The 72089-nt window shown below is 32.5% G+C and overlaps 6 protein-coding genes and 1 pseudogene across 13 annotated transcripts in view; 3 read left to right on the plus strand and 4 right to left on the minus strand.

Annotated features, from left to right (window-relative positions):
• The window catches only part of LOC124835283 (endonuclease 4-like), a 3709-nt gene extending 259 nt beyond the window's left edge, over positions 1-3450 (minus strand). Inside the window, exons 1-9 of one of the 5 annotated variants that reach the window (XM_088103744.1) lie at positions 3208-3450; positions 2782-2913; positions 2353-2551; positions 2202-2257; positions 1814-1897; positions 1209-1301; positions 970-1037; positions 528-601; positions 1-95 (exon numbers count right to left, since the gene is read on the minus strand). The exon at positions 1-95 is cut by the window's left edge and continues 259 nt beyond it. In XM_088103744.1, the coding sequence (XP_087959870.1) occupies positions 1-95; positions 528-601; positions 970-1037; positions 1209-1301; positions 1814-1897; positions 2202-2257; positions 2353-2551; positions 2782-2913; positions 3208-3324 (918 nt within the window). In that variant the 5' untranslated portion in view covers positions 3325-3450. Of the gene's footprint in view, positions 96-527; positions 602-969; positions 1038-1208; positions 1302-1813; positions 1898-2201; positions 2258-2352; positions 2552-2760; positions 2976-3207 lie in introns of all 5 variants that reach the window. The other 4 variants (XM_088103745.1, XM_047310182.2, XM_088103743.1 and 1 more) reach the window with 4 other exon arrangements.
• Positions 3451-5772: 2322 nt separating this feature from the next.
• Positions 5773-7460, plus strand: VPS28-1 (vacuolar protein sorting-associated protein-like protein). Its single transcript, XM_047310185.2, has 2 exons — positions 5773-5932; positions 6520-7460. Exon 2 carries the CDS (start codon positions 6619-6621, stop codon positions 7255-7257), a length of 639 nt encoding a protein of 212 aa, XP_047166141.1. The 5' UTR covers positions 5773-5932; positions 6520-6618; the 3' UTR covers positions 7258-7460.
• A 1939-nt stretch (positions 7461-9399) lies between these two features.
• Positions 9400-10816, minus strand: LOC124835282 (syntaxin-125 pseudogene; annotated as a pseudogene).
• Positions 10817-12179: 1363 nt separating this feature from the next.
• LOC124835280 (sphingosine kinase 1-like) lies at positions 12180-16521 on the minus strand. Its single transcript, XM_047310177.2, has 10 exons — positions 16053-16521; positions 15856-15978; positions 14990-15090; positions 14748-14820; positions 14560-14646; positions 14394-14471; positions 14211-14281; positions 13533-13829; positions 12992-13114; positions 12180-12899 (listed from the first exon to the last, which is right to left on the minus strand). The coding sequence occupies exons 1-10, from the start codon at positions 16366-16368 to the stop codon at positions 12708-12710; spliced, it is 1461 nt and encodes a 486-aa protein (XP_047166133.1). The 5' UTR covers positions 16369-16521; the 3' UTR covers positions 12180-12707.
• Positions 16522-24904: 8383 nt separating this feature from the next.
• Positions 24905-26627, plus strand: LOC124835285 (ribosomal RNA-processing protein). 2 transcript variants are annotated; one of them, XR_007028554.2, is made up of 4 exons: positions 24905-25153; positions 25301-25400; positions 26035-26385; positions 26480-26627. XR_007028554.2 is itself a non-coding variant. In XM_047310186.2 (3 exons), exons 1-3 carry the CDS (start codon positions 24953-24955, stop codon positions 26283-26285), a joined length of 552 nt encoding a protein of 183 aa, XP_047166142.2. In that variant the 5' UTR covers positions 24905-24952; the 3' UTR covers positions 26286-26627. The 2 variants fall into 2 exon arrangements, 1 of the variants encoding a protein (XP_047166142.2); XM_047310186.2 differs by having other exon boundaries at positions 26035-26627.
• Positions 26628-34996: 8369 nt separating this feature from the next.
• On the plus strand, positions 34997-40860 carry LOC124835278 (calmodulin-binding protein 60 D-like). The gene is made up of 8 exons (XM_047310173.2): positions 34997-35415; positions 35959-36034; positions 36637-36695; positions 37024-37517; positions 37590-37750; positions 37895-38098; positions 38603-38837; positions 39794-40860. Exons 1-8 carry the CDS (start codon positions 35303-35305, stop codon positions 40345-40347), a joined length of 1896 nt encoding a protein of 631 aa, XP_047166129.2. The 5' UTR covers positions 34997-35302; the 3' UTR covers positions 40348-40860.
• A 3013-nt stretch (positions 40861-43873) lies between these two features.
• Positions 43874-59129, minus strand: APC4 (Transducin/WD40 repeat-like superfamily protein). Of its 3 annotated transcripts, none has more exons than XR_015783335.1 (20): positions 58650-59129; positions 58440-58551; positions 58105-58196; positions 57215-57298; positions 56326-56565; positions 55473-55553; positions 54234-54385; positions 53931-54091; positions 53751-53851; positions 53600-53674; positions 52761-52940; positions 51724-51806; positions 51547-51645; positions 49547-49651; positions 48877-49018; positions 48498-48725; positions 48240-48392; positions 45125-45206; positions 44431-44577; positions 43874-44309 (listed from the first exon to the last, which is right to left on the minus strand). XR_015783335.1 is itself a non-coding variant. In XM_047310171.2 (19 exons), the coding sequence occupies exons 1-19, from the start codon at positions 58716-58718 to the stop codon at positions 44483-44485; spliced, it is 2334 nt and encodes a 777-aa protein (XP_047166127.1). In that variant the 5' UTR covers positions 58719-59129; the 3' UTR covers positions 43874-44482. The 3 variants fall into 3 exon arrangements, 1 of the variants encoding a protein (XP_047166127.1); XR_007028553.2 differs by having other exon boundaries at positions 43874-44316; XM_047310171.2 differs by having other exon boundaries at positions 43874-44577.
• Positions 59130-72089: the final 12960 nt, after the last annotated feature.

Consider the following 72089-nt stretch of genomic DNA (forward strand, 5'->3'; position numbering starts at 1 on the left):
AGAAGCAAAGATATTGTTGAGGACAGCTGCAAGTCGCACACCACCTTGAGCCAGCCTTTTTTCCACAATAGGCAATCGAGAAAGGAAGTACTCATCTACATTTTTCACAATAAAGAATGAAGGGAATCCTCCACATATTATGAAACCAAATAAACTATTGCACACGGGTGGCAATCATTGAACTTTGAATAAGTTGGTGCGTTCCATCGGTCATGATCAGGTACAGAGAAAATTGTGATACACACTTCAGATTTTATTCTATTAATATATTTGATAAAAGAAGAAGATGACTTGGAAGAAAATGGATTCGCACAATCGAAGTAGAAAAGAACACAACACAGATAAACAAAAAATGAGTCCCTCCGGTCTTTTTTCATATCAAACATCTTGAATTGAAGCTAAGGAAAACAAGGATTCTGAAAAAAGAAACACTACCCACAGTAGAAGGAAAAGAGGAAAAAGCTCTAGCTGACGATTATGGAGTTCCTCTAATGGTTTATTTGTCCATGAGAAATAGGAAATAATACCTTCTAAAGTGCTTCCTGGTGTAGCATTCTTGTATGCAAATTTGCATGCTAAACTAATGCTTTCAGAAGCATACCTGAATTGAAACCAATAAAATCAGAATATGCAATTTCAAATTATATAAGTTGTGTGCAAGAATATGATGTGGCAAACCAAGGGGAGTCCCTGGCTATCTGAATATGCAACAACAATTGTAACCTTACTAGGAAAGTTACAGGTAGTAATTGGTAATTTGATTAGGATAATTATTTCAACTTAATCAATTCAAAGTCTTCAAGGTGCAGAGTTATGACAATGAGGCACAAGAAATGAATATAAATCTGTCAATATGCATATAAAAATATTGACTATCAAGCAATGAATACTGTAACCGGTTTAATACAAAGCAGCCAATGAGACAAAACTAGAGAGTATAATGAAAAAGGCTGTGTTTTATGCTGATACCGATCTGGACAGGCAGTGTAGTTGTGTGCACAATGTTCCCAATTTGATACATCATATGACCAATTATCCTGCAGAAAACGAGTAAAAACAATAGTTAGCCACTTTGACCTAAACGTATATGTACAAGTCCCAGCATAGCAATGACCATGATGACCAAAGAAAAAGTTTCAGTTTACCTATGCTGGGTGTCTTCATCATTTGAATAAATACATTAAAAAAATTAGAAAAATAAAACTCACTGTAATATTCCTTTGAATAGCTTGTATCATAATAGAAAGATCTGAATTATAGAATGTTTTTAGAGCAGACTGAATAATCATGTCATCCCACACCTGGACCAAAACCGAAACCACTGAATTTAGTCGATTTACTGCATTATTGACGGGGACAGATTGGACGAGCATGATGACCAACAGATAAAAACCGAAGGATTATGTAGAAGATCTTAGTGTCAAAGAAATTAAGAATCACTTGCAAAAGTGGGTGCATCTGTTACCTACAGCGTGTGAGTATACAATAAGGTTTCTTTAACTTTGGCATCAAATGCTAAGTGTAGGTATCAGTTCAAACTGCGAAGAATAAATAGAATTAAAATTACAACTCGTATGTTTTTTCCTTAAAAATGGACTGGGATCCTAAATCTCTTCCTTGACCATATTACCTGTTTCTCCCAAACACAATGAAGAAAGCAACAAGATACTGAATAAAAAACAATTTAGAGTTCCACTACAAGTCAAGTTTCCCTCAGAAAACTATAAATCTTCGTTAAATTACACTGAGAAAAGGGGAAAAAACAATTTCAGTTACTTAATACAGTTAAGTCACAGAAGGGAATTTCACTTACATGATGGAGATTTGTTTTCCTTCTGTACCAACGAACTGTAATTGAATTTCCACCTAGGTCTCCAATGAAACCAACATGTAGGGGCTGCACCAGAAATCAGGAATGAAAAAACATATCCTTTCAAGCACAAGTTAGCTGAAGAAAAAAAGACATTTAACCACGCGATTGTAATTTTCACACAATACATAGGAAATAATATGTTGACTAATTTCCACCAATGCTTGTTTTAGAGTTTCAAGTTCTCATTTCTCAACTTACCTACCCATAGATAAACTCAAACTCTAATTTTCCACTCATGCAAGACAAAAGATTTGAAAGCCATAGTTACTTTTTGAACCAATAATAAGTTGTGTTTTTGATAATATTTAAATAGGATACAAGAAGAAACCTGATGAACATCCCCAACAAAATGTGACAAGAACAGAAGTGCCTCAGTCAAATTATCTGCACTTGATAAAATCAGAACAGAAAATTAAAGGGCATGTCTTCGTACGTAACTAAAAACATTAAGAATGCACTCTATGAATGCATGCACATACAGTTTAGTTCAGATCCAGCATCAGCTGATTTAAGTTGCATTGTATAGTTGTATATTCCTCCCGTTACACACCTATGTTTATGCTTGGAAGAATCATGGCAGTCTCCTTCAAGAATCATGAGAGTCGCATCATAGTAACTTGGAAAGTGCGTGGTCATTGAACAGTCTAAAGTCTTATTGGATAAACTTCTCGGGAAATACTAATACAATAAATAAAATAAGAAAGTAAAATGAACTTATAGTGTGTTATCCAAGTCTTATTGGACTTTTCCAGAAGTTGACAGTTTAACTTATGGAAGAAGTATAATTCATTTTAGCTTCTTATTCTCTATTCATTTAAGAATGTGTTGATGAGTTTATCCAAAAAAGAGAACCTCCATATACAAAAATTCCATCAAAGCCTATGTACCAAAGGGCCAAACATACTCACTGCAGTATTCGTAGTTACACTTGAAATCCGGCGTGTCAACATAATGTAAAGCACTACTCCAACGATAGTGGTAATTAAACCTAACCTCGTCAGCCCAAGAGCACACTGCAGCAAGATCACCTTCAGCAGAATCTGGAAGCAATTGTTTCACAGAAAACAGAGCACCTTCACTAAGATACCCCTGCAATTCAAACCTTCCAAGAATACTTTACCAACACATACACACGGTAAAACCCCAAAACCACTTATACTCCCAAAACAACTAAACTTCTAACAAACCCTTCATTTATACTTTATTGCTTTCACAGCTTGTTCTACACTACACTGGATCTGTTATCATTTGTTATACATTGAAACCAATTTAGGAATAATTGAGACATTGATAATGAATCTAGAAAGAGATGTAGTGTGGTATTGTTACTTTACCTGTGCAATCTTGCAAATGACATAGTGGCCCTCCTTTCCCCAACCCAGAACAATTGGCAGTGGCATCAGCAACAGAAGAAACAACATTCTTACTCTCTCATCTTCCGTATGCATCATGTTAATGTTAATATTACACAATCAACAGCAATAAGATGGAATCATAGACATGAATGAGTTTGGTGCTAAGCCTAAATACTATGTAAATCCCCAAACCCCAACCAGAAAGTAACTTCCTAAACTGTCATTTACCAAGAGGAAACATTATAAATTCAGATTTTCCTTTTTCATGTTCAGAAAACATTTTAAATTTTAGAGATTTCAATTTTAAAAAATTACTGAAACTATTTAATTCACTATAATACTCTTAAGAATAATTTATATCTTTCTCTAAAATCAAAGAAATTATTTCACAATTTTATACGATTATATTAAAGGAAGTAGTAAAAGATAACATTATTCTAGAAAAAAAAAAACTGTAATTTGACATTTTTGTAACATCAAAACTTTCATCCCAATTTGAACAATGGATTCTTACTTTCATTTTATAGCGAATAGGTAAAAAATATTTATGATAATTCAATTTTCTGAATATGCTATTTTTTAAATAAAACATAAACATTACTACTTAAGGTAGAATAATTTAAAAATATATATATATATATATATATATATATATATATATATATATATATATATATATATTATACATCTCTTAAAATCGTATGTTAGGGTCAATTTTTTCATATAAAATGAGAAAGAGGCCAAAACATTTGTATCTAATAGATATTTATAGAAGATTTGATAGTGATAAGATAACAGATAATATAATAGGTGATATAAGAATGATTCAATAACAGTTGCATGGTAGATTTAATAATCAATAAATTGTAAATAATTCTAATATAATACAAAGAAAATTAACTTAAGTTTAACTTTACTCTAACAGTAAAATCCGTAACCTACTTGATAGAGATACTATAATATAATCATACTAGTATTAACTTATGATTCTACACGACAGAAATACTATGATAAAAATTGCATTAGTATTAACTTATGATTGACTAATTAATATTGGTATACATTTATTATTGATGATAGATACTTTATTCTCAAAGAAAATATTTTGTAAAAATTTAATAGTATACGTTGTTAAAAACTTTTATAATTAGTATGCTTATGTTTTCAAATAATATTAGAGATATATAATTTCAAAAGCAGACCACAAAGTCTATGCGGATTACCTTATATAATATAACATTAATCTTAACACTATTGTGATATACTTGATAAAAACCTAACATTCATTATAGGAATGGCCAATTTCATTAGATTTACTCCTAAAGATATTTTTCATGTCTTACATAAGAAAATGCTATAATAACAAAGCAAAGGTACATCTATTTTTGGTGGTATCTTCCACTCTAGAGAAGTTCTCTATAGAATCTTTTAGATTCAAGGTGAATTTTGGCAAATCCAAGCTTGCTTGCAAAAGGAGCATAGCTTCCTCCAACATAATTTTGTAACTAATATTTTGGGTATCATAAATGTCACTATATATATTGTAATATTTGTTTACTTGTTGTAGTAGCTATAATAATGCTTAGATATTCATACAAACTATTCAATAATATAATCTATACTAGGTAATTATTATAGACTCCAGAAATTTCTATCACAATAACGTATAGAATATTTTACACGATGGAAACTTTAATTAAGTTTTTCTTATTTTTTTGAAATAAAATCAATTTTGATGTAAAAGCAACAAAATTTTTTTGTAGAAGTCATCAGTTGTTAAATAGTTATTTATTCGGAGTTGTATGTTTAAATAACTACAATTTCGAAAAGTATTGAAAAAAGTTTAGCTCACAATGGGTGAGTTTATTTTCTCAAAAATTTAATTGGTTTACTGTCTTAATTAGAAGCTTCAAATGCTGTCAAAAAGAAATTACAACCTACAAATCCAAATAGACGAAGTTGACAGTGGCATGTCACTAAGCAATAATGCAAATAATAATCTTATTTGTGTAATCATCAAATCATTTGAGGGACTTCTAAGATTGAATTATTGATTTTTTTGGTTAAGATGGTCCCAAATTCGTATTAGTTGAAAATAAGCCACGTGTCCCAAATTCACAATTGCATTAGCATATTTTAGAACAAACTGTGTAAAGTATTAAATGTTTAAAAAACTAAACATATATTATCTATGTATACAATTTAAACATTTTGTAGACCTTATGAATGACAAGAAGTAATGTTTTATCTATTGTAATTGTTAGCAAAGAATTAAAAGATAATAATAGAAAAATAAAAAAGATTTATTGAATGTGATTAAGGGTGAGAAAAAAAAAAGTTTAGTTGAAAATAGTTAGGTCAGGGTTAGGTTGAAACATAATGAAATTGAAAAGGGGAAAATGTGTGATTTGGTGGGTAACGTGTTGGAGAGAAGGGAGAAGGAGGGAAAATAGTAGGCGAAATGCATTGAGATTTGAGCATTGCGTTTGGTTTCTTATTAGTAGTTATTTGGTTTTCAACTGCTACACGTCGATGCCGTAAGCCGTGGCGTGCAGCAATAATAATATGTGGGAACCCACACGCAACCCCTTTCTCTTTCCCCGTGGACCGTACCGCACCCGATTTATTTCATGCAATCCGTTCCCTTCTTAATCATATGGAAGCCACCTCTCTCCCAACCATTCCATAACGTCTTCTGCTTCTTGTAAGCCCTTCTCTCTCTTTCTCTTTCTCTCTCTTGCTCTTTCTTTGTCTCTGTCTGTCTTGATTATTGCTTTTCGCCTTTGCAATTTCTTTTGATTTGGGGTTTTTTGTGATGAACTTTTACATGGGTTTTCTTTCCTTTTTTCATGCCTGTCTGCTGATTTCTTTGTTTTCGTTTGTGTTTATGCTCCCTTGATGTTTGGTTTCTGAGAAATTTAAGGGAAATTTCGGAAACCTATAACGTCCATTGTTTTATTTTTTTGTTGTTATCGTTGAAACCGCGTTTTACCTTGATTTTTCAGCTTTAGGAGAAACGTTTTCTGATACCCAGAGTGTATATTTGAGAGAAAGTTGAGATTAGTTCACTGTCTTGGATTAGTTTTGATTTATTTTAGACAAAGTTGAGATTTTTCGTTTTTTACTGTTTTTCTTCTGATGGGTCTGTGAGTACTTTGGTCACTGTTTTGTATGCATTTTTATGTTTGGTGTGATGAAATAATGGTGTTAGTTGTTAGATCCCCTTTGTGGCGTTGTGATCTTAGCAGCAGTTAACATGCTATGTTTTGGGTTTTGTGGGTTTACTTTCAGCGAAGAAGGCCCTTCTCTTTGCGCGTGTCCCGTTCTCTTCTCCAATTTTCCTCCATCCCCACTGTGTGATTGGTTTGAATATAGCGTGTTCACATACTCATGAGTACCATGGAGGTTAAGCTCTGGAATGACAAGCGCGAGAGAGAAATGTTTGATAACTTTGCCGAGCTTTATGCCATCATTAAGGCCACCGAGAGGCTTGAGAAAGCCTATGTTAGAGACATAATCTCACCCCAGGAATATGAGTTGGAGTGCCAGAAGCTCATTGCTCATTTCAAAACCTTAGCTTCCACCCTTAAAGACACTGTGCCTAGCATTGAGCGGTTTGCAGACACTTATAAGATGGAGTGCCCGGCTGCACTTAACCGCCTTGTGGTGTCTGGTGTGCCTGCTACCGTGGAGCATCGCGCGACTGCGGCTGCCTCTGCTTCCACTTCGGCTGCTGCTGTTGCTGAGTGTGTGCAGAATTTTATTACATCAATGGATTCCTTGAAACTTAACATGGTGGCTGTGGATCAGGTGCATCCATTGCTCTCGGACCTTAATGCTTCACTCAATAAGTTGACAATCCTGCCGCCCGATTTTGAGGGTAAAACCAAAATGAAAGAATGGATTGCAAGGTTATCCAAGATGGGTGCAGCTGATGAATTGACAGAACAACAGGCGCGGCAGCTTCACTTTGATCTTGAGTCTTCTTACAATTCCTTTATGGCAGCCCTACCCAATGCTGGTACATGATTGAGTGGCCAGCGTGCTTGTACATTAAATCAGAATTTCCCTCGTTTTTTTTTTGTATTTGCTTTGCTAATTAATCTTGTTGATTGGAGGAAATGAATTTTCTATTTGGTTACAGCTTATACATTTTAAATGCTGGCTCCTTGGATATTTACTAATGATGGCTTTGTGCTGATCATTGAAGTTTCATTTTATATTGTGGACTAGTTTCCAGCTTTTGTTTTCTTACCTGCAGTTGATTGTTTGGGTTTGATTTGAGTTTCTATGTCCTCCTAGCGGGGGTGGAATCTCACATAAACTCGATTGTTGAGTTTACAGCTGTATTATCTTTGTCTTTGTACCGATAGATGTGTTTCAGAACTACCCCTAATCTATATCATTCAGAGGTATATCTTTCAAAAAATTGACATGATTGATAGCTTTTGATGTGCATGAACTATGCTTATCATAAGTAGTTATGCAATTATTGGGTGGAGATGCGAGGAAACAGGGAAGAGCGTGAACTAATAGGTGAAAATCAGAAAGGTTGTTTGGATGTGTTCCGTATGGGGGATAAAAAAAGGAGAGACCTGTGTCTTTTCATTTCTCCTCTAGTATGTGGAGGAATGCAGCTTGGAAGACACATTTTCATGATTTGGGGTGAGAAACCACTAGAAATTATGCAGAGTCCATTGTAAAAGTCGTTTAACTAGAAATTTTATTTTTTTTCTGTCTCTTTTCATGTTGTGCCTTGTTTTTCTTTAAACCTTGCTACTTTATTTTATTTCATTTCATTTTATTTCGTGTTATATTATTTCTTTCTTCCCTATTTGTATTCACTGAATAACTTTTTTTTCCTTATAAAAAACACACTGCATGCCAGTAGGCTCAGATGCACAAAATTACTGAAAAAATCGTTAGCGTCGTGCTCTATAATTTTTGTTTGGAAATTTTTTATTGGGATGCTATAGTTTTGCTTTGATCATATTAATTAATTGACAAGTATTGCATGAAGAGGGTGCGCTGTGGTGGACACTGGTACAAGTGATTCCCGTGTGCAAAGGTTATCTGTATAAAAATGGTTCTCTGCCATAAATTACAGCCATTATCCACTGCATGTTAGAATGAGACTGGGTAAATTGATTAAAATTGGTGCACTTCATCTCAATCTATGAACTTCTGGTGTTCAGAAGTTCAAGAAAAAAGTGGGATAGTTTGGACACTATAATATTAGAAGGAAAAAGACAGTTACCTAGAATTTGTTTGGTAAATTGAAAGTCAAAAAGATTTGGTATACCTGTTATTTAATGGTTAGAGTACAGTTTAACTGTATGATATTTAACTGGATCACTTGTTTGGTTGTGAGTACGAAAATTGACACTACTTTAATCCATTCTTACAAAATAAATAGTCAATTTTCAACAAAAGACTGTTACTAAATTAATACTAAAACAATTTATTCTGTTATGACCAAAAACTGTTTGTACTGCCAGTGACAAGCAATTTCCTTTCATTTATCTCCTAAAAATAAATTCTAATAATTAGTAGTATTAGTACCTAAAGGAATTGTACTATCATTGCGTATAACATTTTAAGGACACTGACGTTAGGGACGAGAAGCTAAGTAGCATTCTGCAGAAGAAATCATTTAGGACTTAGGAGCCATGCTTACAATGAGGTTTGCTGTCTGGAATCTATGTAGCAAGAAAATGGCTGCAGCAAGTAGAAATGCTGCTAGGAGAAGCATGAACGACATCAGGCTTTGTCGCAAAATTAAGGTCTGATCCTTTCTAACATGAATATTGAGTACAGATCCATTTTTAGGAGGAATTCAGATTGACTGAATTTCAGTTTCACTTTCAAATTCTAAGCATTAATTAATTATTCAGACCACTCAAAGTTCTAACTTATTTCTAATCTGTAGAACGTTATTCACTCGTATCCTTAGCTTGGGAAAATGACAATGGAGCTGGTGTAAAACAAATAAAACGACCATTTTGTAAAATTAGAGAATATACTGAATTCATATTTTCTGCAGATTAAAAACACGAGTTTTTTTTTTTTTCTCATTCTCCAACAGGTATGTTTTTAAAAGGGTTAACACATTTTGAGCCTGTGACATGAAAGTGTACTTAGTGTTTTGAATAGAAAAGAGGCGAAATGAAATGAAATGAAACAAAGCTATATATTTACATTAGATGAGAAGAATAGCAGGTAGATTCCTAATCTACTGGAATCGTAAATGGAGAAAAAGCATGTTGTGTTGTATGGAGGTGTTGTGGTTCACCTCATCAAGAGATGAGGCAAGAGCGAGGAGAGGAGAGGGAAGAGAAGCAAAACAATGAGGATAGCGCCGAGAATGATGGCATAGCAGGTCCACTTCCTCGAACTCTTCTGAATCTCTTTCGCATCCTGAAGCTGCTCGGTGCCCCGTCGCACAAACGAACTCGCATGCGCCACGTGGCTCTCGATGTTGTTCAGCTGCTGTCCCTGCGCCTCCACCATCGCCGCCATGTCCAGAAAAACCTGGTGCAGTTCCATCAAGTTCTTCTCAATCTCCTTAACGGCGTCGTGCCGCTCCTGAATCTCCGAAATCGTGTCCATTATCTGACCCCTCCCCTGCTCCTGAATCGCCCTCTGCAGAAAGCTCTCGCTCTCCCCACTCGATATCAAATTCTCGATCGTTTCCTCCTCCGCCTTCTCCCCCGTGATCGTGAAGTACCTCCTCTCCACCGTCTCCTTGTACTCCATCTGTATGCGCGCCCGAAGCCCCTGGAAATCGTCCATCATGTCCTTCAGCTTCTTCCCCAACCCGCTCACCACCGACGTCCTCGTCCGGTCCGCCGACGACCCCGGCCCGCACCCCGGCAAGCTCCGGTTGGCCGCGTTCGACCGCTCCAGCGCCTCCAGCTTCCCCTTTATCACCTTCACGCGCTTCAGCACCAGCGCCACGTCCTTATCCATTCGCGCCCGAACCTCCTTCATCGCCTTGGCCGTGTGCGCCGTTTTGCTCTCTTCGTTCGCCTCTTGCAGCCTTCTGTACAGCATCTCGACACTCCTCATGTCCTCTTTCACCTCCTCCACTTCCTCGAAGAACTTATCAAGGTTCACGCTTTCTTTCCCCGCCTCCACATCATCCAGGTATGCCTGCTCTTTCAGGTCACTGTATTTCTTGAACGAGTTTGAGAAAAGGTCGTTCATTTTTCTTCCTTCTTTCTTCCCCAACTACCTAAAACCTTTTTTTGTTCTTTTTCTAACGTGGGATATCTTGCATGCTATGATCAAAATCTTGAGGAGCATGTGCTGAACTCATCCTCCTCTGCAAAACCAACAATGGAGAGAACCCAGAAGGTGACAATTGACAGAAGCGAGTAATTGCCACCAACGCAAGGTTTAATTTTTGAGGATGTTTTTTTTCTTGTTCTTGTTTTTATGGTGCTGGTCTCATTGGCTTATGGTAATTAATGATGGATGACGAAACAAGATTTGTGTTTGCCTTTTTTTGAATGGAATCTTAAGATGGTTTGTGTCCTTTCAAAGCTTCTGCTCTTTTTTATTTTTAGGAAGATCGATTTTAGAGCTTAAATTATATATTGTTTGTTTAATTAGATGTTCCATTTTGATACTATCTAAAACAAAAACAAATTGGATGTTTATGCAATTGTGTTTGGAACCTAACAGAGCTTAAGCTAGAAATGATGAAGCCTATAATAGATGGAACTTAGCAGCCAGTCTTCCCTCTTTCACACATTCTATTTTTGAAAGGAAAATCCATGGCGGCTCAATTCATTTTCATCTTTCACGTTAAATATCTAACATAATGAAACTAAAGAAATTAAATAAAGTAATGTTGTATAAGTAAGATGAAATATTTCTCTCTAACAATAACTGTTCAGTGTAATCAATCTTCAATCAAACAATAATGTTGTATGTTAAACATGTTTATACTTTGTAATATACAAGTATTGAATTAGTATTTATATATACATGTACATTATTGACAAATAATGGTAGATAATAATCATGACTGGTATTTTTAATCTTTAATTAGCATTATTGTTGTTGTACTTCTAGTCTTTACATAATAAATACATAAATAACTTATTAAAATCAACATAAAATAATTGAACTAGTTATTTTAATTGATAGTAATATAATTTAAATTTTATCTTGTTTGCTCATATTAGATTTGTAGGCTCTCTTGTTGAATGGATTAGTGGGTTTTTTACTTGTGTTATTCGTTGTAAATTGTGGTCTTTGTTATTCATGCATGTTATAAGTGCAGGTGTATCTACTGATAATAAATAATAAAAAATAAAAACAAAAAATAAAATTAAAAAATAGATATTATGACAATTATTAAAATGAAAAATATAATTTATATTAAAAATAAAAAATAAATATTACATTAACTTTTATAACATTATAATCAAAATAAGAAAACTTTACGATAATTCCTATTTATTATAGGTGATATTTTACTGATAATAAAAGAAAATAAAAAGTAGTTGTTAATAAGAATAAAATCAACATAATATGTACAGAAATATATTATAAAAATGATCTACGTTATTAATTGTTACTATTTCGTCTAATATTAGTGAGGAACATTGGTTAACACATTAAGAAGTGATGCCTGTCAATTACGATGACAAGAAATTCTAAATAATATATTTGCGCGTCCTTCTATGTTGGCTTAACTAATTAATGTATAAAAAATTGGATGTTTATATTTTAGGTACAATTTGTAAATCATGTTTAACAAATAAATAATTTATGCAATTAGAAATTCAACTTAATGATTAAAATCCAATTAAACTTAATAATTAAAATTCAATTAAATGTAATTATTCAAATCGGATTGATCCTTTTCAATCAAATAAACTAAATAAGACTAAATATAATTAATCACAAAAATTATTGGTTGTTGAACATTTCCGAAGAAATCATAGAACAACGAACATTTCCACAGCAGTTAGAGATCACATTTAATGATATACATACTTCCCACTAATATTTTGTTTGGACAGTATGGAATAAAGAAAAAAGTTAAAATAAAAAAGTAAAACTGTTTAAATGAGTTGAAGAAGAGTAAAATATAAAATAATTTTACCTATTATTCTAATATTATTTTTATTATTTATTAATTTTATTATTCAAATACCCTTAAAACACATTTTCTAGCAATGGTACATCTTTGTCCACCTCTTTTGTTCTTTGTTTTTCTTCTTTCTCTCTCATTGCTGAAGAAGTTGTTCTAATCTTGGCTTTTCCATGCCAATCAGCTCGAGAAAAGCAGGGGATATCTTCTCTCATCCTCGCTTTCCATCTTTGTAACAGAGGAGGTTCGGAAGCAAACAAAGCTAAGTGTAAAATAAGGTTTGGTGTATACATCAATCTTCGTCCAAAATTCTTAAAACCCAGAGTATTCATTCTTTATCTGTTTCTCACTTTTGTTGTAAAGATGAAGGATTTTAGATAGGAGTAAAAAGAGTAGCTAAACCTTGATCCACTGTTATTTGAAGTTTATCATAGGCCATCAAAGCCTTCTGCTCACAGTGGTACGATCCTTTACCCCTTGCCAGAACCTCACCATCTGCATCTATGATCCCTTCCTTCTCCTGGTCCCCCAAGCGCGGTCCAGGTTCCAAGACCAAAGCTTTCACCTATGGTTTGTTTCAAAAGATATAGAAAGTAACAATTCTTGTCGTGCAAATAAATCAGTGCAGGAAAAGTATAACAGTAGTGATGTCCACACCTTTAGGTACATGACATGTGGCGATTTTACATGACCTCCATTATTCATTTCTGACATCAATGACAGCAACGGTAATTTGGGGCAATTCTTCATAATGATCAAGTCCAGATAACCATCTGAGAACTGCATTTACCAAATTAAATTAACAAAAGACTTGTCAAGTTCATGGCAACTATCAGCAATAAATAGTTAAGATGTCACAGAATAGAGGGAGAAAATTTCGGGTGTGGTGTCAGCTAGCAGTTATGTCAATGATGTCAACAATTGGAGTGTCTCTATGATCTATTCTGCATGATACTTATAATGAACATTGATGTCTAATAGTCATTAAAATGAAGCAAAATATACCAATAGCCATTCCTCGTTTAGTTGTATATTAGCCTCCATGGGACCAGTTCGGATACTAATTTATATGGATTCATCTTCTAATTCTATTTTTAATGTTGCAATACGAATCAGTTCTAGCTATGACATCACACAACAGGTGAAAGAGTACGAGAGAGCAATGATACACAAAAGAACTTTTACGCATACAACCAACCTCTGCATTTGGTGCAGCCTTGGTATTTTCAGCACCCCAAGGCACATTGTGAAGCCAGACAGAAATAAATGGTCCATTTAAGACCCTCCAACTCAGATTCTCCAAGTCAATTTCAGGTCCCTGATAGCCTAGCCTTTTTAACTTCCCTGGTTCCCCATCCATTTGATCACTAATTATGCGTTTGCTGGCAGAACTGCCAGGGTAACTTATGGTCTCCCCGTAAGCTTCAAATCCAGGTGCAGGCACAAAATAAAGACATCCTTCATAATGCCTCAAATGGAAGATTCGAGTGAGAGCCTACAACAATAGGTAATGCAAACAAAGTAAAAATAACCTCAATCCTTTTAAGTCAAGGAAATTACTGTATAACAACGAGAACATATCACCAAACTAGACTGGCACTGAAGTGTGGGTCACTACTAGGTACACATAATTCTGGCGCAAGAAATCGAGAGACTCTTAAATTTGGTACTTTGGCTTCTACATAAACACGATTACCTTTTTTGTAAACTTTGTAGGTGATCAATACTTTGATGATTAACGGCTTTTTGATTTATGTTCTTGCCTTCAACCAAAGTATAAGAAAACTCATGCAACAATAATTCATATAAAAAGACTCAGCAACTAAAGAAAGCATCATAAACAAACATGTCTTCCTACTTATTATGGCTTACTTACATAAAAATCTATTCGTGCACTTCCCATCCACCTATACTTTTCAGACTCGATATCAATGTCAGCCACCAGACCTGAAATAAAATTATCAAATGTTACATCAAATAACATGGCCACAACCACATGCTTCCTCACAACCACCTCTTTTTCAAAATCCAATATATGGTGACGTTAATTTATAGTTACCCCATGCAAGCATCAACACACTGAAAAATCTGGTTTCCCCTTGTGTGATGGTGGCCACATCAAGTGATTGCTTATGGCCTGACAGCATTTAATGCCAAGTTAATATTTATATCAACACAGTAAAAAGAAATCATATATATGGTCACAATTGTCACAAGTTCGAAACCTCTTATAATGGCAAGAACAGAATTGGTTATTGTACAGGGATCACCCACTGAATCGAGAAGAGACTTTGCCATGCCATTCCCCGTACCTTCATTCATTTTATACGAACGTACATCACAGAGGAGATAATTGGAAGGTTAACATAACAAAATTTATTGACTAAATTCATTGAAGAAAAAGGAACAAAACCTGCAGGAACTACTCCAAGGGGTATCTTTATTGCAGTGTCCCAGTCCTCCCTCTGAAGCAGTCCATTTACAACCTACTAAAAATGCGTGACGTTAGTAAGATAATTAAATAGAAACATAGGCAACCATGTGTACAAAAGAAACTCAAACAATCATTAGTTCACACAGCCAATTTCACAATCATAATGGTAGCACTTGGTACGAACTGTAACCAATTAACAACAATAATTTCAGTGAACTAACCTCAACCAAAATCCCATCTCCACTGACACAAACTATTCCATCGTATTTGGAAAAATCAAGTGACTGAACAACTTGCTTTGCATGGAGCTGATGCTTGGTTTCTGATATATAATAACAAAAAGAATAATTCCAACTTATAGATAGTACTATAATTTTTTTATTATGTTATAGACTATGATAGAATGCATTAATAATAAAATATTTAACCTTTAATAATAGTATTTTAAAAAAGTAATTTTTATTATTCACCGTAAAAAAATCTGTACACTTATAAACATTAAACTAATAATAATTATTATAATAACATTTACTATTTATTTGGATTTTATACCTACAACAAATTTTTATATTTTAGTTTTTACGTATAGTGCATGAATACTACATTTCCATAAACTTAGGATAGGGCGTCAATATAATCAATATAAATATAATTAAATTTTATAAATGATGAAAAAAAAAATGAACACTATTTATAATTTAAAATGAAATTAAATCCTTGAATAAGTATCAATGTCATTATAGTTCCTTCTCTTCTTCATCGTCTCTCAAAAGAACTGACTCCAAATCAAGTCAGCACTAGAAGCTTAGAAACTTCAAGATTCTTACCCTTTCAAGTACATCCTATTTATCTCCACCAATATCCCACATTTTGTTTTCACACTCTATATAACTATTACACGTCCTTGAGTGGAGATAGATATTTGTGTGTGTGTATATATATATATATATACTTTGAATCTTTGGCTCTTTTAATATTTAGGAATATTAATGTTTGATTGGTCTTTATAGATTGTTAATATCAATCACACATTTTTTACAATAACAATAATGGTAAAAGAAAGAAAACCTAAGGAAAAGATCAAAACCTTGAACAGTAAGATGGACTTGTGCGTCTTCCAAAAGAGGTTTAACATGATCTCGAAAAATATTGGCAGCAAATTTCCTTCCCCCGAAAGGATTAACAAAAACAAAGAGCCTCTTGGGGCGTCCTGTTCCAATAAAAATCAGAATCCGCAGCACAAAATTAATCACATAAGCTCCAAAAAAGCTTCGAATTAGTTACCCAGGGAATCGATGAATTCTTTAAGCTTGCGGCACCAGAGCCCGTGCGATTCCTCCGACGATGGCCGAAACACGACGTCGTTTCGGACCACTTTTCCCCTGCTCCCGCAACCACAGCATCCATCTGCTCCCTCCACCACGGTTTTCAGCCTAATGTTCAAACCATCGGTGGCGAACCCGATAACCTCTTTTTCGATGGTCAAATTCCGTTTACCTCCATCCGGCCACCACAGCTTCCCATCGGCAAGCAGGGATAACTGCGTCACAGTTCCGTCAACGTTGACCTGATCGGAGATTATGGCGGCGGTTCGGTCCATTTCCTGCGAGAACCGGTTTGGTTGCAAATTAAACCGCCAGAGCGAAAGGTAATGACTTGAGTTAGGAGGAATACAATTGATTAATTTGTTGATTTCTTTTTCTCAATCTTACCGAACAAATTTTAATATATAACAAAAGGCTTAATTTTTAAAAGTAGACTAGCAGTGTTTTTAACTAATAAATTCGTTTTTAATATATTTACACACATTCCAAGAATAAGTATTCAGTAATACGTATTATATTTAGATTAATTTATTTTGGGAATTAAATTAGTCAATTTTTTTTATAAATTTTACCGCCTTTTTAAACTTGTTCCTAAACGTGTACTTTGATAAAAAAAATTAAATGAAATGATTTCTTACCTTTTGAAATTTATTTAAAAAGGTATTATGTTAATGGTTATAATTTTAATTTATATACTTTACATTTAAATATGAATTAGTCAGTGTCGAAACGAGCATGGGTTATCAGAGTTCTCCTTTTCACATTGCGATTAGGATTACGTCATCATTATAGAATTAAGGAAGAAAAATAAATTCAAAATTAAAAATAAAAAAATTATATTATTTTAATTTTGTAGAATGTAATATTATTACAAGAGTGTCGTATGTGTACAATTATTTATGGTCCTATTTAAATAACAAAACAAAATATTTAGGGAGAACATAGAGAGGTTCCTCATCTTTACAATAATGAGATATTGTTATTATATTGGTACAGATATTGCTATATAATAAGTATTAAAAATACATGTCAGGCATTTATTACCTTATCATAATAAGAATTAGATAATATAAAAAATTAAAAACATATATAGTACCATATATCATTTATAATGATAAGATCAAATAACGTATGATAACTGCATTCACCAAATAAAATTAGTTAAAATTGTGAAGATTGTAGGCAATAAGAGATAGAAAAGGACATGTGTTGGGACATGAATAGTTGGATTATAAGAAAAATAGATAAATATGAAATGGAGGGAATGTGAGGGCTGTATGGTGCTTTTTTGGAACTGTGGTTTTGTATGTTACTGTGTCAACAATAGGAAACAGTCCTCACTACAACAATAGGTGAACAGAATGAGATAGCAATTATATGCATAAATTATTTTGGAATTATGTAAATCTAACCATGGGTCAAACTCTATGTGCTTATAAATATTTTTCTTACATTTTTTGTTGAATGAGTGGGTTGAAAAGTGTTTTTTGTTTTCTACTTAAAAGTGAGTTAAGAATACGTAAGTCTTCGTCACAATATTTTAATTAATTTTTAATATTTTTTATAATAACATGACTTTTTTTAGTGAATTAATTTTCAAATATTTTATATTAATTATAGTTAGTTTATCTCAGTTTGAATTAATATAAATAATTTGAATTTGATTTAGTTGTTGCTTAACTTGTCTCGACTTAATATAAACTTGATTTGACTCACTTTATATGATATGACTTTACTTGAACTAACATGAATATCAATTTGTACAATTTGATGTAAGTCAAACTTGACTAGGCCAAGGTGGTCGGACTCGACTCATTCTAAGGTGAGACTGACTCGACTCAATTCAAGTTGAGTCAAACTGAAATTTGGTAGAGGTTGCCTTTAACTCGACTTAATCAAAGGTGGATCAAAATAACTTGGCAATAGGTAAGTTTACTTAACTTGGCTTAAGGTGGGCATACCTCGACCCAAGGTGGATACAAAATGACTCAATCCATGTGAACTCGACTTGAACTAGTTTGGAGAGGGTCAATGTGGACCTAACTTGACTTAATGCAATGTATGTTTAACTATACTTAGCCTAATGTGGAACCAATTTGATTGGACCTAACATAGGTCCAACTTGATTGGACTTAGCATAGGTCAAACTTGACTTGACTCAACTTGATTGGGTCTTACTCAACTCAGTTTAAGGTGCATATTCGACTTGCCTTAGCTCGAGGTCTACTCGACCATTTGTGGCCTTAATTTGACTGGCTTGACATGGACCCAATTTGATTTGGTCTAACATGAATCTAACTTAACTTTGTGCAGTGTGATCTTTATAACATCCCTAATTTTCTTAACACTTTTAAAGTCATTTAGTTATAAAGAACCAATGATTTCTAATAAATCCTCTCAAAAACTTGATTTTCGAAAATAATATTTTGTTTTAAAAAAATTGAGTTATCTAATGCTTAAGTATACAATAATCACTTCCAAAATCTTATTGTAAAAATACTTAAAATAAATAACCTTAAGACCTTTATTAAAATGGAGAAAACAATAATTAAGTGTCTTTACATAATATTGAGTAACATGAATAAAAAAAATTATAAACTATAAATTGTTAGACGACACTCATCCCACTCTCCACATTTATCCTTGCTATGCATCCAACCTTGCTTCATCATCTACTCATAAACAACATACACAATCATCGCAAGTGGAAACCATAACCAGAAACATAAGGGTAAATTAATATAACAATAATTATAATTAAAGAAATATCAATATCACATATATCACAACCTATCATTTAGTAGTAGTCATGAAGATTTCTCTAACTCATAACAATCATGGGGACTTGCCTAACTTGTAACAGATATGGGGAGTTGTCCAACCGTAGCAATCATGGGGACCTACCCAAACCATAACAGTCATGAGGACCTACTCAAACCATAGCAATCATGGGGACCTTCCCAAACCATAGTAGTCACGGGAACTTGTCTAAATCGTAGACCTATCCAAACCATAACAATCATACTTACTTAGATGTCTATGAGCAATCTGATCATTAACACAAAATACGACAATACATATTGATACTCATCACACAATCACATGAAAAATTAAATTCCCTAACTTAGTTCTAGTATGTAACATTCCAAAAGCTTCTCACCACATTTTTACTTGTGCTCGTGCAAACCTATCTAGGGTGTTGCAACATGAGCTAGTGGCAAGACCTAAGCATTTTTCTTTGTTTGTGAATATGTGATTAGGAGTAATATATTTTTGTATAGGATTAGTCCTTTATTTGTAAACAAGTCTTTTCTTTAGGCCTTGCATTTAAGCCAAACAGATGTTTATTTAGGACGGTGTATTTTGCTCATTTTTAGTATAAAAGTCTATAGATTAATCGATTAAAAAGATAAAAAAAAATCAATTAAAATAGAGCATGTTCAGCAAAGAAGTACAACATCTCTAATTGAATCAATTATATAAGTACCATAATTGATTCAATCAGAGTGTGTTATGTAGTCATGTAGTTTTGGCTTTTTAACTTGATTCTTGAGTGACCATACAAACTAAGGTGTTTTTTTGGAAAGATTGGGCCTCCAGTAATCTTAGAACATTATTTATGGGTTAAAACATCCACTAGCTTGCACATGAAGCAAAGAAAGGTGAATACGCATTTGACAATTGACTAATCACTAAGAAAGTTATAAAGCTTTTCAGTTTTAGATTCTTTGTATCTTTTTTCTTTTTGTGGAGACTTGAGTCAACTCCTCAAATATATAAATAGGAGTGCTCAAGCATGGTAAAGAACAACTTGAAAATAATATAGAGAAATTCTATCAAATTTGCAGTTCTTCTTTTTCTGAGTTCAAAGGATAACTTGTCTTCTTGACTTATCCTAGATCTTTTCCTCAAGGATTAGCCCAACCTCCTTCAAGAATCACACCCAAATCACTCTCTCTAAACATATTCTCATTCATTATTTTAGGCTTTTGCACGAATCATATCCATGGAATCAACTTCAACTTTCATGAAGTAGATTCTCATCATGTTCCTTATTTAACTTCATAGTTATCTCTTGTTCTTCTCTTTTAAGTATAACCAACAACATATTCTCTAAAAAAACCATAACCTTCACCTACTCTTCTCATATTTATATCATTCTTAAAAATAAAAACTATCATTCAAGATATATCTCCCATAATCTTTATCACTTATTTTATTGTTTATAAAATATTTTTAAATCTCTAGAAGATAAACATAATCACACACATAATTAATCTTATATATTTTTAATAAATATGTTTAAGAAATAATTATCACACACCAAATCTTTTATTTTCTAGAAAATATTTTAAATACAATAAATATTTTAAATTAATAAACCATTATATCTCCTTCCATAATCTTTTTAATAAAATAGATATTTAATAAATTATTATATATCTCCTAATTAATTTTTAAATATTTTTTTTAATATTTAGTTATCACTTATTAATATATAACAATATCTATTATCTTTTTAATTAAACAACTATTACACCCACTTATCTTTTATTTAAAACATTTATTTAACTTTATTTATTTTCATAATTATTATAATTTATGGTCTTACAATTCAACTCGACATGATGCAGAACCGTATCAATTTTGGTTAGTTGGATCCACTCTAACTTGGCATGATCCTAACAACCTACTTAACTTGTGTCTGACCTAATCCTGTCTATCTTGGTCTGGGACAAACCCACACATACTGTTTCTTTACCTAATTTTCTTGACCTAGGTGTGACTTGACTTTGTCAACATTAGTCCAACTCAACTTAACCCAACATAAGTCATCTTAACTTGACCTTACTTACTTGAAACTAAATTTGGCAAACTGGACTTAATTCGACCTAACTTGTCCTAATTCATGCTCTATTTTGCTCAACACATTGGTCTGACTTGGACCTACTTTGTCTCAACTTGACCTAGACTCATGTCAACCAACTTGAGATGGTGTCAATCTGGTCTAACTTGACCTAATTTTGAGCTAACTTTGCTTATATTGAGTTAGGATTTAGATTGAGTAAATGTCTTTATAAAGATGATTTTAATTAATATTTTTTCATTTTCATTTTTAAATAAGATTTTTACTTTAAAAAATGGCTCATAGCTTGACGCATGAGGCTTTTGTTGTCATTTTGGTTCAATGTTTTTTTTTTTGTGAACTTTCTAGCCTTGTAAATTTTTTGACCCGCATGGATTAAGGTAAAATCTTGTGGGTTGGATCAAATTGATAAATCTACCCATATATCTAAATAATCAAATAATACTAAGCAACTATCACTGTAATTATAGATAAATACCTAAAAGGATGAATCATATATATATATATATATATATATATATATATATATATATATATATATATATATATATATATATATATATATATATATATATATATATATATTTAAAGATCATCATTCTAGAATACATTTTCATATATGAATAATACCCATTTTTGGAAATTTAAGCAAAAGATTATACAATCATGTCATATATCATATATTAAGAAAACCTCTTTGGCAACCAAGTGAATTTTGTATTTTTAAACAAATTCACCAAAGTTGGTTTTTATATTTTGGACCTAACGAGATCCAATTGCACCGTTTCTCCAAAGAAGATAAACCTTATTCCAAGTATTTATCATATGTAAAGTGTGATAAAAAATAATTTCTTGATAAAAAGATGACTTAAATAAAATGTGAATAATGGTTAACAAGATAACAAAAGAATTAAAATGAAACGAAATAAACAAAATCTAATAACTTATTAGACATATAATTTCAACAAAGATTCTCTAGGAGCCATAAACATAGAAGATATATATGAATTTAAATAACCATTTATATTGAGCATTTCAAATTCAATATTAGAATACATCAGTTATGAGCCTCTTGAATTTATTCAAAGACAACATATATGACAAAGGAATTAATACAATTGAGTTTAAATGTTATGATATTGTGAAAACGGATAGAATAACTAAAATGATACGATGTGATATATAAAATTTGTTATGGATAGGATCATATAATAAAATGATATTCTTTATACCATCATCATAACCTATAATAAGTTAGATTTTACATATGAATAAAAGACAAAGTAAGGAAAGTAAAAAAAAAAAACTCTCAATACAAAATAGTCACAAACACAACCATTGAATTTTTTAAAATAAGACAAACCTCGAGTAACATAAAATAAATTTTTTAATCACATAAAAAGCAATAAGGACAACTTCTCTTGATAACTCACTTGGAATATAAACAAATAAAAAAGAACTAATTTTAATTGTATGTTGATAATGTCCAACTTCCTTTTATTCACGAATATTAATATAAGATGTTTGACGTACATTTTCATTAGAAGCAAATATCTCAATAAACTTATAAAAAATATATTCACAACCTAAATGACAATGGAAACATCAATGAAATTATGTTATGTTTTTTTTAAAAGAAATGGTATATTATACATACTAAAAAATTTATGACAATGTTTCATAAGATAAATATAATAACATACAAGTACAACTATAATTATAAGAAGCATGATATCTAGATTCACCTAGGTGACGATCCTCGTACACAAGATATGATTAGTGTTTTTTTTATTATTATTCTAATGTGTTTTATAAAATGTGACTAATTGAGATACAAAACCAATAAACATGTTCTATATACCAAAAAATCACAATATTCAAATATAATCATCAAGCATAATATATAGATCAACCTATTGGGGACAAACAAAGTCTTACATCAGATAAAATAAGAGATGAACATGGATTTATATACACATTAGATATCTCCAAAGAGGCTTTTGGAGTGGTACCAAAAGCAAATTCGTGAAGGCTTAGCTTAAAGTAGACAATATCTTACCAGTATGGAGATCTATGTGTATGTGTGTGTTGAACCTCTCTACAGATGCTATCAATTCCATAAAAATGACTTGCTAATATAACTATTAAACAATTTAAATTTAACCAATCGAAAAATAAATAAAAAGTTACAAACTTGTAAAGAATTTAAATATAACTTTTTTTTCACGAATTTAATTTTTTTTTTAATATTTCACCACGTTAAATGTTCTAATAAAAAAGACGTTTATATTTTGCCCGATATAAAATTCTATTTTCAACAGAAGTTATAATCTTTTTTTCTTTACATGAAAATATTTTTTATACAAAAGTCAGTTAAAAAATTCTTATGAAACAATATTTCTTATTTTTTTAACAAATAAATTAACATAGAAAACAAATAATTTGAAGAAAAAAAACCCTATAGAAATACCTCATCGAAGTAATAACTTTTTCATCAAAATTATTAAAATTTTGAATTTCCGTTTTTCTAATGTTGTTGGCATGTGTTTTTTTCTAACACTATTATAACCAAAGAATTAACATTTTACACAATCCTTATTCTTGAATACTGTATTTATATTTTAAAATATGGTATTTGACATACTTTTTTAAGGCTTAAATATAGCTTGTTCATATTTTCATCCATTTTCTTTAATTTGTTCTTCTAAAAAAATTCTCAATTTTTGTTTTTTTTCTTCATTTATTTTTCTTTAATTTGTTTTTCTAATAAAGTTTCATTTTTTTTTGTTAATTTTGGTTAATATGTTATTTTTTTAACTTCGTTTAAATTGTTAACGAAACTTGTTCATTAATCTGTTTTTTGTAATTTTATTAATTTTTCTTAATTAAAAATAATTCTCTACATGTCAAGTCAACATTCTGTCTGATGATGATCTGTCCTGTCAAATTAGTTACTCAAGTCAGTATGAATGACATCGTTCTATATTCAATTTAGTCTCAATTTTTGTTAATTTTGTTTAATCTCATCTCAATTTTTGTTAATTTTATTCAATTCAATTCAATTTCAATTTTGTCCCTCTCCCAATTAAGAACAAATTTAATTTTTATATAAACATTAGACTAAAGTTTTTATTAAAATTTATATTTTTATTAAATATTTCTTTTATTGTTTTAAAACCAATTCTAACTTTATTATTGGAATATAATTATGAAATTTATGATTGATTTTTGCTACCGATAAAAAATAGGGTTAGAGTTCGTCTAAAACATAATGAAGAATTTTCTTTTTAAGTTTAAAAATAATGAAAATTCTTTTTCTAATTTAAAAAAAATAAAGACTTTTTTTTTAATTTTGAAAATAATGAAAAAATTTTCTTCTAATTTTAAACTAACTCTAACTCTACCATTTACATATAACAAAAATCAAACCTAAATCTAATAATTTCCTTCTAATAATATAGTTAGAGTTGATTTAAAAATAATGAAAAGTATATTTAATAAAAATGTAAATTTTAATAAAAAATTCATATAACATTTATATAAGATTAAATATGATCATTTTGGAGAGTAATCAAGACTAAAATAAACAAAATTATCAAAAATTAAAATTAAATTGAATAACATTATTAAAAATTGAAATTTAATTGAATATAACACTAACATGTAATACTGATATTGACTTGATATAAAATACTATATTGGCACATGATACAATGTTAATCTCCCATGTAAACAATTTTTTTAAAAATTAATTTTTTATAAATAATTAAATAAAAAACAATTTATACTATTCATCACCCTCTAAGTATTTAAATGTCATTAAAAAAAAAGACTAAGTGACCAAAATTAAATAAAATTTAGACCTATTAAAAAAATCAAATTAAACATAGACAAAAATAGAAAAGAAAAAAATAAAGGTTGTATTTAAGCCATGTTTTAACTGCATCGTATGGAAGGATTTGTGTGCATTCTAGGTTTTGGTTGATTACCGGATGGAGGAGACAGTGCAGCGCAAAGGCACGCACCTGAAGAAGAGGGCTCTGAAGAACAAAGCTTTGGGCATCAATTTCAACGAGAAAGACCTCAAAGACTACGTCACTGGTTTTCACAAGCGCAAGAAGAAGAGAAGAAAGGAAGCGCAGAAGCAACAGAACGAGGCACTGCGCCGCAAACGCTGCGAAGAACGCAAAAAGGTATTCACTTTTCCATTTTACTTCTTTATGTGCTTTATTATTACTAAGAGATTACATTCTTTTACAACCAATGGAGGGTTTGGTTTGTGTTAATTTTTTTGTTATGGATTTTGTTATCATATCTATTTGATTGTACTCGTCTTTCAGAGGAAGTTGGAAAGAGAATTCGTTCTGTATGGAGGCGTGCCACCTGATCAGAATGAGGAGCGCCAAGAAGAAGTTGCAGACCAAGTTGAATCTATTGCCGGTACATTTTCTCAATTGGAATATTCCTCGCAGTTGCATTGTTTGTTTATTCACTTGTTGAATTAGACTAGCTTCTTTTCAGTGTGCACAATTGAGAGAAAAAAAGAGGGTGAAATGAGTTATTTTTTTCTTAATAGCACTTGAAATTATCTTGAGTTATCTTTTTTATTTTTTTGAAGAAGCTAAACAATAGAGTAGAGTTTGTATAAAGTTGGTTACACATGAGCTTAACTAGAGATTATCCAAACAAAACCTTAGTCATATCAGCATTCCTTTTTACTCTGGCATTCGTGTTGTGTTTGAGCCTGATGTGATACTAGGACACATGTAACTTAAAAGTTTATCATCGGGGGTGAGGTCTAGTGGAAGAGGCCTAAACGTGGAAAATAAAGGTTGAATCCCCCCTTGAAGGAGTGCTCACATTTAATGTTTAACTGTGCCTTGAACAAGATTTTTTTTTTCAGAGGAGATATGGAAAACAAAAAAGTGTAACCTGAAAGTTTGAAGTAAAACCTGTCCAAAGTTTATTTACTAATGAATCTGAGGCTCTTTTTAGTGTATGATGTGTGATTGATTTCTTTTGTGCTTGTGGGTTGACTCATTTGGTGATTGGGTTTACCTTTTGTTGTTGAAAGAAACAAAAACATACGAGAACGCTGATTTGAAAGTTACTGTTGTGACAAGTGAGATCAACCCTGAAGAAGAAAGTTATCATAGTGAGAGGAAGGAGGAGACGGTGACCCCTCATTCCGTTGTGGCTGATAAAGGGCAAGGGGTACCTATAAGGAACAAGAAATCTTTTAAGAAGGTTGCAAAACAGAAGTCACGACCCAAGACATCAAATAAGAGAGACAAGAAGAAAGGAAAGAAGCGGGGCAAGAAGTAATGGTAGCTAAGCACCGTGCATCTTCAGGACAATCCTAAGTCTACAATGAACTGCGTTTATTTGAGGTGTTTGTTAAGTGCAGTAACTTGGCCACCTAGAAGTGAGAACTCGTGCTTGCTTATTGAAGGATTTGGACTTGTTTCATTTTTAATATTTGTTCTAGTTGGTTACCTGGTACCTAATGTTCATGACAGGATTTTCTCCAGCGGGGTCATTGCCGACTTTTTAATTTGGGGGATTCGAGAGTTAAGGAAGAAGCACCTACTTTTTCTCTTGTTTGGTTAATCGGTAACGGTATTGTGTATTGTACATTTAATTAATTTACATATTTAACTTTCTAGATTTTCTTTTCTCTTATTTTATGTCTAAATTTTTAGTTTCAGGTCAAAGAAGGGTTTTAGTTTTATCTTTTTTCCTTTTCTGGGTGCTATGGTTCATGTTATATGAAGACACATAATGAATCAAGCCCTTAATCCTGTGACAACCTTAAGAAAAATCCTTGGTAAAGTTGAGGAGTTAGGGAATGTATGTACTCAGCCAAGGCTAATAGCAACTTGACGCGGGTTTCAAGATTAAGCTGTTGCAGTTGTTAGTTCTATTTAAACCTTAATCAAGAATATTTACAGCCGTGTCTCCAAAAATTAAAACAGGTCAAATGACTGCTGCCATATTGGGATTCAGTTGCAAAAACTTTGAAGCAATCAAAATTTAGTTGAAAGCTTCTTAGCCATAAGCGACTTGACTGAAAATTTGGTGAAATTGTGCGGATGTTGGACTAATATTAAAATATATTTGCTATTAACATATAGGGCTCTTTTCAAATTGGGAGTTGCATTATCGACAAGGCATGACAGCATCTGTTACCCATGCCTGGTCTAAAATGCACATCTATTGGTATTTAATGAGCAAGATTTTACAATTGGTAGCAAATGGCTAGCTGTTCCTTATGAGAAAAAATAATGTTTCAATTAAAGAAAGAATTGTCTTCAATTTTGCAGGAACGGAGTAAAAGAGTTATCTACCCAGTGAAATGCATGTGGCCGATGATTAATTGGCTAGTCTTTTTTACTAAGAACAAATCCAAGAAAAGGAAGTTAAGGGGACAGGAGCAGAAATAAATAAATTCTAATTATTGTAAAAAAATTGTAGTGCAATAATATGAAAGAAAAAAGAACTAAGAATTAGGGTATTTATAATAAAAATGGTATTATAAGAAACTCTCCCTCTGGTGCTAACCTTAAGAAAATTTTACCATACGTTATTTTTAAGAAATTCTTACAAGTTTTACACCAATTGATAGGATTCTGAGATTCTCACTTTCATAGTTTTTTATTTGCATTTATTTTTTACAACTTAAAAGGATTACTTTGATTATTATAATTAAATATTAAGTTTATGAAATTGTCTTTTTTTATAATTATTATTTGCATTTATTCTTGCAAATTTTCTTTGTAAAAAGTTAGTATTGAACAAATACATGTTAGTAGAGGTGGGTAAAATTATGCTAATTGATATGAATTATCAAATATTTCTATCATATTAGACTAAAAAATTGAATTATTTATAACAAAAATTGAATTGAACTATTTTATAATTTAGTTAGTTCTAAAGTTATAATTTAGTTAATTGTGCATTAATTTAAAACTACTTTGTTGATAAATACACATTAGTCACATATGTTGGAGGTTGAGACGAGTCAACTTGAATCGAAGATTGAGAAGTGCTAGTCTGAGTTGAAGGTCAAGATGAGTTAATGCAGACCAAAAGTCGACATCAATTAGCTTGAGTTGAAGGTCGAGATGATGAACCAAACCAAGTTGAAAGTTGAAATGGGTCAGGCCGGGCCACGATAAAAATTTGGCTACATTTGACGATTGAAATTTGATCAAATTTGATAGAGTAGGCCACAATTGACATTTTTTTGAATTTGATTAAGTCATCCCTAATTGAAATTTGGTCAAATTTAATCAAGGGGTTGAAATTCATTTGAACTTGACCCAGTTGACCCTGATTGAAATTCAACTGAATTCAGTTAAGTCATCTTCGATCAAAATTTGACCAAATTCAATTGAGTCGGTCATGACTAGAATTTAGTTTAGTCGACTCTAACTGAATTCGGCCAAGTTGATTATGCTCGAATTTGCCTGAGTCCACTTTGATTGAAATTAAGCCAAATTTGACTAGGTCAACCATAACCAAAATTTGATCGAATTTGAATGAGTTGACCTCAAACTAAAATTTAGTCAAATTTAATTAAGTTGATATCAATTGGATTTGATCATATTATCTCTGTCCACAATTTAATCAAATTGACAATTGAAATTAGTTGAATTTAACCTCGTTGACGGGAAAGAACTTGTTGAAAAGAGAAGACAACCTGTTTTAATTATCTTTATATCTAAAAATATTTAAATACAATGTAGTCGTACGATTTTGGTATCTGATATTTTAATTGAATGAATTAGATTTCTTGTATAACACAATTGTAGAATTTTGTCACACTCTAATACAAATTTAACAATTTTTTTAAACGATTTATCATATGGAAACTAGTATATATATATGTATATATATGTATATATATATATATATGTATATATATATATATATATATATATATATATATATATATATATATATATATATATATATAGGTTAAATGGGGTTCTAATCCAATGCTTGACATTTTCAAGATTCATTAATTTATTTTATTTTATTTTTACGTATTATCTTGAAATATGCAATACATCAACATTTTGTTATTTGTTACATCAATATTTATGTCATTGTGATAAGGAGCTTTCGTCATTACATATGATAAGGAACTTATCATCATCACATGATATATCTATTGTAACCAAATTTAAAGAAAACAATTAATTTATCCTATATATATACGAGGATCACAAGAACGAAATGATATTTTTTTAAATATAGTAAAATGTTGTGTAAGATTTTTGAAAATATCTATCTTAATAAATAGTAAATAATTTTTATTATTAGTAGTAATAAATTTTTTTATGATTAGAAACATTTAATAGATTTATATAAAAGAAAAGTGGTAAGCTAAATAAAGAATTGTGGTAGCTCAAATGGTAACTATGTACTAGTGATAGCAGGGTCAAATGTTCAAATTAATGTGTAGGCATACATTTCGGTGTTGACATTGAATAATGAACAAAATAAGAATTATGGAACCCTAAGTTAGCCTATAAAATGATAGGAAACTTCTAAAGTAAACAAGGAAGCCAAGAACCAAAGTAACATTTTGGTTTTCTAGACTATATTTTTCTTATTTTCTATTTTTTGGGTTATCTCGATAAAACATCAATTTTTACTTCGTTTACCAATATATTAAACTAAAATTTTGATATATAATTTATAAGATATATTAATTTATTTTTAACGGCCGAGTTATTAATTTCAGGTATGTTATCAGAGGAATTAATTTAACATTTTTGAGTAACTTGATTAACACTTTATTTTTATCTTTAAATTACCTCGATAAAACTTCAATTTCTACTTCATTTACAGTTATATTGACTTTAAATTTTGATATGTAGTATATTGATTCATCTTGACTGCTCAGATTTTTAATTGGATATCTGTGCTTAGAGGAAATAATTTATCATTTTGGGTAGATATGAAAACCACTAAATTCTATCCTTACGTTATCTCGGTAAAACTTCAATTTCCATTTCGTTTACCGTTAGATTGACCTAAAATTTTGATATATGATTCATAAGAGATATCAATTTATCTTAATCGCTCAAATTATTAATTTAAAGTTTATACTTAGAGAAATTAATTTCGTATTTTTGGTGGAGCTGAAAAACACTTGAATTTTGTCCTTAAGGTCTTGGTAAAACCTCAATTATTATATAGTTAAATATTAGATTAACCTAAAATTTAGATATGTAATTCCTAAGACATATTGATTTACTTTGACCACTCGAATTTTTAGTTAGATGTCTATATTTAGAGAAATTAGTTTCTTGTTTCTTAGGGAACTCAACACCACCTTAATTATGTTTTTGGATCATCTAGGAAAAACATTAATATTTCCGTTTCATTAAGCGTTGGAACAATTTTTTCACGTAATATTCCAATTGCTTAAGTGGTTAATAATCTTTTATCATATTGGGTTAAGTATTAAGTGATTGTGTAATTGATTTATATGTATGGTTGTATAATTGACCTAAACACTATTCTAAGTATGTATTACATGATGAATTGATTGATGAATATGAACATGATATGAGATTGACCAAGGGTCTCACGGAGAGATTTTGTGTTTGTAATCGATTAGTGTACACATTGATGTTAGGAGTCCTAACATTGGAGGTTATCCTGATACTCTAATAACCATTCAGTCTCAAGTAGAAAATGATGAGTTATGTGAGTCCTAGTCTATGTGCCAGTTTTGGACATAGGTGTTGATTGACTAATCTTATGGATGACATGATGTATTGCATTAGCAATGAGTCTGTAATTGTAGTGGAGACTCCACAAGTATACAGCCCCTTGATATTTCATATTAACCTTTCATCGGACGATCGAGTCTAGTATGATTATTGCATGATAATATGATTATTGTTATGTGTAGTATATATTTATGCATGTTTTAGTATTGATCTTTTGGATGTTATTTTATCCTTACTTGTTTGTGTAATAATCTTACAACATGTTTGTTATACGAGAACAAATTTACCGATATAACTATTAATGTATAAATGTGATAGGGGACGCAGTGATAAATTTTAGAAGCTTTTGAAAAACATTTGAAAAAATATTTTAAGTTTGTGATATTTAAAATTAGTTCTAAATTTTGGAAAATAATGATGTTTCAACTAAAAAAGATTTCTATTCTTAAATTTTATATAACTTTTGGTAAAAACGGGATGTTACATGCTGCCCACTTTTGACACACCTACGTGGGTGTTTCTTTTTTTCAAGTTTTCGTTTATTTTGGCAGGATGACACTTGGAAGGTCCACGCCGGAATTGGAAAATTGAAGGGCGTGTGAGGACATTTGAAAGATAAAACTTAGTTTCTCTTACCATCTCGCAATTTCGCTGTCTGAAAACCGCTCATCCCTTCCATTGTCTGATGTTGACTCTTGCATTTCCAAATCGGAATCGACAACCCTTTTAGTGATAAGTTTAATAGATAAACTTCTAATTTAGAGTATTGACTTTTGTTTAAAAACTCTATAAATCTTGCCTTTCACTTCAACTACGCCGTCGCAGGTAATTTTTTTTGTGGTTTTAAATCAAACGAAGGAAATGCAAAACTTAGTACACATATGCGATTTTGTTTAGTCATTTGAACATGTTTAGTTTCCTGTTAAACGGAGTACAGGCATTTTTGTTTTTGTTTAGTCAGTCCCACATGCAAAACTGAATTCATTGAAATTTATTATTAGTTCGTTATTCATATATGTCCGAGCACACATAGACATAATCATTTTCCCTCTTTCTTTTTCATTTTATCTTCTAATTTCACTCTTTTACGGAAATGGCCAAAAAGGTAAAGTGATGTATGTACGGAATAGGTGTAAATTATATATACATATACTGTAATATTCAATCCTTCTCGCTCTTTGATAAAAGTAGTTTTTAGAAAGAAGAGTTAATTAAAATGTGGTAAATCTTGTTCGTGTTTGTAGATGAAATAAAGACAAAGGTGAGGGGGTGAAAAGAAAACATTTACACGGTTTCTGTTTCATTCTCACATCACCTTGTTAGAATTGAGGAACCTGTAATATGGATCGCAACTTTGGCAATTCACTTGTATGAGTCCTGTCACTGTTGTTGAGATTCATTGCCTGTTAGCTTACTTGATCATTTGTTTTGGGTTTATCATTTTCCTCTGCTTCATTGCGTACAAGATTGTTTTTGATGGATTCAAATTTAACAATGATTACACACCTCATTCCCATTTTTTTGTCAGCATCGCTGAAGTTAATCATAGTGGTTACTGATTATTCTATGGAAATACTTGTTATTGTAATGTCTTGGTTTAACAGATCAAGTCCTCCAGATCAAATGATGTTAGGTAAAAACTAACCAAAAGGATAATGATATATATATGCATAACATGTTTATTAATAATAATAATAAAAAAAATCTTGTTCTTGGCATTTGATATGATGACCACATGTAGGACAAGTTCTAATTAAGCTATCCTTTTCGTCTCTCTGCTATGATGTTATGATGATTGCCTAAACCTTTTATTATAACCATAATATATTATTTCTCACATAATGTTGACTAATGCTCATTTTCATCTTTTCTTCACACAGGCTAATAAACAATATTAATATTTCTTATAATCCGTCTGCAACCAACGACTTGTCATTAGCATGCACATTGGCTCCTAGTGTTACATAACTGAGCTCACATTGCATGCATTTGTAAAGTTACAAGTTGAAGGAAAAAATGTTGATGTTGTACAAACCAATGAGCTTGTTTTGGATGCTTGATTTCAAGTGCCAAAAAATGAGTCAAAGGATGGATTTGATGTCCCGAAAATCAATTCATTTAGGAATTAGGGATGAATGAGAGTGAGTGATGAATGAGTGATGAACGACTGAGCAATGAACACAGGATGCAAAAGGGAAGAATTAAGGATTGGAAACATAAACTTGAAAAAAAACCTCTAAAGTAAAAGATAACCGTGAGTGAAATTGAAGAGGGAAATGAAAAAATGGATTTAGAGAGATATTATGATAGGTTTTTCAAAATCAGTCATAATACATTTCGTCCTGTCTCGTGTATTATGACAGGTGTCCAGCTAACCGTCACAAAAAGTGTATATTATGACATCATCATATACCTATCATAATATGTTTTCAGTTGATTTACAAGTTTGTCATCGCGTTGGTTTTTATGATTGGTGTCCATAACTCCGTCATAATAAATCTTATGTTTATTACGAAACTATCATCGATCAACCTATTATGACTGGTGGTTTTCACTCGTCATAACATGTCGTTCCAGAAACCTATTTTTCCACTAGTGCTTATTTAAGTTCATATGCACCTTGTCAATCAAATGTGAACTAAAAAATTCAAACTGAGTGGTTTACATCTAAATTCTTAAATGAATTCTTAAATGAAGTAAAATGTTAAGGGAAACCAAATCATTGATTGAAAGAGTAATGGTACCATGACACACTTTTACATTCATTTGATACAAAACATAAGGGTAAAATGATCATAAAAGTGTAATTTTTTTGTATTTTTTCAAGAAAGAAGAAAGTAAAAAGTAACAAATGATAATGTCAAATGAAACAAAAATATGATTTATGTTGCTGTGATCAAATACTAAGAATGAATTTCGTGTCTTTTGGTTTATGATTGCATTTTAAATTTTAAATCTTATTATCGTTTTGTTTTGCTATGAAAATCAATAAGAGTCAAGGACAATTTCTTACGAAAGTTTAAGTTTGTCAAATATTCACATGGACAAATATATATTATTGTTTTTACTGTCAAACCAAAGAAATAACTAAAAATCTTAATTTTGGAAGAAGATGAAAATTTGAGTACCACAATTAAAAGTATTGTCTACAAAGAAATCTTTAAAACTTTTTAAAAAAGTCAAACAACATTTAGAATACAAAAAGGTATACAACTTCATCTTATTTGAAGTTTTATTTATATTATAAAAGTATGTTTATCAAAATTACGTTTTGAATTACTTTATAGATTAATCGTAGATGGAAGATATCGATATAAGTTTTCATTATAAATACAGTTCTTATTAAATCAATCTAAAACTTTGAGATAATGGAAAATTATTAAGATCTAATTTAATTTTTATAGACATTAATATTTAATACTTTTACGTGTATTTCAAATTTAACAGATAATGTGAATGATGATTGTATCATTTTCTTATTTAAATATAGTATTATATTTTCATTGATATTGGTGATAAGTTATCACTTTATTGCAAGGGTTTAAAAGGTAGTAATATACACAAACAAAGTCGTAGATTCTAATAATCTTGATGATAAATATTTGTAAAGAAAATCCGTCCCCGTATCTTATTTATTGGTATTCCTACCCTACAGCTTTCCACTAAAAGCCATTTCAGAATCGAATTTGTTCTGACCCTTTATGCGCGTTTGAGTTCACCATGATTATCACCTATCGCCTTGTAGGCCCTTTCTGTTTTCTAATTAAGAGATTTAAGGATCTTTCAATTTTCATTCTCATGCTCTTGCATTGCATTCTAATTCTTTTACTTTCCTAGCATCACTTATTATTCTTGTAATATTTTTTTTTCATTTTAAATCACCCTAAAATAAAGTAGATATTGAGCATCTTGCAATTCGGAATCCCAGAAAAAGAAAAAGGAAAAAGAAAAGGAGAAAGAATAAAGGGTGTAATATACTTTTATGGCAGTGAAAGCGTGAAACTGAAAACAAACCTAGGACGAGTTAAAACAGAGTTACAGAACGATCTGAAATCTGACGGCTACGAACCCCAACGCCTGGCAGACCTGACCAACCCAAATCACGCCACGTGGCGGAATCGTAAAATAAAGAAAGAGATTCCCATCAAAGGTGAGCCCAAAAGGAGAGAACAATAAAAGGAGATATGCGAGTGACACGTTTGTTTTGAGGCGTGCGACAAAATAAGCGTCAGAGTGCAAAATAGCGTCTGTGGCCGAAAAAGAAAATTCTGAGACGTTTCCCCGAAGTTTCCATCTCCGTACTTTTCCAATTTCTCCTTTATTTTTTTTTCCCTTTCTCTTTCTTTTCAGTCCCCACACCACGCCCCGTTTGGATGCTCTAAAAGCGATCCAAAAGTGGCGCTAACTCTCATTTTCCGTTTTCTATTTTGCCGCTTATTTATTTACTTGTTGCTCAGTCAACTGAACTGTTGAAGCTTACGTGACTGAGAAAACCTACTTACCTGCGTTGTGTGCCGCCGCCGCCGCCGTGTTTTCTTCTTTTTTATCTTTCTCTCGTTTTCTCCGCAACCTAACAGGGCTGGGATTGGAACAATGCACGGAAGGTATGGGGAGAGATCGAGCGGCGCGGCGCGAGAGAAGCGAGGTTTGGATTCGGCTTCGGCCGAAGAAGGCCAACCTGATCGGAAACGACCTGCTTTGGCTAGGTAATTCTAATTGCATTTCCTTCGGAGTCTTTTGCTTCTCTTAAATGGATTGTGTTGTTCCTTCTTCGTGGTTATGTTTTGTTGCATTTGTTGATATTGTGAGAATTGCGGACAAATGTGCTTATGATTGCGGTTGTGGATACTTGAAATATCTTGACATTGCGGCGAAAATCGCAGTTACTGACTGTTTTTCAAAATCTCGAGGTTTAGGTTGCTGTGTTTGCATGAGAATTGATTGAGAAGTAGAATTGTCACCTTTCTGATTTTATTGGCAGCTTATTTATTTTTAAAAGGAAAATTTTATGCAATGTGTCGTTTCTGCACGAGTCTGAAACTCGTGTGGAAGAATGGTTCTAAGAAGCAAAGAAGGAAAGAGACCGATTTCGATCGAGTATATGCCTCACTAATTAACGAGCATGCAACTAACAAAGCAGTCCGTGTGGAGGCTGTTATGTTTTCAAATGTTAAAGCTTACTTTGGTTTCTTAAACTTGGTTATGAGTGTGTTTGTTTGCTTTATTAGTTTATTTATGTTAATTTGCAGTGTAATTGTTGAAGCCCTGAAGGTTGACAGTCTGCAGAAACTTTGCTCATCACTGGAGCCTATTCTACGCAGAGTTGTAAGAAAATTACGTTCATTGTGGTATTGATTCTTCATATATTGATCTGATAATTTTCTGAAATTTTTATTTGATTTACTGGTCAATAGTACCTTAAGTTATCACTTGTATATTCTACTGCTCACGTAATCAGCGACATAAGCACAACCTCTCAGGCTGCTGGCCTGTTGCTAAAATTTATTCTACTTCAAGCTGAGAGGCCTTTGTTTGATCTGAGGCTTAGAAAGAATTGGGTAGGAAATTAGTGATGTTGTATTCAAAACTGTAGAAGTTGTTGTAGTTTTTTTTTTTTTTTAATTTACTCGTTAGTAGAGGAAACGGACTTTCGAGTCCTTCCAAGTCTCTCTTCTTGAGGGACCGGCTGGCTGGTTACTTATACCCCTTCGGAGCCTCATTATGTGGCAGCCTTATGCAATAGGTCACCCATTTTATTCATCTATTAGAGGCTTTCTGGAATAAGTTGGCCTGCAGCGTGTATGTCTGAGTGTTATCAACCATAATTTAATGAAATTGCTCTATAAAGGAAGTGATTTGTTTGCATGAATAATGTTTAATCAAGAATATGTGTTTTGTTTCTTATTTTTATGCTTGTTGCCGAACAGGTTAGTGAAGAAGTCGAGCGTGCTTTGGCAAAACTATGCCCCTCCAAGCTTGCTGGCAGGTAATTTTTTTGTTCCCTCTTGCTAAAGATAAATTTTATGTCAGATGAATGTACATGAGACATGGTTCCCCTGATCTTTTGCTGCTTATACTTTCATGGCAATTAGTATGAATATATCCTGCAATAACTTGCTTTGCTAGAGGTTGGAATGATAAAATTAGACAGATAGTCCATGTTAGTGTAGATTCTGTTACGTTTTAAAGTAAAAAATCCAGTGATCCAAATCTGTAGTGATTAGTGTGTTAAATTTTAGGTTCAGCTTATATTATTTATCACCGTGAGTTTATAATATATATAATTTGTCTCTTTTACTCAATGTAAAATTCAGGTCTTCCCCAAAGCGAATAGAAGGTCCTGATGGCACAAATTTACAATTGCAGTTCAAGACCAGGCTGTCCCTTCCCCTCTTCACAGGTGGAAAGGTGGAGGGAGAGCAAGGTTCAGCTGTTCATATTGTTTTGATTGATGCAAACACTGGCAATATTGTCACATCCGGGCCGGAGTCATGTGTCAGGCTAGATGTTATTGTACTGGAGGGAGATTTCAATAACGAGGATGATGATAATTGGACTGAAGAAGAATTTGATAGTCATATTGTGAAAGAGCGGGAAGGAAAAAGGCCTCTTCTAACAGGTGATTTGCAAATCACACTGAAGGAAGGTGTAGGAACACTGGGTGAGCTTACATTTACGGACAACTCTAGCTGGATAAGGAGTAGGAAGTTCAGGTTGGGCCTGAAAGTTGCCTTGGGTTGCTGTGAGGGAATGCGTATCCGTGAAGCCAAATCAGAACCTTTCACCGTTAAGGATCATCGCGGAGAATGTAAGTTCATAACTTATGTTTGTTTTATAATTCCTGGAAAATGGTTGTAACAAATCATTAATTGAATTATAGTATACAAGAAGCACTACCCTCCTGCCTTGAATGACGAGGTCTGGAGACTGGAGAAAATTGGCAAGGATGGGTCATTTCACAAAAGGCTAAATAAAGCTGGAGTATATACTGTTGAAGACTTCTTAAGACTTGTGGTCAGAGACCCTCAGAGATTGCGGAATGTAAGAATCCAGATTTTTGTCCATTTATCATTTTAATGCCAATTGTTCAAATTTTCAATTTCTTTGGTTTTGCATTTGAATTGATCATATAAAATTATTTAACTGTCAAAGGATTTTATAGGTTAACTATCCTTCTTAATGTAGATCCTTGGAAGCGGCATGTCAAATAAGATGTGGGATATTCTTGTTGAACATGCCAAGACTTGCGTTCTCAGTGGAAAACATTATGTGTACTATCCTGAAGATGCAAGAAATGTGGGTGTTGTTTTCAACAATATTTATGAATTAAGTGGCTTAATTGCCAACGATCAATTTTACTCAGCTGATTCTCTCTCTGAGAATCAAAAGGTAAGTACTACATAATATTTTCTTTTTATGTTGAATTCAGACCAAACTGCTGAGTTTTTAACCTGATTTCTGATGCCACATAAGGAAAGTTGTTTTTTCTTGCAATCTGGATATTGGCACGAGCAATACTTCATGCTGAAAGCATTTAACCAAATTATTATGCATATAATCTTTTGCTTGGCTGCAATATTTTTGCTTAGTTTTGTTTTATTTTTGGAGTCTTTATTGTGTTCTGGAAAATTTTTCTAGTCTTTAACTTTGTACTTAGACACTCATAGTATCTATAATTATTGTTGTTCCTGGAACTATGGGAATAAATCGCTGATAAAGAAAATGAAAATAAATCGGCTTAGCACTAGGCTTACAAGTGTTACAAAGATAAGGTGGGGCATTTGTGCTTCCAAAAAGAAAAAATTGGAGATTATAAAGATGTTAAGAGTTCTTCCAAACGATGGGCATGGAAAATGACAGGTTTTCTGATAATGCCAACAATATCTGTCGTAGGTTTATGTAGACACGTTGGTGAAGAAAGCATATGATAATTGGATGCACGTTATCGAGTATGATGGGAAGTCTCTGGTAAATGACATTGAGGATAAGACTTTGGACACCGCTCATCCTCAGGCACCAATGACTTCCCATGAATATTCAAACTCCCTTCAACAGATGTCCATCCCAGCTTTGCCACTTCCAGGACATGCTGGCCAGCCTTCAATGGATTCAGGAGTAACAGTTGGAGGTACGTATTTCCTAGCAAAAATAATATTATTAGCAACAAAAGCAAAAGGTTTTTTGCAGTTATTTTTGGTTTAAATTATTTTCTGAATCCCGCTACTTTTTTTTTTTCTTTATATCTTTCCATGCAGTTTTTTTTTTCTGTATTATTTTCTCGATTTTTTTCTTCCCTTTGTTCATAGACCCAGTACTAATGATATTTTTCTCTTCAAAACCCAACTTATATCGTCAAGATGGAAAGAGTGTATCTTCTGCGAGATTAAATCGGGTTTTAAGAGAAAATTCATTAAATCTAATCCCATTAATTTTATTACTTTATCATTCGATCATTTTAGTTCTAAATTCAAAACCAAGCTAATTCGGTGAAAAACGATTTGGACTGGATTAGTTATTGCATTTGATATTTTTTTATTCTAATAAAGGAAATAACTAAACTTTAAACTACAAATATAAAAATAATAAAAAATAATTAGCAGTATGAACTATTTCATCTTTAAGTTATAACCTAATAACCTAATAACCTAATTGATATATAATAGCAAATTCTAGCGTCAGATTTCTTCTCAAAACCAAATGACATTAAATAAAGTTTTTCAGCACATATATAAAGTCTCATGACAAGAATGAGGCAAACGATGTCAGACTGTCTAACACCTTTCCCCTCCATAGATGTTTGCCAAACCAGACAATTCTAATAGAATAGACAATTACCACTATGAGCTACAAGCTTTGATACTATGTCAGTTTTCGTCATAAAATCAATTAGCACTATGTAAAATGGTATCGAAGTCATTCCAAACTTATGTTAATAATATTTATTATTTGTTGATCGTATCATATGTAAGCTACACTCGTTCCAAATCAATCTTTGTAGATTGTCTTGCTCATAATTGGCCTAAAAAATTGGTGAGCCCGTGGGATTATTTTGGTTGCTGACTGACCACACATGAATGTCTGCAGGTTATCATGATGTTACAACTTCTAGATTCTCCTTGCAACCACAGAATCCTAGTCTTAACTCTTCCATTCAGTTTGATGATAACGCATTTTCTCTACAAAACCAGTTGATGAGTGTTCCACACCATGCCCAACTTCCAAGAAATGAGAATGGACTAACTGTTGGTCCTGAACAATCATCTACACATGGCTTTGAGCCTGTCAGCATTTCAAATCCTACTTATAGAGGAGTTGAAGAATACTTCCCTGAGGAAGAAATTCGTATTAGAAGTCACGAGATGCTAGAAAATGAAGATATGCAGCATCTACTCCGTATGTTTAACATGGGGGGCCAACCAAATCCTACCTTTAATGGCCATAATGATGGGTACCCTAGCTCATCTACATACATTTCTGCAAACCCCATGGGCTACAATTTTGATGATGAACCAAATCGTTCCTCAGGCAAAGCTGTTGTAGGCTGGCTCAAGCTGAAGGCAGCATTAAGATGGGGGATTTTTATTCGGAAACAAGCTGCTGAGAGACGGGCACAACTTGTTGAATTGGACGACCCATAGAGATCTTTAATGAACTGACCGATAGTTTTTTCTAGTTATAGCATTCATGGCTTCTTTGCTGACATTCCGAATTGTTCTCATGCTAAAATTTCACAGCATGAGAAAGGATATGAAATCTGGATTGAACTATATGGTGCAGACTTAACTCAAAGATTCCAATGTGCCTTGATATATATAATAACTGTTGCGCATAGACCTCTGCCTGTAGAAGAATATCACTATGCAACATCTCTTCTTTAACTGCTTTCCTTGTGATGTTTACTTGAGCATTCTTACGCCCAATTTGTAGAGGCTTGAGAGTCTGCTTGTTTTTAAACTGAAGAGTCTGCTGCAATCCGCTTAAACCCGGCAAAGCTCCAAGTGAAATTTCAAGAAGCTACAATCTTTACTACATTTACCGGGCTGTATTCAATTATGTAAGTAAAGCTAGCTAGATATGTTCATCCTAACTGAAAGTTAATGCTCTGTGGCATTATAATTATAATTAATTCCATCTGCAATGTGCTTCGAATACCTCTGTTTGCTGCCTGTGTACTTTATGGTTGTTTCGGCATCTGTATAACTTCGCATATTGACGTGACGTAGTCCGTGATACTCTATCAAAATATGAATTGAAAAGGATGCTAGATTTGACTGCTTGTAATACATGTGAAGAAGTATCATTATAAACAGAGATAATACATTGAGTTTATTAGTGTAATATGTGTGGGTTCTTTGAGAGAGACACAGGCAGATTGAACATTAGGCATAACAAATTCACACGAAAGATTAAGATATTATTTTCAATCTAAACCATAAAGATAATAAATTTTTGAATTTTTTTTACTTAAATATTGTTTATTTTACTTATTTTTAATTTGAAACTTTTAGCCTATCTTAAATTCCAAAGATAGTATTTAAACATGATTAATTAATTAAAAAAATCATCTTAGGAAAACAAATTGTGATTACAAAATATGCCCCTTTGTAATTTGTAATTTGATGACTACCAAAATGTCTCGTGAATTAGTATGTCTCTAGAAAAATTATGAGCAATTTGATAAAAGATCGCATTCGGTTTTCTTAAGAAATGACAATGAGTTTATTTATTAGATATCTGGGGATTGACATATAAACAGATCTAAATCTCTCAGCAATAGAAAAGTACTTGTCTCAATTATTTGGCAACAAAAGTTGCAAGCACAGGGATTTAATAATAAAATTTCCAATTTGATTTTGATATTTGTTCTGATGATATGATTTACTGGGGAGGGTTTACATGATGAATAGACATGCTTTCTAAAACTATTTTTGTTATTTTAAGTTTTTTAATAGGCTTGATGGTGGTACTTAGTTATTGCAAGAATCAATATCTTGCCTCATGATTTTGGTAGAGGATAAACAGATATTCCATGTAACTAAAAAGCTGAAGTTTCCAATCAGACTTGTAACAAACCTTGATCTCAACAATTCTCCTCGATCTCACTTCCCACATTGATCTACTGCAATATCTATAAAAGGCAATGCTTAGCTTCCTCTGCTCAGCATACTCTAGTTCTAGATAAAGATGAAGGTCAACGTAAGAATCATTGCCCCCTCCTTTTTTTCAGCTTTTAAAGCTTCGAACTGCATCAAAACCTTTTCTGATTCAACTGAGAAATCGATTTGCAAGAGTATTTGATTCCATCTTCAGTGATGAAGTTCATATCAGAAGGAAGAAAATTTCATAAAAGAGGCGCGTGTCGTGTAGTTAAACACTCCAACGCTGAATCCCTTCCTTACAGTAATCTTCCCAAATTCTTCCTCCCAAAATTCCCGATTTTCTTTTCTGAACCAGACAACACCTTCCAATAGTAAATAGTTTGTCTTTTTTTTTTCAAATAATGAAAGAGATCAGAAACACAAACGAAATTCTAATATCTGGGGAAGGATTCCATACATCATAATTTAATCTGAAGTACATAAACTAGCGAGAGCAGAGCTGCATGTTAGTAATTATTTTTTAAATTTTAAGAGCTAATTTGAGTCATTATTAAATGTTATAATTAAAAAAATATAAAAACCAAATGCTAAAATATATACTTTAAATTATTTTTCAAAATATATTAAAAAAATTAAATGAAACAATTGCAGAAAAGTCATGTCAAGGAGAATACATCGCCAAAGATGATTTTAAAAGAATTGTGTACGTCAAATAATCTTTATTGCATATTTTTATTATTTCATATCATATTATATATATATATATATTATATAATATAATTCTTATTTTATGCAGTTTTTTATTATATAAAAAATAAAAAATTAAATTTATTAACGATTGAAGTTAAGCTATGAAAAAATATTTCAATTATATAAAATCAAACATGATAAGTATTTACAGAATAAATAATTACGTATAAAATGTGAACAGTTATCCTTATACTGTAGGTGGAGCGAGATTCTCTACTAATCTTTTTTTCCTTTTTCTACTTCAATGTTTTAATTTCTTCTTTTTACATTGTGTTAACTTGTAACATCCTCATAGTGCAAAACAATAAATCAGAACACTATATTTTGTCATCCAACTGTAAACAGATAAACAAAGTATATAATTATTTCATTACCGTCATCCCAAAAGGCATTGGTTAAAAGGCATTGTTGTAACCAAGATAAATTCATATACAATCCCAATAACAACTATAAGAAGATAAAACTATAGGATTTAAAAAAAAAAACGAATAACGAAGTACTAATATAAAATGTAAACAGTTGCAGCTTCATCACCATTTTATGATAGACCAATACTTAATTCCTAGTCTCCTCGCACTAAAACATGAACACACAAAAGGGTACACAAAAGAGCAAGCTACACATATTATTAATTAGAGTTTCAAAACGTGCTAAACACATCAAATTAAACAATATCACTTAACAAATCACACACAAATCAAATTAAACAATATCACTTAACAAATCACACACAAAAACAACTCTACACTCAATTATCTAAATCTACGCAAAATTCTTGATAATTTTTACACTTGTGATTACTAGTACTTTACAAATCTATTGTCAATAAATTTTATTCTACCATTCACAAAGTTAATCCATTTACTATCATAATAATTAATTTATTTTATTAATTATTTTCCAGATTTTGTAACTACTTTTTAATTATAACTATTTTTTGTAAAATGTAATTTTATAAATTTAATAATATTTTTTACTTTAATAATAGTTAAAAGAATTAATTTGTATTTATTATTATAAAGTAAACGTGGACATGGTTTTCACTAATCTTATTAATGAACATAACAGGATGACGTGTAAACATTTTCTCACATCATCTCTAGAGGTAAATGTAAAGATTAAATGTCTTGACAATAAATATTAAGAGACAAATACTTACAGAATTACAAACTTAAAAAGAAAATATCATGTTTTGATAGATAAAAAAAATCAACTCAAAATATCGCATGAAAATATTTGATACATTTATCAATGTAATGGCAAGGAAAATAACGCAAAAGCGTAGTTAAATCTATTTAACAATTGAAAGCATTACTTCACGAAAGCCAGTCAATTATTGCATTTAAATATGTCATATTTAAGTTTAATTTTTGTTCCATCGCCTAACATTTAATTCATCTACGAATATGACAGATAAAAATTAATTTCTTCCATTACTCTATCAAATTTCTCCATCCACTTCATCCTTCTAGATTTCATTTCTCGGAATACAATAAATTTCAAAAAAATTTATACTCTATCCGGAATAAAAGTGGATGAATGTTTATAAATGTCTTCTAGAAAAATGTTTCCGGAATTAATTTAGTGTATTCCAAAAAATAATAATCTGAAATGATAAAATATTGGAAGAAATTTGGTAAGACGCATGAAGAAACTGCCCAGATGAAAATGGAGCAATACTTACCACTCACGAACCGGTACTGTCGATTATTTACTCTGTTGTTCCCTCTTATTCTACTTTTTGGGCTGAACTGTTTACTTTTATCACAAAAAATAAATAATTAATTTCGTGTTTTTAAAATGAACGCTAATAACACATGGACATTCTACAACAATATTCGGACCATTAAGAAAATGGAAAATGATTACAACCTGGCCGAAACAAAAGCACAAAATGGTTACGAAGGAAAAATGAATTGGCGAATTATTCTGCATCCGAGACCTCATCTTCATCTTCTTCCAAAATGTAGACCAGAGCACGCTTTCTTGCAGCAAATACACAAGCCACGCCTCTAGATGCTGTCCAGGATACAAGGGTTCAGTGAAGTTTATACCCAGATTAACACAATAACCAATTGGAGGGTAGAAATCAAACATATCTTTAAGGGAGGAAAACATTAGCAACGATAATCATTATATAAATCACAAGTTTCGCTTTCAAAAGGCATTTATGTTGAAGAAGCGTTTGGGTGATCCTTAAATATAACATGTAGATCCAACCTATATTCATTACCAATTTTATCGTCTTAACTTTTGTACCTCTGAATGTTGTCAAATGTTAACGAAAGACTGATTACAAATAAACATTCTCCAGGAACATGATTAATTTTTGTATCAGAACTGAAACACATTTAGTTAATTTCCTAAATTTGATTATTGTAATGTACCCCTGATATTTGCACCAAAAGATCAACACGCACTACATGGTGATTCATAAATCAAATACGCTGCATGAAATTAAATTTAGGGTAGATACTCTGCGGTTAAGTAGAATCGGTTTATTTACAAAATTTAATGCATTTTAACCATCGGCAGAGAGATAGAGATAGATAGAGACAGTACTCACCACTAACTGCCAAGGGAGCAACTACAGAATGTGGGATGGTGCGAGCTTTCTCATCCTCAATATGCAAGTAAGCAACAGAATCCTAGACACATAATAACAAAAATATGACTATAATGAAATATAAAAATTATAAATTCCTTCCTTAAGGAGACATCTATACAGAATATAAATACAGATAATGGTAATTTTTAAGTTTATGATAAGATTTGAGATTTTACGAGAGTCTGAAATTGTGATACAATTGGATTGATTTCACAGTAATGATTTCCTTTTATTATATAATTAGGGTAATTGGGTTTAATATCTTGTAGCTCTTATAATTTACTTTTTTCAAAATTATGGGAAAACTCTTGACAACGTTTCTGTTTATAAGATAGGCCTAGGAGCCTGCTCTAAGCAGGTTTTCAGTCAAATACTTGTTCCACGACTGTGTTTATCTCATACAGCCCATTACAAGTGGATTTGATAAAATTCAACGAAAATTAGTCATCCAAATAGTGCAACCGCTGTTTGTTATCAGTCCTTGGTGTTCCCGTCATCGAGTTTATCTTCCTCAGATTGCTCTCCATCAGTGTTATATAGTCCCAATCTGACCCAGTTTAACTGTTGGTCATCTCATTGGCTGTGGCATTCTACTGTTTGGTTGCCGCCTTACTTTGTACGTTGTTCCTCTCTTGGTTTGGATGCTGCATTTGGTTGTTTTTACCTATGATATCTCGTTTGCTTTTGGGCATATTGTGACTGTTTTTCTTGTTTTCACCATATGATATCTTCTTGATCTCACGTCTACAATGGCTAGTAACAACACATAATCCAGCAGTTCTGAATTCTAAAATAAGGGTTTGGTGTCTTTTTTTTCTTATGGAAATCCTACAGTAGTATCAGTAAAACTTGATGGAAAAACTATTTGAATCGGGCAGGCGCTGTCATGACAAGGTTCCATAATCAAGAGTTTATGATCGTCTTATAAGAAAGAATTCTCAGAATATTGATCAAGATTAGGGGTGGGCATAGTTTATCTAACTGAACTTGAACTGCAGTTAACTGTATTGTTTTATACTTAAAAAAACTAAACTGTTTTTACTAAAAACTAATTAAACTATTTTACAGTTCAGATTAAAAAAACTGAAACTTAATAATTTTAGTATGGTTAACTAGTTAACACATGTGTCTCTTCATCTTTCGTCTCTTCATCTTTCTTCATCGGAATCTCTCTTTATCACCACTGCACCTCACACAGATTTTGCCAAGGTTCGTTGCTCTCTTCCTTCCTACCGTCGCCCATCCCGCCGTCGTCCATCCCGCCGTCGCCCATCCCGCCGTCGACCATCCCGCTGTCGCCCATCTCCCTCTATTAGCCCTCTAGGGTTTGCTTTTCTTGAGGTAGGTTTTGTGGAAGGCCTTAGCCTTGGCTTCGAATTCCCGAAGAGAGTAGTGATGACCGCTGTACCATACGCGGCGGCGCACTGGCTGCACACGTCGGGGGCAGAAGCCGATCTGCTGTTGGCGCGTGGTAAAGGTGGGCTGGGAGCGGTGAGGTTGGCAGTTGCTGTTTTCTTAGGAGAAGGGGGAAGCGGGGGAATGATCTTGCATATTCCGTACTGAGAGGCTTCTTTCTCAATTTTAAAGATATAGACGATCGGGTTTTGAAACTCCGCCTCGGTTGGGCGGTACTCCGGAGCCACCGGCAGCGACTTCAGCCACGGCAGTACTTCCTCCGAAGCTGTCATTCTCGGGATTCAGCTGAGCTCACTGTCTCATTCACTCACTGCTCTGTTCTTTTCTCCAAAAACTTGGTTTGATCAGATTCCTTTTTTGAACATTTTTTGTATTCCTTATAGAAAATCGAGAAGATTGAAAGAAAACAGTAAGTAATTTGATTTGATGAATTATTAGATTGAAGAGTTTTGTGAGTTTTTCTGCACCGCTAGTTTGAAGCATAAATTGACCATTGCATTTGTCTATTTCCATTACTGAACGTGAAAGAGAAATATACCAAGAAGAGTGTTTTTGATGCAAACTGAACTGTACTGCAGTATAAACTAAAAAAATAGTTTAGTTCAGTTATCCTGAACTATTTTTTAGTTCAGTGCAGTTTTGTTGAAATAGTTTATAATTATCTATAGATTGTAACAGTGCAGTACACTGTAGGACAGTTTGCCCACCCCTAATCAAGATAGGTGAGAAGATTGGGAATAAGGAAACTGCCACTAGTATCTCACAGCAGTCCATTGATCCAAAATTGTCGAATGTTTATTCAAATGATATACAAATATCCAATGCCTTAGCCTGTTAGGAACCAAGAATTGAAAAGAGAGACGAAAAGTTTTTGTGGAATAGAGTGAAAAGAACAAGAAATAGGAGAGCACTCTCCCCTTCAAACGCTTCCCCTTCACAAAAAACTAACAGTCTACAAAATTCAGCCCCTTCCTCCTCTCCTTTCGTGTTTATATCTAACTAACACCTCAACTAACTAACTCATAAATATTCTAACTATCTTAAATAATTTCTCTTCTCCGTGTAACATGTTCATAATTATTTATACAAACAGAAAATGAAAACAAAATATTTTTTTTTAATCAACCAGACCCTTAATTTCTTTTATTCTTTCGTTTTCATTTTTGCCTTTTTGATGAGTAAAAGAGCTATAAAGAAAAGACATTCAGAACAAGGGAATTTTTTGTACCTTAGGAGGAAATTTCTTTGGACATCACACGCTTGATCATTGATTTCTAAAATATCTCTATTGCCTCCTAGGCTTGGTTAATTGTAATTTCTATACAACTAAGGAGTTATATGCAGTATACGTAAATGAAATATTTACATCCCCTTTCACTTTGAATTTAGAGATGTTTTACTTTGTCTGATCCTCTTATTTTCATAAATTCTATTTAGTATTAATGACCCAAAACCAAGGGTAAGCTTTCTAGGGATATATTCAGTCAGGATGATTAAAAAGATAATGTGAAAAGCCTTGGCACCAAAGATACAGGGGACCTTAACTAACAAAGATAACAATAAGTGTTAATAGAAAAAAGAGTATTGGTTACATAAATCACGAATGTATACCATAGACAATGAAAACAAGGGACATGAGACAACTAGGACAGCTTACCTTAAGTTCTGGTAATCTCCAGACATCTATATGAGCAGATCTTGATATAGAGATATACGGTAGATCACTTGCTTGCAGAATCACCATACAACCATCACCAGCACTTTCTGATGTGTTAGTAACTTTGTTTAGTAACAAGACAATTTGACTATCCTGTTTTAAACATCAAAAAATGAAAGGATAAATGTTGAGATTTGTGAACAATAAAATTGAGACCATAAAAGCTGTATGATGAAATACTTCTAACTTTCTCGTTACCTTATACAAAGACAGATCCACACATTGATAATCAACAGGAACATGTAACAGCACCGCTTCCAACGTACTGCACCCCTTCTTTAGGCAGTGTGAATCATGCATGAATCCTCTAACTATGCATAGGCAATTTATAATATCCGAGAAACACTCATCAGGTACTTGGAAAGATACATAATCAATAAACTGGTTTTGACCAGTTTGAGGTGTCACAGAAGCTCCAGAAGAATCCTACATCAAAAAGCACGAAGTGAATAAAATAATACAACACTATAATAGAATTAGAAACCAACCGACATCAAATTCAAATGACCACAGACATAAGGAAGAAAAAGGCCTCTAGTTCTTACTGACTAGATTAATAGGAATCATCGAGAAGTACCTCATAATATGATACTGAAGTGGGAATTCTCATGAATGAAGATGATTTTGGCAAAGTTGGTACAGGAAACAATGGTAGTATATCCTCGCAGAGTATCTTTCTTGATATTGTGGTAAAAGGCATTTGAAAAGCCTCTTTAAAGCTGAAAGACAATGACGTCACAATGTAAATCTGACAGAAATACAGTGATATGGCTAGAACAATCTGAAAAAGATATGTTTGCAATTTAAAAATACAGTGATATTATCTTATCTGCTGAGTCCATGCGATAAGTGGAAGCTTTTAGGTAAATCAATTTTTGAAAAGAGATCCCTTTTTGTTGAAACTATTTTAAGATGGTATGCATTCAAGCTCAGGTCTAAACCAGTAGAGCGATAAATTGTATGAGTCATAATGCTTCATGATGCTTCATTGTTCATCTACGCTAACCTCCCAAAGTTGTATAACTATGAATAATTCATTATTTCTTTACACTATGGAATAAGAAAAAATTTACACGGGAAAAAACAGATAGTTTTGTTCATGACATTTCTCAATATTTTTGCAATTTCATTCATAACAATTTAAGCACTATAATCACCAATTTGGTTCATGAGTGTAATGGAAGGTCAAGATAAACAGAAAAAAGGTATTGTCTAATTAGACGGAATAAAAGGGCAAAAAGAAAAACCTTAGTTCCATCAACTGAAATTCTTTAGCCAATGTTCTCCTTAGATACTCAATGTCTGAAAATCCCCCAAATTGAACCAATTCTCTAACTCTTTGCATTGTTTCCCTGAAGAAAAAGAAAAAATCAAATTAAAATGAGATTAATCTCAGGAACACAGACTAATATATAAGGCTTAAACATCTTTTTAGTCTATGTAAAGTTAACAACTTATTTTGGTCTATAAATTTTTTTCTATTTTTTCTCCCCATAAAATTTGAAATAACTCTTTCTAGTCTATATAAACTGTGTAAATTTTGATAGTAGTCAATGTAAAATGTTTATCTTTGATTTTCATCCCCCAAAAATTTTCAATAACTGTTTTTTGTCCCTTATGTATTCGTTTTAAGATTAAGAGGTTTTTAGGTGACACAAGTCGACATTATATTACAATAATGATGTGTCACTTGGAATGGTCATTAACCTTTTGTCCAACACATAAGTAGTTGATTAGTATCATAAAATACTAGGAATCAAAAGCCTAATTTTCAATTATAGAGGAGCCAAAAATAAAGAAAAAATTTACACGAACCAAAATTAAAACTCAATTATTTTACAGGGACTAAGAAATATTTAAGCATATATAAAATGTACATTGTTTTGAATGATTATGTAACACTGTCTACATGGCATCTCAGTACAGGCATGCATGATACGTATTACTTGGGACTAGAAGACAGAACTGAGACTCAAGTACAGGTCAATTTGGACATCAAGGAGTACCATACTGCAATCAAGAAGGTGAAACAATGGAGATGGCCTTATTTGGTTGATCATAAAGGAAGAAACTTATTTTGAAATACAGAATATCAGTGAATTATACAATCCATTGGGTTAATCTATTCAGAGAAATAAAGCAGGGAATTAACCAAGTTGAAACACGAGGGATCAATAGCGGAGTTTACAAAAGTACTGGAACTTCTTTCATCACGAGATAAGTATTTACCTTTACAACAATATTTGGAGTGTTTTTAAGGTGAGTTGCGACCTGATACATCAGGTCCAAACTTTTCAGCCCAAAAACAAGAATTTGGGCTGTTGCTGCACAGAGTAAAGAGGTAGAAATGCACTTGTGTCCCAAAAAAAGTAGGCAAGAAAAAATGGGATCTTTTAGCAGTGTTTCAAAACCATCAAAGGGTTCTGTTGTCCACATGATCGTGCAGGATCAATTATTACAACAAAGAGGAACGATAGTGTAATTTCAGACCAGTTTCAAACTCAAATATGAATCAATATAGCCAAAACAAAGGAACTTCATCTGTGATGTTCTCAGGGAGAAGAACAGAGGGTGAACACTGAAATTCAGCAGAGAGCAATAAAGGCCTGCACCATTTAACATATCAATAATTGATAGAAAGGAAAAACAAGAAGTGTTTATGCTTTAAGCTTGGAGAAAACTTTCACCCCTAACATCAATGGGCAAAAGAACAATTAATTTAGGGAAATGTGGGTGAATTTTTTTGTTTAATTTAAAAAAACTATAATAAACAGATTTCTATTTATTTTTATGTGTTTGTCTAATCTGATTATTTTAGATGTATTTCTCAGCTTTTTTAGAGAAGCAAAACCCATGGGATTCTTAAATAAGTGATTTTTTTTTTTAAATGATTATTTCAGATCAGAAATACTTATTTTAAGTTTAAAAAAAAAGTGATCCAATGAATCACTAAACAAAAATGAAGAAATTGTTATTGCAGTGGATAAAGATGGTGGAGTGGAAAAACCAAATTCCAACTGTCAGCCTTGGAAAAAAAACTGATTCTTCAGCTGACAGCAACAATATGAACTGATAGTCAGGGACAGATAGGCTAGTTATACGTAGAAAATAACTTCTTCAGAAATCAGTTGTTTTAGAAACAAAGACTATGGTTATTTACGTGTAGAAAAAACTGCCGGTTTAATTCTCACACAAATTGATAATAAACGGAAAAATATAAGAGAAATTGGAGTAGAAAACAACTTACAAATCAATTTCAACTTCATATTCTATTTCAGATATTTCCAGCAATTGTTTAACTGGATCTTGCTCGTATAGAAACTTCAAGAATATAATAACAAGTTCACTGCCAAAACCAAAAATAAATTCAGACAAAAATCAGCTTTTAGAATAATTCATAACATTAAGGAATGTTTAAATGAACCTGTTATACGGTAGAAGCTGGTCACTTGGTTCTGACATGAGTAATTTTATACACTTTAATAGCCAGTTGAAGAAGTTTGAGTACTGGTTGAAAAAACATAAAGAGGAAAAAAAATAATATCAAAATAATAGATACAATAGGCTTTTATAAAAACGCATTCGTTGATATATTTCAAACATTATTTTCTGTGCAGACATGCGAAATCCAAATAAGTGTTCCATCATTCCCAAAACATCCAATCACAAGCTTATCATCGGATCCTATCCTCCACAATATTACATGCTCATAAAGCACAGTATAAGAAATGGTATCATAATCAAAGTAAAAATGTGATAACATACATAGATTTTCACCACTTCAAACACATGCACTCATTTCCGTAAAAAATGTTGCTTCTGACAAGGAAGCAACATTTTTTCCCTGAGTTTCCACCAAATTTATCCTAATAATTAAATATTAGAAGTCAATCAATACATTTTTTATAATAGAACCACAAGCAGCAATGTTTTAAAGCTAGATCAATTATGAAACCGATAAAGACAATTCAATGGTTGAACCACAGTTCATTACGAAATAATTCAAATATATTTTTATTCTTATATAATATATTAAGTGATGAACTAAAATATAGAATTGTCACAGATTAAGTTATGCAAAATTTTAAGGATCATATTACAAGTCCTACAACATAAAAAATTCATAGTAAATACTTAATAGAAATACATACGTAAAACTCAATCTTTGATTATTTAGAAAAAGGTTTTGAATAAAAATAATAATAAACCATCACCTTTTCAAAATCCAGATTTCTGAACTGGAATTTTAGCCACCAGTTTTTGACTGATCTAATGATCTAACTAGCTTCAGGTCATATTAGCTGATCCATTTTTACAAACTATGATATATGGAATTTAACTATTGTAGCTCTCATGGAAATATATAGCTGATAACAATTTAAAGAGCATGATAACAACAGAGCTAAAATTGAAAAATAAAGCTATATTCTACAAGATTCATTTTAAACAAAAAAGGCACACCTGCTGCACAACAGATGAAAGAACCCTCATAAATCGTTCAACTTGTACAAGTAGCGTACCAGCCTTTTCTGTTGCATTGTTAATAAGTGATTCATCCAAGCCAATGCTGTGATAGCGTGCTCGCCATCTTGAAAGCCCTCTTAGTTCTCCTATTCTGAATCCAATAACTTCTACAGCAGGCTGAAAAATACATTTAAACTTCCATGAGAGCTTAAGTGAAGTGTGTACAAATACTGAATAAACTCAAAAGTAAATGAACTTCTAATCCCATGTCAAGAATGGAACAGTAAAAGTTCAGGAGATTGCATGAATACGCAGGAATTTTTATATCACCTAACAATTTATTCAATACCCTACCATTTCACCTTTTGTGTTTTAATCTCATGGTAATTCCCTGTCAATGTTATTAAAGTAAGTGAAGCTACCCATTTTCTTCTAGAAAGGTCAGCCAATTATATGAAGGACCCTGTGTGACAACAAAACTAGAACTTTATAACTATAATTGCTACCCCAATTCTTCCGGACAACATCGAACTTAAGCCCCTTCAAGCTGGCCACAGGGGACAGCCTCTGAAGACCTAAATCATTGTGATAGGAGCAGACTTGCCTACAATGCCTACTTTGTTAATACATGGTAGGAATGAAATAATGACGTAGCTCAAACCCATTAATGAGGTTTGGAGAAAAGTTATAGAAGAAAGAAAAAAAAAAATTTCATTGTCTTTGAAAAAAGACTACAACAGGGTGTAACAGGAAGTTGTTTTCCATGACAAATTTTAAAATATTTGCTTTCAAACAATATGTTTCTCCTTATTGGTAAACATTGATGTATATTGTACCTGGAGGTGGTCCAAGACAATACGTTGAAGTTCTTTGCCTGCACCAGAGAGAACCTTTGAAATACGCTTGACACCCTGTAAAGAAAATATGTTGCTGAATGAAAACTACATCCACAAAGAGGAATGCAACTATATAAGACTGTAAGTATACCACTTCTCCCAGAGTGTTAACGAGAAATTGATGAACTGGTGGGCTAGTCCTTGCACCACCCAAAAGGCTCAGAAGCTCCTCTTGGGGTGAGGAATCAAGTCCTAGTAATCCAAGACAGGAACAAGTAAATTAAAGTGAGTGTAATGACTAAAACAAATTCCATAAGTCTTATTCAGTTACCATGATTTATAATCAGAGTAGACAAAGAGCTAAATTTCTCCTGGAATGTGTTCATGGCATCAGACCACTGCCTACACATAACTGATAATGATGTGCGAACAACCTCAGTCAAATCCTCAATGTTAGAAGCTTGTTGAGCTACTTGATGAAGCTCATTTTTCCTGTAAAAAAGATAGAAGGGATCAAATTGCAGAAATAAGATGCCAAATTTCATTTGCAATTGTCATTAAGGGAAAAGGTTTTAAATGTTACAAAGAAAAAAGAATGTAATAGCAAAGCATCCATTTCTCAAAGAATTTTTACCTATTCCAAAATATAGTAGTGTTCAGGGCTAAGCAATGCAGACCATGCTCATTGTACCCAGCCATGTTAGTTTCTCCCAAGTCAGCACCAACTTTAACAAGATCCCCTGAGCACATGACTATCAAACGACAGAGATCTTTTGATAATGCAACCTAGTGACATGTAACAACACAGCTTCCATGAGTAAGTTCCCAGGGGGAACATAACAAAACCAGTCATGTCCTTTATCTATCAGCTTATGCTTTTGGGAGAGTTATTTTCTGCATTATATTAGAACCTCTATGTTGGGTAAACTAGAATTTGATCCTAGCTACCTTCATTCTTCTGATAAAAAGCTCCGTTTTGACACAAGGTAGGGAGGCTTATGCATTATCTACACTTAAAGCACAAAAGGCTCTCACATTTAAGGCGGAATTAGTAATGAAATATAGAACCATTCACGTTGCTTCACCTAAAGCTCAAGCCTTTTTCAGGATTTGGTTCATGACCGGCATTAATTAACTTATGCAAGTTGAAGGCTCAATAATTTTTTACTTAAATAAGTTTTTAGTCCCATAAACTGAGTTTCGATTTTGCTCTCCAAAAAAAAATTCTTTGTTTTTGCTCCCTTTGAAATTGAAAATCACCATTCCCAATTACACATACTAGTGTTGAAATATAATGGCTACATGTATCACCTCAAAAAACTCTTAAAATCAGTGATTTAAAATTTTAAAGGGATGAAAATAAAATGAAATAAAATATTCTACAGGGACGAACACAAAATTCACAGAAATTATAAAGACTGATTTCAAATTCTACAGAAATGAAAAAAAAACTATTAAAAACTTGTTAATTTTACAGAGACCAAAAATATATATAAACCATATTTTTTTCTTCACTGATTCATTCATGAGTGATGCATCAATATTTTGAACATGGAATCTCCTCTTTGACCATAAGATCGAGACAGCAGAACTAGATTGACTAATTTATTTACCATTAATCTTTTGGCAGAATTTCAAACATCATTGCATTCATCCATAAAAAGTTTTTGATGTAGTTCTTCTGCTTCTTTGATTGTATTTTAATTTGCCCTTCTCATATTTCAAAATTTTAAAATGCGCATCAGGATGTTAATTAATCAACTAGTTAATTTTAAGCATCAAGATATAGTTTAGGGTTTTCCAAATTTGGTCACCAACTAAATGGAACTGGAAGGCAAATGAAGTTCAGTGATCAAAACAAAAGAGAATCTACCTTCTGTATAGAAGCATTTGAAACTCTGTTAGTTGTTTCTGCACCATCATGGCAAGTAGGAAAAGTGAGGTTGTGTATGTTCTGAAAGGCAATAACCACAAGATGTTCTAATATTAACTAAAAAAGGCAAAAAATATAAAGGTAACAGAGAAACAGACAAGTCTAACTTGATATTAATGTTTAGTATTAATTATTTTACGAGTGTTTCTCTCTGAATATTGTATTGGCTTTAACAGAAGAAACATCAACAAAAGGTAATGTATCCTATCTTCCAATGTTATTAGCAATATCTTCTTAGTTAATTAAGTAATATCTAATACTACACCAAAGCAAAGTTGCTTTTTAACACCATACAAAATTATTCAAAATCCCGCTAATAAAATATGTACCCCCACCTTTGTCAAGTCTATCTGTCAATCCCTAAAATCTCAACCATGTAATAAATTTCTCACAGTAAAAACGCATGTTAAGCTTACTAACCAATAAGGAAAATATATGAACAGAAAACAGTATATAACAGGACTTGGGTCCACATGAATCAATAACACCACAATAGTAACTAATTAAGAGATCATTTTAGTCACTTTAGTAATCGAATATTAGTTATGCTGCAGATTAAACCACAATTAAATCATAATCTTCCGATCTTGACAGACAATCATGTAGGTCCCCATACACTAGGATTTAAAACAAAAGCTAAACTGCTTGGAAGAAGAACCGGTAAATAAATGATATATTAACTTAATATATTAACTAACACAAGCCCAAAAGCCTAGGATGTCATTCCCCATCACACCTCATAATTAATTTATATAATAAAAAAAATGCTAATTTCTGAGAGACAACGACTTACAACTTTCCCTATAGGGAAGATTCCAAATATACTAAAACAAATATTTCCATCTTTATCTGCACTGCATAGGATGTTGAATCGTTGGTGAGAAGAATTTGACAGCTCCTGAAATGAATCTTCACTATCATCCATGAACCCATTATCGCCAGAAACCAACCCAGGCATCCGAGGAACTCTTGGAGCAGGAGGAAAGAAACGAGAGGTTCTATCTTCATACTTAGAAGTATAACCATGGTCATCCTAGAAGAAAATTTAAGGAGGAAAGATTAAGATAGAGGACGAAAAGAAAAATAAAGTAGAACATCCAGTCAAAACATCCAGACTCATCATATACAAGATCTTCACAGTACAGTCAAGACACATTCATTCCCAGGTCCTCTCAATTTTCCTCCCTCTCAACAGCACCAATATAAGAAGCATTGATGTGGGATGGTACTCAGGTATATTTTCTTTCCAAATATAATGTGTCCGTGTTTTAGTTTGGAACATAAGTTTTAATAATCATGCAGGAATATGAGAAACAATAAACCAAAAGAATGGAATTGATGTTTAAAGTTGACATTGTGTACCTCTTGCATCTTGTGTATTTAATTCCACCATTTATTTTACAGATTCTTCCAATTCTTAACTCTAATACTACCAACTAAATCACAAGAACTAACTATTTTCTATTTAGAGCATACGACAATTGAATCAACAAAGTAAAAAATAATATCCATAGTTTTAACACATGCCTAAGCATCATATCTCACTTCGATTTTGCTAAATAAAGGTACACATAGAAACCATATTATAGTAGATAACAAGTATCTTCAAGACATTCCTCTGAATCAAAATTGATCAACCAAACTAAATACCAAGAGTGGCCATCACATAGAAAAAAACATACTGTAATGAGCTGACTTTCCTCCTCCCAGTTGAGACATATAATGGCTGCGCAATGTGATTTTAAGCTTCTTAGCAGCTTTCCATTCTGCTTATAGGAAATATAAAAATTAGTTATGTTACAGAAAAAAGAAAAGGAAATAAACCACAGACTCTATCCACACGCAGACAGAGAAATAAAAGCACCATTAAAAATGAACAGATCCACTTAGGGCCTGTATTTTTAATGTTCAAAATCCTTTCACCATAAAGATGTTCAAATGCAAAATATATGACTAAGATTAATTTGGACACTATTTCAATTACATTCCACCGTTTACAATCAAATCTACCAAAATTTATTCTACCCAACTTTGAAACCTGCAGACACTTTATATATCAGATAAACATGATTCTAAGCTTTTATCCCATCCTGCTAAGAAACCAACAGAATTACTAATACTAACCATGGTTGGCCTTTTATTGATAACTCTTCCTCAGATAGAAGAATATCCAATCACTTACTTGTTAGACTAGAAAATTTCAAAAACCATATTACCAAAGTAATCTTGAACAAGTAGAAGCCTTGATCCTCAGTTAAGATCAGTATTAGTAGAGATATTCAACAATGTCTCAAAATGGTAAAAGCACAGAGCAAGATGATCAATGCTACATGAATTATAAGTGAGACTAAACGTTAAGTAGCTTGCTTAACCCGCACGCCTAATAATAAAAACTCAGTCCTGGAACTCTTAGAAGTTCCACACGTACATTTTTTTCTTTAGATGTGTCATATCAAATAAAACATTTATTAACACATAACATAACCAGAAGTATTACAAAAGAAAAATCAAAGCAATCAAGAACAACGGACTAAAAAGATTACTTATAAAAAACCAAAAACAAAGCACCCACCTCAACATCATGCAGTGACACCATCCCGTCGTCAAGCCCAACAGCAATTGCTTTTCCATCAGGACGCCAACACAAGGATGTGATGCATTTTCCTACAAGGCAAAGAAACATTCCATGACCACCGAAGCAAGCAATTGAAGCAGCATTTAGTACGCGACTATAACTTCGAATTCCAAAAGAAAAGCCAGAACAACGCGTGGCTTATCGTTTCAACACATTTGCAAATTGTAAGCACTTCACAAGGCATCAAAAACACCGAACACTCAAGTATAGCAATTTTCACTGTCTATTTAAAAGCAAATAAACAGAAGAAAACAAGTGAGAGAAAGAGAGACCTGGAGCTATGGTCCATAACCGTTGCCAATTGAAACGATGGAGCAGGATCTTGGAGTCGTCAGTAACCATAGCGAGCAAGTCCTTCTCCGGATTCCACTCCGCAATCGTGATCTATGATTCAGAAGTCGTTCATAAAATCTAACAAACTTTTAAAACGGCATGGAGATAGCTTAACAGTGACCCAAATGTGAAAGTTAAATTGACAAAACCTGAGATGCGAGGGGTTTATCAAATTGAAGCTGGAAGGGAAGCATGCGAGAGGATTCATCAGTTTCCATGTCCAACGGAAACACTGAGCTTCCGAGAAAGTTCAAAATGTATACTGATTCAACAAAATTAACTGAAGTAAAGTGTGAACGGCGCGAGTGAAGAAAACCCTGAGCAGTGAAGTGAGGGTGGTTAAGACCAGACGAACAAAAACCTCGCCAATGCACCACCGAAATCGAAGATCCACACCACTTCCCCTTCTTCCAAGTGCACCAACTATACCAGACGAAATTTCAGTGCACTCTGTTGCCTTCAAATTTCTTTCCAAAACCAACCTTCAAATCGCAATGCGAACTCCCACCAAGAACCCTAACCCCATTCTGGTTGCGAAAAAAATTATATCCCCTTCTTCCAAATATCGAACTCGGAAAATTCCCTTCGGGCTCTCCCATTTCAATGCAATCTTCTTTTTCTTTTCCTTATTATTCTATCAATTTTCAACTTCCCAAATTACTCTTTTTTACTTACTGTCATCTTGGAACCCACACATAGCACGTGTCATTTGAATGTAAAGAACAAAATTACTTTTCATAAAAAAACTAAAAAAAGAAATATAATTTAACATATAAAAGCTTTTTATATTCATTTTACACAATTTTTTATTTTTTATTTTTTATTTTATAAAAATATAAAATATTTATTCTTTTATAACTATTTTATTTTTATATTATGTGTTAAATAAATATAAAAATGTGTTATTCTATTGTTAGCAAAAGAATGTATGTACGAGAACTTAATGAATTTTTCATTAAAACCAAAAGGATATAGTTATATAGTTATATAGTTATGAGGATTAAATGAGCAAATTAAAAATATATAAAGTAAAATAAAAAGAAAATCCCTAATTTTACAATAATAAAAACAAAATTCAAGCCTATTTTATTTTTCATATTATATTACACTAAAGAGAAACTGTTTCAAGCGTATCATGTAGTGGGTGAGATTTTGAACCGCGTGGCCAGCCACAGACAACATCCATGTCAGACGTATCCACCAATGTCAATTACATCCAATATTATATATGTTTATGCCTAGAAATTAACACTAATAAACCGGCTTTCATTTTAAATGCAGATTGAACTCCTAATCTCTCCTCTATATAAACTAATATCCACACATTCTAAAATCACACCTCTTATAACATCAGAGTCAGATAATTGAAAAGGAGCTTGGAAGAGCAAGAATGAAGTCCACAGTCACCAGCTTTGCTCTTATACTCTTATCTCTTCTCGTTGTGTTCCTTCTTGTGGTAACTCCAGCGGGTAAATCTTCAACTGTTTTAATTGCTAATAAGTTTAAATAATTGGCACTCTAGGTGAGGGTACGTATGATCAGGGATAACACAATTTTTTGAATAAATCATTATGGAAAAATTGTTTTGAATTTAATGTGCATGCAGTTGGAGGTGTAACATGCAAGGCTGTTCATGGCGTGGAAGAAGGTGAAACTTGCACGAGCATCTTTCAAGGTTTCAATCTGCAAGAGCGTGACTTCCTTCTTATCAATCCCAATATAAACTGTAACTTTATCTTTGTTGGTCAATGGGTGTGCGTGAATGGAGTTGCACCATGAGATTTCATCCAATTCTATAAGTGAATAAACCTATGAAGAAATAAGGAGAAACTAGTATTTTATGTTATTCTATCAATACAATCCGTGTTGCATGTTTGAAATAACTTAATGAATAAGATGAGTACTTTGATCTTTATCACTAATATAACTTGTTAAACATCCTAACCCTCAGGACTTTCAGTTATATTTATACACTTTTTTTACATAACAAATTGGGAAAAAAATATAACGTTATATTTTATAATAAGTTTTTAAATTTTAACCGTAGCAGATGTCGACGTGATTCATTTATGCGGATTATTGTATATATTAGTTATGTTTTTTTTTTAAATGATTTTAATGTGTCATAAATATTAGGGAGTTGAATGAATATTTTGTAAGAAAAAAAAATTATAATATGAAACACATTATTTTTAAAAGTAATAATACGAAAACAAGTAATCGAAATTTTATATGATATATAGTGAGATGCATTAAAAAAATGTATTTCTAAATGTTAAAATTGTACATTTTAACAGTTGAAAATCATCATAAATAAAAATTACTAATCATTAAAAATTGCTACAAAAATTACTTTTATTATATAATAGTTTATCATATGTTGACCGTTAAAAACCATTATAAAAATATATCATATCTTATTATTATTTAACACCAATTAAAACTTGGAGAGTAACGGAAATATTGACATTTGAATTCTTTCCTTTGTCCATTTTTTTTCCTGAGTGTCCACCAAATTTCTCCTAATAATTAGATATTAGAAGTCAATTATTATATTTTTTATAATAGAACCACAAACAGCAATGTTTTAAAACTAGACCAATTATTAAACCGATGAACACAATTCAATAACCACTGGTTAAGAAATAATTAAAATATATTTTTAATTTTATGTAACATATTAAATGATAAACTAAAATAAAGAATTATAAAAAAAAAATAAGCTATGCAAAATTTTAAGGGTCATATTACAAGTCCTACACATAAAAAACTCATAATAAACTGTTAATAGAAATACATACGTAAAACTCAATCTTTGATTATTTAAAAAATGTTTTTGAATAAAAATAGTAATAAACCACCACCTTTAAATATACAGATTTTTGAACTGGATTTTAGCCCCCAGTTTTTAACTGATTTAGTGAGCTAACTGGCTTCATGTCATATTGGCTGATCCATTTTTAAAAACTGATACACAGAATTTGAGTAACTATTGTAGCTCTCATGGAAATATATAGCTGATATCAATTTAAAGACCGTGATAACAAGAGAGCTAAAATTGAAAAATAAAGCTACATTCTACAAGATTCATTATAAATGAAATAGATATATATTCATCTCTTTTCCCATGCTAAGTAAATACTTAAACGGTATCAAAATAATTCGCACCTTTTTACATTGACGTTAACATGTTATTTACTCTGATAATGAACCTCGTCTTACATACATACCTTAATCAATTTTCGTAAGACAAAACTATTCACTATAATTATATTCATAGTATAATTCACTGTACATCATAGGACAAACAAATTTCACAATAACTCATGTCAATCTCTACAAGGCTAAATGAAGATAACTTTCACAAAAAATACATACCTTCTCAACGGAGGTGCACAAACCTACATGATCCACTTCAACTGCAACACCAACACCCTCCCTTATACACTACAAAATAAAGTAACCCACATTGCAAAATTAAATTGTGTGTTATGTCATTTCGACGAGTATTTGCTTTCTTATATCTAACCCCGTTGGAAATGAATTAAAACTTATAATAAATATCAAAGATATAAATATATTTCATTCAATGAACTTACATACCTTTTTACCTCTCAAAGTATTTATAGATTTTGATTTGGGTTTATGATTAACAAGTTGTAATGACAACCCAATACCTAATAAGTAACTCTTAACCGTAAACTTGATTAGAGACAATGTTTAAAGATACGTATGGTTTGAGACCATCTTTCCACTTGTCCTTGTTCGGTCGTCCTCTCTCCTATTCATACAGGTATATTGTACAATTGGTACTTTTATTAAAAAGAAATTTAAAAGTTAAAATCCATCACAACATTTTGCTTTTTTTATATATCTTTTATAATATTCTAACAATTAAAATCATCCACAAAATATATTATATTTTATGATCAGTGCGAATCATATACTCTATGATACACTACATTCCCTTGTATTTGAAATCAAGGTATGCGTATTTGAATTTTGAGAGAAAGTGTCCTTTATTCAAAGGAAAACAAGGCATATATAACCTTTAATAAAAGAATTTGTAATGCTACAACGTGCTAAACAATTATATATATATATATATATATATATATATATATATATATATATAAATGCCACTTACTTAGGAGAAACAACTGGAACTAATAAAGACTAATTCTTCCTTTAATATAGGAGATTTATTAAAATGCAAACACGTTGGAAAAATTCTAACTAACATTTCCTCCCTTAAGCTAGATGCAATAATTGCATTATAGCTTATTGCATTGATTTCCACCATTCTAAGCATACGTCAAAACTGTTCAAACTGCTCAAGCTTCAATGTTGTTGTCATCATTAACTAATTGTTCTTTAGAGGAACTATAATTAAGACAAACAAATTGATCTTTCACTAAATCTTTAAGAAAATGAAAAATATATATTTCTTCTATGGAAGACAAGATTTTTAGATAACTGAATAGTAGACTTATTATCACATAGAATTTATATGGCATCCTTTTCTACTAATATCAGATGTTCTAAAATTCTACGAAACAAATAGAGGGACATGTGCAAAATGATGCAGCAATATACTCGACCTTTGTTGTAGACAGACTCACCATAGGTTGTTTCTTTGAGGCTCATGAGACAACTCTAGTGTCTATTATAAAAAAAACTGCACCAAATGTACTTCTTTTGTCATTTAAGCCTCTTGCATAATTGTTGTCACTATAAGTTGTAAGACTTGCCTTTATTCCTTGTTGATATAAGATGCCATAATCAGTAGTGCCTTTGAGATGTCTTAAGGTTCTCTTGATTGCAGCCATATGTGACTCATTTGGATTAGTCATGTATCTACTAATTAAGCTTACCATATACATGAGATCTGGCCAAGTAACTGCGAGGTACATGAGACTATTAATTGCTTATTTAAATTTTGTAGCATCTATTGAGACTCCTTCATCATCTTTAGATATATGGTACAATAGGATTTCGTACTTAGTTACTTTCTGTTATATTGAACCGAGCCAATATCTCTCGAGCATATCGTCTTTGACATATAAAGATTCCTACATTTTGTTGTGCAACTTCTATTCCAAGAAAATATCTCATTTTCTCAAGATCAATCATGTCAAATTCTAGTTTCATTGAACTTTTAAATTCTTCACATATTTGTTTGTTATTTCCAATAAAGATTAAACCATCAACATAAAGACTAACTACTAAAATATTATCTTAAATTCTTTTGGTGAACAAAGTGTGTTCAACATCGGTTGAATTGTTCTTTGGAAAAATATGTGTCAATTTTACTATACCAAGCTCGTGGGGCCTGTTTCAATCCATACAGAGCTTTCTGGAGTTGGTAATTTGAGTTTATCTACCTTTTTGTATGAAACCTATTGATTGTTATACATATACCTCTTCTTGAAGATCACCATGCAAGAAGGCATTCTTTACATAGTGTTGAAATACATCTCATGCATTTTGAGTCGCCAATGCTAATAGCAATCTCATTGTGTCAAGTCTAGCAACGGGTGTAAATACCTCTATGTAATTTATTCCATACCATTGGCCACCAATTTGGCTTTGTATTACTCTACATAACCATGTTCATTGAGTTTGATCTTAAAAACTCATGGATGGATTCCATATGTATTACCTACGAAATGTGAATGGTGGAAAGTTATCCAAAAATTGTTGTTCGTATGTATTACCAATAGATTAATGCTTTTAACGGATAAAAAACCCATAAAAATTTTACCTATACCAAAATTACTTACATATAGTGTATAATTCGTGAACAAATATTAATTATTCACAAGTTTTTACCATTATTTATGGATTTTTGTTGTAGATAAATCCAATTTTTTTAATATAAATGCATACTTTAACCCTTAAAATGTTGTCTTTATTATTTTTTACAACATGTAAATAATGTTCGTAAATTTCAATGAATTAATATCTTGAGATATGAACTATCATCCATATTAGTAGAAAGGAATATTGACAAAAATCATAAAGTAAAATTTAGTTGGATATAAGTAGAGTTTAATGATATTAGTTTTAAAATAAATATTATTAATATTGATTGAGAAACTTTAATTTATATTAATTAAAGGGTTAAATATTTTTTAATTTCTAAATTTAGATATGAAATTAGAATTTATCCTTGTCCTAAATTTTGGTATCTAAATTTGAAAAATGAATAGATATAGTCATATTAATTTAAGGGTTAAATATGTTTTTAGTCCCTAAACTATTGGCCGTTTCTAGTTTTCGTCCCTCTTTTAAAATAAGGTACAATTTGGTCCTCATTCTTTTCGAAACGTTCGTTTTAGTCCTCGGAATTTTGGTTTTAGTCCTCATTTTGTTGCTAAATGAGGACCAAATTTTAAAACGGTGTTAGTTTTCGAGGACTAAAACGAACGTTTTCGAAAAGAATGAGGACCAAATTGTACCTTACTTTGAAAGAGGGACGAAAACCAGAAACGACCAATAGTTTAGGGACTAAAAACATATTTAACCCTTAATTTAATGAATACAATTTTTAATGTGTTAAAACAAAAAAAAAATAACATAATTAGATTAAAGGTTTAATAGCTTACTTGGTCCCTATGTTAAGTGATTTTTTTTTAGTTTAGTACCCGGTTTTAAAAGTGCATACATTGGGTCCCAAAGTTGTCAAAATTGTATGTGTATGGTATACAATATGGGACGTTCGGTCTATCCAATCAAGGTCCCTCGGTTCATCCACTCAAGGTCGTTCGGTCCATCCGCTACAACAAATGTTGGACCATAATTGGGCCAGCGTTTAAGTTATTATTGGGCCAATAGTCTAACAGACGTTAAAGTAATCAAAGATATCTAATTAAAAATATTGGTGAGTTGTTTATCAGTAGCTAACCAAATCTATAGGTAAAACTGTTTTTATTTTATTGGATCTGTGCTAGTTTAGGATCCATGAGACACTTATAAATATAAAGTCAAGGTCAAAAGTCAGGTACGTTCTACTTCCGCTCGACTATAACTCAAATACTCAATTGTAATAAACAATTCACGAAACCGCTCCTAACTTATGCGTCGGAGTGCCTTTTGTAGGTACCTCCCCCCGGTCAAGAGTGCAAGCGAGCGGAGCAAGCGACTCAAGCATTGGAAAACAGGAAAGTCACATCAGGAAATGTATGTTTCTCGGTCCTACAAATTCCTACCGAAAAATTTTGTTGCCCACCGTGTGGCCGAGAGCAAGCAGAAGAAACCCAATGGTGACCACGAGAAATATGTCGAAGCAACAAAGCACTAGAGAGTTGATCAAAGAGATACAGGCATAACTGCAAGCGCAGATGCAAGCACAGTTGTTGGAGATGCAACGGAAGCACGAAAAGGAGATTGCATCACTGAGGGTCGAACGAGGTCGTCATGAGCAATCTGCCCAGCATTTGGTGTCGAATGCCAACCGGAATCACAAGCGTAGATGCAAGCCATAATCACACCATCCCGATCGATCGTGGAAGGGAACCAATGCCCTTGCAAACCGTTCGACCTACCAGTTTACTTCCGTTCACGACGACCATCATGGAAACTCCTATGCCAGAAAAAACTCCTTTGGCATTAGAGAAGTATGATGGCTCGACTGACCCGGATGATCATCTCATAATCTTCACCAACGCAATGACGTTCTACATGGACAGTGATCCAGTCATATGTAGAGTATTCTCGTTATCACTCAAGGAGGAGGCATTGGAATGGTACAACACTCTTCCCCCGAACACGGTAGATTGTTTCACTACCGGGGAAACTCTCTTCAGGAGGCAATACACCTCCAATCGGAGACAAGAGATGACACCGACAGAATTGGTAAACACCAAACAGGAGAAGGACGATACCTTGAAAGCCTTCATGAAAAGGTATAATGAAACCGCATAGGGAGTTAAAGATGTTAATCACACTTTTATCATCAGCAATTTGCCTTCATGCTTAAAACTAGGATATTTTGCTGAAAAGTTATACGCCCGTCCACCAAGAACTATGGACGAACCTCAAGAAAGGGTGGCTAAGTTTATTTGTATTGAGGACATGAGGAGCTCAAGGGAAAACAACAGCAAGAAGCTTCTGTAGGCGGAATTAGAAAGGACGACAGATGAGCGTTCGACTATGACTTCCCCCCGAACACCTAAATTTGATCATTACACAACTGTTAATGAACCCAAGGAAAAATCCTTGAGGAAGCCGTTAGTGATGAACTTCTTTCGGTAAGAAAGCTTCATTCACCTAAAAATACTGATGGAGGAAAGCACTGTCAATATCATCAAAACTTGGGACATACTACCGAAGAGTGTGTAACACTCAAAGATAAGATCGAAGCACTTATTCATGCGGGACATCTCCATAGGTACGTGAAGGAGGAACGACCGCAGATAAGAAGCTCATCAAGAAGATCTCCACGGAGAAGTACCGAACGACAATATAGAAAAGAAGAACGGAGACATAGGCGAAGCCGCAGCCACAATCGCAACCCTGACCGCTCGGTTCGGGGACATATCAACTAGAAAATATAATAAAGAGTCCTTCCTAACACTTGGAATGCGACTTATCGCACGTTTACTTTAGTTGAATTTTGATGCGATGTTTTGTTTCGAATAAATTCTTTTGACAAGACTTACGTGCTTACACTTTTGGAATGAATATAGCCAGACAATTTCCATTTAATCACAGGTTGCATAGCGGTACAAACAAAACCCAGGAAACGTTCTCCGAGAACCCTTGGTCCTAAACCGAGCGGTGACGAACATTCTCCGTGAACTCTCACTCTCGTCATAAACCGAGTGGTGAGGAACGTTCTTTGTTAACTCTCACTCTCATCCACAAAACCTAGGGAATGCTCTCTGAGAACCCCTAGTTCTAAACCGAGCAGTGAGAAACGTTCTCTGTGAACTCTCACTTTCGTCATAACCTGAACGGTGAGGAACACTCTCCGTTAACTCTCACTCTCGTCCTAATTCGACCGACAAAGTCTCATCAAAACCCAAGGAATGTTGTCTGACAAACTTCTGGTCTTAAATCGAGCAGTGAGGAACTTTATGAGTGAACTCTCACTCTTGTCCACAAAAGCTAGGGAACGCTCTTCGAGAACCCCTGGTCCTAATTCGAGCGGTGAGGAACTTTCTCCGTGAACTCTCACTCTCGTCATACATCAAGCGTTGAGGAACGCTCTCCGTGAACTCTCACTCTTGTCCTAATCCGACCGGAAAAGTCTCATCAAAACCCAGGGAATATTGTCCGACAAACTCTTGGTCCTAAACCGAGTGGTGATGAATGTTCTGAGTGAACTCTCGTTCTCGTCCAAGAAACCTAAAGATCATTTTCAATGAATTCCTAGGTCAAAGCTGAGAGGTAAAGCCCTCTCACTAGGAAGTTCTCAAGGAACTCTTGGGTCAAAGTCGACACGTAAAACTCTCTCACTAGGAAGTTCTCTAGGAACTCCTAGGTCAAAGCCGAGAGATAAAGCCCTCTCACTAGGAAGTTCTTCAAGAACTCCTAAGTCAAAGACCGAGCGATATTCAGTCATTCGGCCTATACTACTCAGCCTTCCATGGCCTCACAAGAAAAAGTTCTAAAAAGCAACGACTTAAACTACAATCAAAATAACCTCCCCAATACAACAGGAAACACCTCTCCCAAGCGCATATAATTCTTATACTTAACCTTGGCTAAAGTCGAATAGTTAACTCAGACTTTGGGGACATATGTATGGTATACAATATGAGTCGTTCGGTCCATCCAATCAATGCCGCTCGGTTCATCCACTCAGGGTCGTTCGGTCCATCTGCTACAACAAATGTTGGGTCATAATTGGGCCAATGTTTAAGTTATTATTGGGCCAATAGTCCAGCAAACGATAAAGTAATCAAAGATACCTGATTAGAGATATTGGTGAGTTGTTTATCAATAGCTAATCGAATCTAAAGGTAAGTCTATTTTTATTTTATTGAATTTGTGCTAGTTTAGTATCCATGAGACACTTATAAATATAAGGTCAAGGCCCAAAGTCAGGTACGTTCTACTTACGTTTGACCAGAACTCAAATACTCAATTGTGATAAATAATTCACTAAACCACTCCTAACTTGAGCGTCAGAGTTCCTTTTGCAGGTACCTTCCCCCGGTCAAGAGTGCAACCAAGCGGAGCAAGCAACTCAAGCATTAGAAAGCAGGAAAGTCACGTCAGAAAGGTACGTCTCTCGATCCTACACATTATATGCAGGAACAATATGAATCAAGTCTCTTCCGTTAAATTGGCAGAAACAGAGTTAACTCCTAGCTGACGCGACGAAGGAATCTGCACTTTTTCTTCTCTCTCCTCTCCTTTTCCTGCCATGACCCAACTTTTTCTCTTTTTTATATCTTTATGAAATACTTTTTTTTCTCACTCTCCTTTTTTTCACCAAACACATCGTCCACTTAACAGCAACGACCAAATCCGACGTCGTTCCCTGTCTAGCGCCATCGGAACTCGCCCTCAATAACAACGACCTATCCCCTCCGTTTTTATCTCTAGCACCAGACAATGTGTTATTGCTTCAAATACTTGAATCTTTCTCCATTTCTTTAACCTTTGCCTGCCATCATCATCGTCATCATCACCATACTAGGTTAATTTAACTACTAGCTACCATAAAAATAATTAAAATTAAGATTTAGTCCTTCAAATTGCTACATTTTTAAATTAAAATTGAAATTGGATTTGTGTTCCTTCAGAAACCTAGACAACGAATCTCTCGTCCACATCTCAATTAACTGAGGTTACTACACTATTTAACAGGATTTGTGCATCAAATGGTCCATGGATTCTGAACAAAAAAAATACATTGTGAGCATCTTCTATATTTGGGTCTAGACAAAAATGGACGATAACAATAACAAGAGGGAAAGGAACCGAAGATAGTGGAAATGTTCGATGCACAAGGAAAAAAGAGGTTTAAATTCAATATTTCCAAAAGACAGTTAGGATAATGTGAAAACAAGGCATCAATCGATTCAATTCAACTGGTCTAGGGCGATTTTGCTCAATGCCTCGTCTCTTCAAAAGCCATACTAAGATTGTATTGTGAGCGGTTGAGATTATGAAGAGCACCAAAAACACGAGTTAGGCTAAAAAGATCCAAAAAAACTGGATGTTTACCTTATAAAATTAACACTAACTAGAACATGAATCAATTCCTTCTGAAACCAAGGGGATTTTTCGTTTTCCTGTAGGAAATTATGAAGAGAGAAATCAGAGAACAATAGCAAGAACATACGAACATCAAAACTAAATTAATTGTTCCGACCAAGATTGCAAGGTTGTGATTAGAATCAATTTATTCAGTTCTAATTTTGATTAAGTACATTAGTTTCTCTCACCTAAATCAGGTTCGACCAAAACATTGTTTATGGCTGTAGGAAAATTGCCGAGATTTTTAGTTATGAAGCTATGAAAAATGTAAATCTATGTTGAAAATTCAAGTAATAATGACATTTCAAAGCATCTATAAACTCAGTCTTTACACTAAGCAAGCAACGATCATCTCTATAATTACAGGACAAGCAGAAAGTTTAGAGCTTCAAAACCCCTTTTTCCTCATAAAAATGTATCTGCGGAGGCAACAAAAATCAGGAATAACTTAGCATAGACACCAAAGGAAGGAATAGAAGAACGAAATAAGGAAAAAACAAAACTCGGGTCTTATTTCCCAACCTTCAAAACTGGAAATCTTCTTCAACTTATTAATTGCAATGATCAAAGGAAATCTCCAAAACAAATTTCAATTGAAAATTTAAAATAGAATTGAGACAAACTCATGGAAACTCACGGGATTGATTGTGGACTGAAAGGAAATAAGAGAGTTTGAGGAAGTGGAGGATGAGTTTGGTGAAAAAAAAGGAGAGAGAAAAAAAGTATTTCTTAAAGATATAGAAAAGAGAGAAAAAGTTGGAGCATTACAGGAAAAAGCAGAGGAGAGAGAAGAAAATATGCATATTCTTTCGCCACGTTAGTTGAGAGTTAACTTCTTTTCTGTCAATTTAACGGAAAGGACTTGATTCATACAACTTTGGGACCCAATGTATACACTTTTAAAACCGAGTACTAAACTGAAAAAAAATCACTTACCATAGGGACCAAGTAAATTATTAAGCATAGATTAAAATAACTATAACTATTCATTTTTTAAGTTATGAGATCAGATTATATAAAAGTTTGAGACAAAAACGAATTCTACTTTTACGTACAAGTTTAGATATTAAAAAGATATTTAACCCTTAAATAAAAAATTGTCATATTAGCATTGATAAAAAAATTCTAACTAATATTTATTAAGCAATAGTTACTTTATATTAATGTTAGTTGAGAAACACCTTTAATTTAATTGTAAAGACTAACAATCAATCAAAATTAATCTGTTTTTTAGTATCGATGAAAATACGATGACAAACATATAACATATGTACTATATATATCTAACATCTTATTTAAGATTATTTCGACCCATACATCTCAAACTATTATGAGTACATGCTTGATATCATCTCAAATTGTCTAACAAATGACTAAGATCTCCTAGACAACACCACATCATGTTGGCAAGAACACGGTGGTTAAGCTTAGCGATTATCAAGTGAAATTGGAAAAAAATAAAAGTTAAAACATAACATAACAAGTTAATTAAGGTAATAATTTATGTGGTTCAAATTTAATAAAGTAAAAACCCATAAACCCTAATATAAATGATATTGTTAAGAACTAATTACGTACATATTAATAAAATGTTTATTAGTCTTTTCTCATACTCAAATAATACTTGAACCTGAACAATTTATATTAAAGATCGAAAATTAGAAAAAGGAATTTATTGTGAAGTATCTATAGTGTATTTTTATCATGGAAGAAAAAAATTCGCGCCCATATTCGCAGATAAAATACGCAATAAATAGTTGGTATCTACAGATATTTACTATCTACGGACTGCGGGTAGTAGGTATTTTAATATCTACTTATAAACGGGTCGGATGCAGGTATTATACTATCCGTATCTGCGGATATCCGCTACCCGCAAAAAACAAAAATAAAGATTTAATTTATATCTATTAAATTAACTTTAATTAAAATTAACATTAATTTATATTTTATAAGGTTAAATTTAATTAAAATTAAATTTTACTTTATGTTTAATTTAATTTATATTATATTTTATATATTTTTTGTAATTTTATTTTAATAATTTATAAAAATATATATTTTTAAATATTTGCGGGTATCTATGGGTATCCGAGGGTTTTAAAATACCGCAAATATTTTTTAAACCGGTATCCGTGCGAGTAACGGGTCGGATAGTGGGTTGATTTTTTCTTGTCAAGTCGGATTGCGAGTAGACACTATCCGTACTCGACCCGACTCGACCCGACCCGTTGTCATCCCTACCCTATATGTTAAAATAAAAAAAATATCTTTAAATAAAAAATAAAGAGTAAGAGATTTTTACTTTTTTGACAAAACTTAAAATCCTCTTAATTTACATTTAGAATTTTTAAATTTTTTTTCTTAATAAAATC

Source organism: Vigna umbellata, chromosome 1 (assembly GCF_029865625.1).
Source record: "Vigna umbellata cultivar VRB3 chromosome 1, Vumbellata_1.0, whole genome shotgun sequence".
Lineage (NCBI taxonomy): Eukaryota > Viridiplantae > Streptophyta > Magnoliopsida > Fabales > Fabaceae > Vigna > Vigna umbellata.

Coding starts and splice junctions, on each gene's coding strand:
- VPS28-1 (XM_047310185.2), top strand. CDS start 6,619: ATGAGTACCATGGAGGTTAAGCTCTGGAATGACAAGCGCGAGAGAGAA.
- LOC124835280 (XM_047310177.2), bottom strand. CDS start 16,368: ATGGACCGAACCGCCGCCATAATCTCCGATCAGGTCAACGTTGACGGA. Junction 14,647..14,747: donor CCTTGGAGTAGTTCCTGCAG/GTTTTGTTCCTT, acceptor AAATGAATGAAG/GTACGGGGAATGGCATGGCA. Junction 13,830..14,210: donor GTGCACGAATAGATTTTTAT/GTAAGTAAGCCA, acceptor CTATTGTTGTAG/GCTCTCACTCGAATCTTCCA.
- LOC124835285 (XM_047310186.2), top strand. CDS start 24,953: ATGGAGGAGACAGTGCAGCGCAAAGGCACGCACCTGAAGAAGAGGGCT. Junction 25,154..25,300: donor GCTGCGAAGAACGCAAAAAG/GTATTCACTTTT, acceptor CTCGTCTTTCAG/AGGAAGTTGGAAAGAGAATT. Junction 25,401..26,034: donor CCAAGTTGAATCTATTGCCG/GTACATTTTCTC, acceptor TGTTGTTGAAAG/AAACAAAAACATACGAGAAC.
- LOC124835278 (XM_047310173.2), top strand. CDS start 35,303: ATGCACGGAAGGTATGGGGAGAGATCGAGCGGCGCGGCGCGAGAGAAG. Junction 35,416..35,958: donor AAACGACCTGCTTTGGCTAG/GTAATTCTAATT, acceptor GTTAATTTGCAG/TGTAATTGTTGAAGCCCTGA. Junction 36,035..36,636: donor AGCCTATTCTACGCAGAGTT/GTAAGAAAATTA, acceptor GTTGCCGAACAG/GTTAGTGAAGAAGTCGAGCG.
- APC4 (XM_047310171.2), bottom strand. CDS start 58,718: ATGGAAACTGATGAATCCTCTCGCATGCTTCCCTTCCAGCTTCAATTT. Junction 55,554..56,325: donor TCTTCCCTATAGGGAAAGTT/GTAAGTCGTTGT, acceptor ATTGCCTTTCAG/AACATACACAACCTCACTTT. Junction 54,092..54,233: donor ACTACTATATTTTGGAATAG/GTAAAAATTCTT, acceptor TCTTTTTTACAG/GAAAAATGAGCTTCATCAAG.